This window comes from Zingiber officinale, chromosome 3A (genome assembly GCF_018446385.1).
Source record: "Zingiber officinale cultivar Zhangliang chromosome 3A, Zo_v1.1, whole genome shotgun sequence".
Lineage (NCBI taxonomy): Eukaryota > Viridiplantae > Streptophyta > Magnoliopsida > Zingiberales > Zingiberaceae > Zingiber > Zingiber officinale.
In genome coordinates, this window is record NC_055990.1 from 85,843,745 (window position 1) to 85,915,833 (window position 72,089).

A 72,089-nucleotide genomic window follows, 5' to 3' on the forward strand; every position below is an offset into this window, starting at 1 on the left:
AAACTTGCTTCAAATAGCCTAAAAGCATAAGAAATCATACAAGTTTCATAGCATGTATAAAGACAAGCATAATCAACATACATGTGAATTGTGTCTTAGGCTTCCTAGGTTTCTTTCCCTTTTTCTTTTATTTTTCCTCATGGCCGAAACCTACCAATCTTTAAACTAGGTTTTAAGTGGCCTAAATCATGGAAAACATAAGTAAGTTTCATGGCAAAATTACTAAGAACATCATATACAAAGTTGGTTCATAAACAAGCTAGGACCCTTGTGATCTTACATGTCATATATCATGTAACTAATTTTCCTATACTCAATTTAAACATAAGAACATTAAACAACCTTCATATCATAATATCACAGAGGTCTTGAGCATATTATAATTTTTTTTAAGCTTTTCTAAACTATCCATCTTATCATGGCCGAAAATCTAAAATAAGTGTTCATGAATTTCTAGCAATGTTCAACATGTAATTCTTTAAGAAAACTCTATATTCTATCATACAAACATGGTTACTTAAATTTAAAGGTCTTCCTAACCCTAAGCCCTTTTCTTGACTGAAACATATAAATGGATTTCTTTTGGTTCCAAGTAACTTTTAAGCAAGAAAACCAATAAAAGATCCTTAATAGTTCATGGAGAGAATCTTGCACTAGTGTGGTTACACAATATTTTCCCTAACCTCTTTAAAATATTTTTGGCTGAAATTCTAGGGTTAGGTACTCCTCTGATAAAGCATCATTTAGGTATAAAAATATGAAGAAAATCCTTCCTACATAGCATAGAAAAAATATCATGAAATAAGGACTCGTTTAAACCTTCCTAGATTTGAAAACCCTTTCTTTGGCCGAATTTTTCTTAAATTCTTTCCTAGGTTTTCTAATCCTTATAAAATCCGAAAATCACATAAAAAGCCTTGTACCACAAGTGAGGGAAAGCTTACATCCTTTTCACTTGTGGATCTAAGGTATGGTGATGAAAGAAGTAGCCTCTCCTTCTAGTTCCTTTCCGTTGATTCCCTTGCTAAGTCCTCCTTGTATCTTAGGCTTCTTAGGGGAAAAACATTGGCTTTGGGGCCGAAGATGGAGGAGAGGGGACTGATGGTTTCGGTGAGGGAGAGGAAGAATGAGAGAAAATGAGAGAAAAATAAACTTCTCTTTTCTTGCTCCCTTTTATGTTAAGGGGGAAGAGGTAGCAAAAATTGATTTTTGCTTTCCTTCTCCCTTAGCCTTTTTTTTCTATTTCCTATTTATTTTATTTATTCATTTATTCTTACCATCCATGATGAAATAAGGGGGATTGAATCCTCTTAATTCCCTTTTTAAATTTTCGGCAAGAACAAAGAGGAAGAGGGAGAGAAAGGGAGGAAGGCAAGTTGCCTTTCTCTTGCTCCTTTCTTGTTTTCTTTTGGCTAGCTTTTACTCTTACCTTTATCATGAGTTTCCCTCCTTTGTTATGAACATCTTCTCTCTATCCCAATTGGTTTCTATTAATTAATTCTATGAAATATAATATAAGAGGTTCATGGTTCAATCCTTGACCTCCTCTTCTTTTTATTTCATTTTATTTCTTTTTGCTTCAACTCACTTCCTATTATTTTTCTAAGGAAAAATCCCACATTCATATATTTATCTTACAAGCTTAGTGGGTATTACACCTAGAGGTTCCACTGTACAAAAATTTTGTACAAAGGTCTAAACCTTTTCCTAGCTACCATGTGTTATTTTAAATTAAATTTTGGATCGCCTGCGGAACTTAACACGTTTGATCCAAAACTTAATTTATTTGTTCTTTTAGGTTTTGACTTGGATCTCCTGCGGAACATAACACGTTCGACCCAAATCATCTTAAGTTATTAATTCTATTAAATATTAATTTCCATAATTGGTTCCCAATACTGACGTGGTGAGGCACATGGCCTTCTTGGATATGGGAGCAACAACCACCGACTAGACAAAGCCTTTTATAGAAATCTAATATTTAATTTCCTAAAATAACTTTAGGTTAACCGAAAAGAACAATCAAATCACAAGGAAAAATAAAACAAAAGAACACAACTCCGAAAAACATATTCGAAATACTAGAACGTAAGCCTCTTGTATTTGGTATTATTTCCATAAATAACTAGTATGATGCGGAAAAGGAAAAACTACTAGTTATACCTTCTAGAAACACCTCTTGATCTTCTACCGTATTCCTCTTCTAACCTCGGATGTTGTGTGGGCAACGATCTTCCAAGATGAGAAACCACCAACCACCTTCTTCTCCTCCAAGCTAGGTTCGGCCACAATAAGGAAGCTTCACCAAGGAAGAAGATCAAAACACCAACCAAGCTCCAAGAGATGCTAGCTTTCTCTCCTTCTTCTTCTTCTTCTCCAAGTAGTATTCGGCCACCACAAGAGCTCCAAGGGGAAAGAGAGGTTCGGCCACCACAAGAGGAAGAGAGGGAGAGGATGATGATGGCCGGCCACACCAAGGAACAAAAGAGGGAGAGAAATAATAGAGGTTGTCTCTCATGAAGGCACCCCCACCCCTTCTTTTATATTCCTTGGCCTAGGCAAATTAGGAAATTTAATTACAATAAAATTTCCTTAATTTCCTTGACATGATTTAATTGATAAAAATAAAATAAAATTTCCAATTAAAATAATATTGGCTGCCCACATCAAAAGAAATAAATTAGACAAGTTTTAATCAACAAATTAAAACTTCCTAATTTGTTTTCGGAAATTTTAAAAATAAAATTTCTCTTCAAAAATCTCTACATGGTTGATAAAAATAAATTTCTATAATTTTAATTTAACAACATGTGAATAATTTTTAAAGAGAAAATAAAATATCTCACCAATCTACAAATAAGGAAATAGATCTAATCTCTTTATTTAATCTTTTGTAGATCTTTTACAAGAGAGATATTTTAATTTTAATTCTCTTTAATAAATTATATCTTCCACATAATAAAAATTAAAATTAAAATCCTTTTTAATTTAATATGGCCAGCCCCTCTAGCTTGGGTTCAAGTTAGGGCCGGCCACACCAATTTATGCTTAGGCCGGCCCTAGCTTGGTTCCCAAGCTAGCTTGGCCGGCCCCTATTAGGTGGGTATAGAAAGTGGATATAGGTGGGTATAGAACTCTATAAATAAGAGGCTACGATAGTGACCGAGAGGAGGAATTGGATTTGGTCTCCCGATAAAATTAAGCATCCCGTGTTCGCCCCGAACACACAACTTAATTTTATCAATAATAATTCATTCCACTAGAAAACTATTATTGAACTACCGCACCAATCCCAAATTACATTTTTGGGCTCCTTCTTATTATGAGTGTGTTAGTCTCCCTATGTTTAAGATATCGAATGTCCACTAATTAAGTGAGTTATTGACAACTCATTTAATTAATATCTTAGTCCAAGAGTAGTACCACTCAACCTTATCATCATGTCGGACTAAATCCACCTTCAGGGTTAACATGACAATCCTTATGAGCTCCTCTTGAGGACATTATCAACATAGTATCTCTAGGACACAGTTTCCTTCTATAATCAACAACACACACTATAAGTGATACCATTTCCCAACTTATCGGGCTTATTGATTTATCGAACTAAATCTCACCCATTGATAAATTAAAGTAATAAATATCAAATATATGTGCTTGTTATTATATTAGGATTAAGAGCACACACTTCCATAATAACCGAGATCTTTATTTCTTTATAAAGTCAGTATAAAAGAAACGACCTCAAATGGTCTTACTCATTACACTCTAAGTGTACTAGTGTAATTATACAGTCAAGATAAACTGATACCTAATTACACTACGACCTTCTAATGATTTGTTCCTTTTCATTTTGGTCGTGTGCTACTGTTTATAATTTATAAGGTACTGATAACATCATCTTCTGCATGTGGCACCACATATTATGTTATCTACAGTATAAATTAATTGAACAACTACAACTAAATGTAGACAATTTGACCAAATGTGATTCTTTATTCATAATGAATGTTTACAAAGCTTAGGTTTCTGTATACACTCCAACAAAACTAATACTACATACTTTAGATAAAGGTTGTTCTTGCCTTTTTGAGTAGCAAGGAAAATGCTAAATCCATTCTAATTAAAGAAAGGGTTGTTCTTGCCCTTTGAGTTGCAAGGAAAATGCTAATCCCATTCCAACTAGATAAAGGATATTCTTGCCCTTAAAATAGCTACAAAAGATCTATCCAAACATACTAGTGCACCAAATTGTACATGCTAATTAAGTAGTAAGGAAAGCTAAACCGTGCATGCTCAAATTAATGGCTGTTCATGTTCATTGAAACTCAAGAAATCCAAAACTAAATGCTTAACATCAGAATTGATCATGCACTAAACGGGAACGTAGTTTAAATCAAACCGTACAGCCAAGACTATTGCAAGAAGACTAATAGTATACTCAAAATATGAACCACTTCAAGCTCATTATGCAACCCATTTCATGCTCATTGAATGTCAATCAAATTCTGATACTGCTTACTCATTTTAAGTGGTTGTTCATGTATGTTCAACTACACAAGAAATAAACAACTAAGAAATCTAAACTATATGCTAGGATAACAGGATTGTTCATGTTCATGGAGGTAGCAAAGAAAAACCAAAAACTGCATAATGATTAATGAGACTGTTTACACACTTTGATTTGCAAGAATGCACCCTGAAAATACTACCAAGAAGATCTAAAGCAGCATATTAAGGTAGTAACAAAATTTAAACTACATGCTACTCTAATATAACTGTTTACGCTTACTAAGTAGCCAAAAGAACCTAAAAAAAAACTGTAATACAGCATACAAGCAATTCATGCTCATTGGAACAGCAAGGAGAAGAATTGAACATCAATGCAACTATAGCCAATTCGACACAGCAAAGAACGAAAACCTAAAGTTCGGAGCAACTCCTACCACAGGTGAGTAGTACTTACCCCTTGTTCTTGCACTTACAACCGAGAAGAGATCCTTGGGTTTCGGAGAGATGAAGACCTCAGTTTCTCCTTCGTTCTCACGGCGCTCTATGTTGAGGTGATCCCGATTTCGTGAAGCTCCTTCGGAAAGAGTCTCTCGCCGACGGCCGGAGTGAAGACCTAGCGCCGTCGCCCCTTTTCGCCCGAGAAGGATCGCTCGAAGAAGGGGGAACAGTGTCGTCGCGAGGAAGGGGAAGGAAGGATCGGGTTTTCAGCGAGAAAGGGAAAACCTAATCCCTTTATAACTAGGTTTTTTATTAATTACTATACCTTAAATATTTTTCTCTCCTTCTTAGATTAGCATCGCCCGCTGGTACAGCTGGTCAGTCGGGTTTTGCTCGGGTCAAAGGCCTCGGCTTCGATCCCTCGGCCGCACACTTTTTATTTCAATCTATTTTAAACGTTCCTAACTACTGCTTATATATATTTCATTCCATATATGTTCACAAAAAGGGTCACAGACCAGTTGGCTGGCTAGATTCGGTTAAGGCTCGGTTCAGGTCCGAGGTCCACGGTTCGAACTCGACTTGAATATTTTTTTGTCGAAATTTCCTTCGTTTAGTAAAAATACCAAATGACCTCCAAAAATTACATAAAAATACTCTAAAAATTTCTAAAAATCCCTATAATATTTCTATAGCATTTTTAAATATTTTTAAATTATTTTTGGGACTCAAAATGAGGAAATTTGGATTGTTACAATTCCCCATACCTTTTAAAAAGTTAGTCCTCGAACTTAGAATAACTCTGGATATTTCTGTCTCATACAGTCCTCACATTCCCAGGTGACTTCCTCGTGCTTCTGGTTCTGCCAGATGACCTTCACTAGTGGTACTTCTGTAAAATACCGAAAAATAGGCAAATATTGATAAGGGAATTTTTCAAAATTTTTGAAAATTTTTCGTGGATTTTTCGGAGTTCGTACGGACGAGTTAACGGGGACAAAAATGGGGCCAGGAAAAGCCTGTTTAGGCTACCCGATTTAAGTGAGGGAAAGTTTATATATTTAATTCTTTTTCTTTTTCCTTATTTTTCTTTCCCGTTTTCTTTTTCCCTCCCGCGAGCCCGAGCCATCCCCGACGCCTTCCCCTCGGACCCGACGGTTGTGCCCTAACCGCTCGGCGCCGGTTGTTTCTTCCCTTCCACTCCTTCTTCTTCTCCACTTTGCCTCCCAGTGCCGAGTTCTTTCTCCTCTTGGCAGCGTCGCCGGCCACCTCCTCTGTACCGGCCACCAGATCTGACCCAGCGCCGTTGTCGCCTTTGCCCTAGCGCCGCCAACCGAGCCTTCTCCGCCGCTGGGATCAAGACGCGCCGCTCGACCTTGTGAGCCGACGCCGACTGTCGGCCCTCCTTCTGATTTCTGTGACACTGAGCCCTAGTTTTTGAAGCCGCCGTCGCCACTGGATCACCGTCGTGCCCTAGCTAGTAGCCGGCGTTGCACGGAGTAGAGCCACGCCTCACTGTTCCGCCTCTTCTCTGTTCTTGAGCAATCCTTCGTTGTGGTAGAATTAGGTCACGGTTAAGGTAAGTTTGATTCTTGGTTTTTGGATTTTTGTTCTTGATCAGAATAGAGTAGTTGTGATCAAGAAATTTGTGCTTATTTTCTAGCAGAAAAACTTGGGATTTCCAGTAGCAATCATTTTGTGCTGGCAGCAACAGTCCTGGTGTGGATCAACAAGCACAGCTACGAGATAGGTAAGAGAAATTAGGTATTTTTGGTTTGTGATCTCATCTTGAACCGACAGTGAGGAAGAATTTTCTAACAGGACTTGCTGTAGGGTTTTCTTGGTTCAGCAATTTAATCCAGTAGTTGTTTACATTAGATCCAGCAGCAACTACAGTTGTGAATTGAGATAAGAGGTAAAGAATTTAATCATCTTGTAGATGATTGGTTGATAGGTTAGCAAGGAATGTTGATTTAGGTTATGTTTTGTATCTGGTATGAGTTGGATTCTGGGTGAGATTTAGGTGGTTGTTGATTAGGGTTTTTGCCCTAATCTAGTGTAGGAGATTTTTATTTAGCTATTTATAGGTGTGTAGTTAAATAAAAAGATTTATTTGTTTGACATAGGACTTTGACATGAGACGAGTATCTCGAATTCAGATTTGGATCATTTTATCGGAGGCGGGTACTTTTGACTTATGTCATTTGATATACATAGTAGTGAATATAACAAGTTGCATTAATTATGTTTCTTATTTATTCCGGTTAATCACTAACCAATAATTTTTACATGATTGATTGTTTGACTGTTTTGCATCTCATGTATTCCTTACCTGTTGATACATGCTTATAGGGGTAGTGATATACCATGCTTCACCATGTTCAGGACCTAGGTTTTATACCTTATGTACCTTTGATTTGATTTGATTCGTTGACCTATGACGTGTTGGAGTGTATACTGAAAGCCTAAGCTTTTGTAAACATTTGTCTTGAATAAAGAATCACATTTGGTCAAATCATCTACATTTGTTTGTAGTTGTTCAATTAATTTATATTGTAGATAACATAGCATGTGGTGTCATATGCAGAAGATAATGTTATCAGTACCTTATAAATTATAAACAGTAGCTCACGACCAAAATGGAAAGGAACAAACCATTAGAAGGTCGTAGTGTAATTAGGTATCAGTTTATCTTGACTGTATAATTACACTAGTACACTTAGAGTGTATTGAGTAGGATCATTTGAGGTCGTTTCTTTTATACTGATTTTATAAAGAAACAAAGACCTCGGTTATTATGGAAGTGTGTGCTCTTAATCCTAATATAATAACAAGCACATATATTTGATATTTATTTCTTTAATTTATCAATGGGTGAGATTTAGTTCGATGAATCAATAAGTCCGATAAGTTGGGAAATGGTATCACTTATAGTGTGTGTTGTTGATTATAGAAGGAAACTGTGTCCTAGAGATACTAGGTTGATAATGTCCCCAAGAGGAGCTCATAAGGATTGTCATGTTAAACCCTGCAGGTGGACTTAGTCCGACATGACGATAAGGTTGAGTGGTACTACTCTTGGACTAAGATATTAATTAAATGAATTGTCAGTAACTCACTTAATTAGTGGACATTCGATATCTTAAACACAGGGAGACTAATACACTTATAATAAGAAGGAGCCCAAAAATGTAATTTGGGATTGGTGCGGTAGTTCAATGATAGTTTTATAGTGGAATGAATTATCATTGATAAAAATAAGTTGTGTGTTCGGGGCGAACACGGGATGCTTAATTTTATCGGGAGACCAAAACCAATTCCTCCTCTCGGTCCCTATCGTAGCCTCTTATTTATAGAGTTCTATACCCACATATACCCACCTTCTATACCCACCCAATAGGGGCCGGCCAAGCTAGCTTGGGAACAAGCTAGGGCCAGCCTAGGTATAAGATTGGGTGGCCGGCCCTAGCTTGAACCCAAGCTAGTAGGGCCGGCCAAAATAAATTAAAAAGAATTTTAATTTTAATTTTTATTATCTGTAAGAAATAATTTATTAAAGAGAATTTAAATTAAATTATCTCTCTTGTAAAATTTACAAAAGATTAAAGAAAGAGATTAGATCTCTTTCCTTATTTGTAAATTGGTGAGATATTTTATTTTCTCTTTAAAAATTATTCACATATTGTAAAATTAAAATTATAGAAATTTCTTTTATTAACCATGTAGATATTTTTAAAGAGAAATTTTAATTTTAAAATTTCCGGAAACAAATTAGGAAGTTTTAATTGTTGATTGAAACTTGTCCAATTTGTTCTCCAATGATGTGACCAATGTAGATTTAATTGGGAAATTTTATTTTATTTTTCTCAATTAAATCATGTCAAGGAAATTGAGGAAATTTTATTGCAATTAAATTTCCTAATTTGCCTAGGCCAAGGAATATAAAAGAAGGGGTGAGGGTGCCTTCATGAGACACAACATCTATTATTTCTCTCCCTCTTTTGTTCCTTGGTGTGGCCGGCCATCCTCTCCCTCTCTTCCTCTTGTGGTGGCCGAACCTCTCTCTCCCCCTTGGAGCTCTTGTGGTGGCCGGATACTACTTGGAGAAGAAGAAGAAGAAGGAGAGAAAGCTAGCATCTCTTGGAGCTTGGTTAGTATTTTGGTTTTTCTCCTTGGTGAAGTTTTCCTTTGTGGCCGAACCTTGCTTGGAGGAGAAGAAGGTGGGTGGTGGTTTCTCATCTCGGTAGATCGTTGCCCACACAACGTCCGAGGTTAGAAGAGGAATACGGTAGAAGATCAAGAGGTTTTTCTACAAGGTATAACTAGTAATTTTTATTTCCGCATCATGCTAGTTATTTATTGAAATAATATCAAATACAAGAGGCTTACGTTCTAGAATTTCGAATATGTTTTTTCGATGCTGTGTTCTTTTGTTTTTTTTTCTTTTCCTTGTGATTTGATTGTTCTCTTTGGTTAACCTAAAGTTATTTTTGAAAATTAAATATTAGCTTTCTATAAAAGGTTTTGTCTAGTCGGTGGTGGTTGCTCCCATATCCAAGAAGGCCATGTGCCTCGCCACGTCAGTACTGGGAACCAATTATGGAAATTAATATTTAATGGAATTAATAACTTAAGGAGACTTGGGTCGAACGTGTAAAGTTCCACAGAAGATCCAAGTCAAAACCTAAAAGAACAAATAGATTAAGTTTTGGATCAAACGTGTTAAGTTCCGCAGGCGATCCAAAATTTAATTTAAAAGAACACATGGTAGCTAGGAAAAGGTTCAGACCTTTGTACAAATTTTTGTACAGTGGAACCTATTGGTTTTCCGAGTAGCAACCAACAATTGGTATCAGAGCTAGGGTTTTGCCTCTGTGTATTTGGTATTTAGTTCAATTATGCACATGTCATACATAATTTAGGCAGGTTAATAGTAGGATGTGCTAACATTGTGGATGCAGGATCCAACTATTATGGCTTTTAGTTATTATGTATGTGATTGGACCCTTGGACATGTCAAGGGCATTTATCTGTGTGTGCATGATTGTATTAAAATACAGCAGGAGCTGTATTTAGTTTTATTAGGATTTTATTTTTGATCTAGATACATGTACATTCCTTTTATGGAATATAAGATCAAAATGTAAAATTCTATTTATGTCGCGGATCGAATCTTGCAAAGCGTGGAACCTTCTAAGGACCAGAGGCGCAGCGGAACTAGGAGCAAGATGGATGCGACAGCTAGATCCGGTGGCGGTGGCCAAATATGGCAGCAGCTAGGGATGACAACACACGGAGGACAATTAGTGATAAAAGCCATAATAGTTGAAAATTAAATTTTCTATTTATTGCTTTTATATTATGCTGTGTGTGCATGTTAGTTTACAAGTTTTAGTAGGCTAGCATAGTTAAAATTCCTCATTTATAAATAACTAAGTGGGAGAGGGATTTTTAAGTAAATCACATGGTCTCCATTACTGGTTTGTAAGTGATGCAAACAAGCTTGCGCGTTGGCTCTGAGTGTCTTCCTCCATAACGGATGAGCTTGTTTGCGGATCACTAGAACAGATTTCCATTTTTGGATGACTATAGGAAGTTAATTAAGAGCGTGTGATCTTCCCCAACGGAAGGGGCATAATCTTATTAATGGACTTAGTGTCAAGTAATGGTATACACTTAGACACATCTAATAGTATCATCCCCATCGGAGTCACTGCTATTATTTGTGTGACCAAAAGACACCAACTATTAATTTTATTTGTCAAAAAGTTAGGTTGACAAGATAATAAAATTAATGGGATAAAACCCTCCTTTTACAAATGTTGAATTTGTATACGTCCACACTAACGTGGCATACAAAATTCACGGTGTTTTGAGGTGTTGGTTAATTTAAAATAGTATTGTTTGAGGAATCAATATTATTCTAAATTTAGAGTTCTGACCAAAAGTTATTTGTGATTCTTAGGATGTCTTTCAACCCACTGTCCATCATACTTCAACAGAATATACTTACTGGACCAAACTACATAGATTGGAAAAGAAACCTGGACATTGTTCTTACTTTGAAAGCTATAATATCTGACTGAGCAATGCCCTGATGCACCTACTGGTGAATCTACCCAAGAGGAGATTAAATATCATAGGCAATGGGTAAAAGCAGATGAGATGGCGCGGTGTTACATTTTGGCTTCAATGTCAAATGTATTGCAACATCAGTATCAAGATTTACCAACAGCATATGATATTATGAACAATCTCAAGGAACTCTTTAGTCATCAGGATAGGGCTTCTAGGCAAGATGCCATGAGAAAGATAATGACAGCCACCATGCAAGAGGTACTCTGAGGGATCATATCCTAAAGATGATGGCTTATCCGAGCGAGATACGGATCCTTGGAGGAGAAATTGATGGGGAAACCCGGATCGATATGATCCTCCAAACGCTACCTAGAAGTTTTGAGCAGTCTGAACTATAATATGAATAAGAGGGTTTATTCATTAGCGGAACTACTGACAGAACTTCCAGAAGGATTATTTCGTCACAATGCTCAAATTTACTATCTTTGAAAATGGTTCTACTTCTAAACCAAACGGAAAGAAGAAGAAACAAGCTTGTTCGAAAGAAAGTGAATAAATCTCGTATGGGATTTAAAGGAATGAAGAAGTGAAGGGCAAGTGCTTCATCCTAGCGCGGGACATTGGAAGGCGGACTGTGCTCGTAGGAACCAAAACAAAGGTATATCTCATACTCTAGTTGTTGAAACATGTTTAGCGGTGATATCTACCAGCACCTGGTGTGTAGATACGGGAGTCACTGATCATGTCTGCAATTCCTTACAGGGGTTCCAGGAAACCCGACGACTATCTGAAGGAGAAATTACCGTCTACATGGGCAATGCTACTAAGGTGGCAGCTGTTGCAGTGGGAGACGTCTACTTATCTTTTAGTAGAAATAGGAATTTGATTTTAAGAAATTGTCTTTATGTACCCAGTTTTAGAAAGAATTTATTTTCAGTTTCTAAACTATTTTTAGATGGATATTCAGTTTCTTTCAGTAACGATGTAGTTATTAAAATAAATAAAGTGATTATCTGTTCTGGTGCATTAGTTGCCAATTTGTATACTTTAAATCCAATTTCTTCCACAAAGCAAAACATGGAAATTTATAACTCATCTTCTAACTCTAATAAGAGAAAAGAACCTTCGGAGATGAACCAAGCATATCTTTGGCATCTAAGGCTTGGTCATATTAACTTAAGTATGATTCAGAGGCTTATAGCCGATGTACTTTTGAGTTCATTTGAGTTGCAAAATTTTCCAACTTGTGAATCTTGCTTGGAAGGTAAAATGACCAAGAGGCCGTTCAAGGCCAAGGGGTATAGAGCCAAAGAAGTGTTAAAATTGGTTCACTCTGATTTGTGTGGTCCTATGTCTGTCCAGGCAAGAGGAGGTTTTAAATATTTTGTCTCTTTCGTAGACGATTATTCAACATATGGATACATTTACCTAATGCGCCGCAAGTCCGAGTGCTTTGATAAGTTCAAAGAATACAAGGCTGATGTGGAGAAACGACTAGGTAAAAGTATCAAGACACTACGGTCAGATCGTGGTGGCGAATACCTCTTAGGAGAGTTTAGGAATTACTTATCAGAGGCCAGGATTCAATCCCAATTATCTGCACCTGGAACACCCCAACAGAATGGTGTAGCAGAACGAAGGAATAGGACTCTTATGGAGATAGTTAGATGAGTTATTCAGAATTACCAAATTCGTTTTGGGGATATGCTCTGGAAACAGCAGTGTATGTTCTGAACTTAGTACCTTCTAAATCAGTTTCTTCTACTCCCATAGAATTGTGGAATGGGCGAAAACCCAGTCTAAGACATATTCGGATTTGGGGTAGTCCAGCACATGTGCTGAAACCAGATGCTGATAAGTTAGAATCTCGTACAGAAGTTCGCGTGTTTGTAGGATATCCCAAAGGAACGAAAGGTGGTTTATTTTATAGTCCTAAAGACCAGAAGGTCATTGTTAGCACCAATGCCCAGTTTTTAGAAGAAGACTATATAATGGATCACAAGCCCAGTAGCAAAGTTGTTTTAGAAGAACTTAGAGAGGGCACGTCTACTTCAGTACCAATAGTACAAGATGAAGTACCACAAGAGACAACCACAGACAGTGCCTCGTCGTAGTGGGAGGGTTGTAAGGCAGCCTGAAAGATTCATGTTTTTGGGAGAGTCTTCGGACTTGATCCCGGGTAAACATGAACCTGATCCATGAACATACGACGAAGCACTCCAAGATATAGATGCAGCATCTTGGCAAAAGGCAATGAATTCTGAAATAGAGTCTATGTACTCTAATAAAGTCTGGGAGCTTGTAGAACCACCTGATGGTGTAAAAGCCGTTGGATGCAAGTGGATCTACAAAAGGAAAAGAGGGACAGACGGGAAGGTAGAGACCTTCAAAGCTAGGCTTGTTGCGAAAGGGTACACTCAGAAAGAGGGAATCGATTATGAGGAGACCTTTTCACCGGTAGCCATGCTTAAGTCTACCCGGATACTCTTATCCATTGCTGCTCATATGGATTATGAGATTTGGCAAATGGATGTCAAGCTAGCTTTCCTTAATGGAAGTCTTGAAGAGAACATTCATATGAAGCAACTAGAAGGGTTCATTGAAAAAGGCAAAGAGCATTTAGTGTGCAAGCTCAATCGGTCCATTTATGGACTGAAGCAAGCTTCAAGGTCTTGGAACATCCGGTTTAATGAAGTAATCCAGTCGTATGGATTTATTCAGTGTCCGGATGAGTCTTGTGTATACAAGAAGTGTAACGAAAACGTGGTGGTATTTCTTGTACTATACGTAGATGATATTTTGTTAATTGGCAACAATGTCAAGGTATTATTAGACGTAAGGGTATGGTTGTCCAAACAATTTGATATGAAGGACTTAGGAGAATGTGCACACATTCTTGGGATCGAAGTGATAAGGGATCGCAAGAAAAGAATGTTGTGTCTGTCCCAAGCTTCATATATATATACACTCCTTGCTCGTTTTAGTTTGCAGGATTCCAAGAAAGGTTTCTTACCTTTTAGGCATGGAATAGCTCTATCTAAAGAGATGTCTCCGAAGACATCAAAGGAGATAGAAGACATGAAAGCAGTTCCTTATGCTTCGGCTGTAGGAAGCCTTATGTATGCAATGCTATGTACGAGACCTGATATTTGTTTTGCCGTGGGCATGGTCAGCAGATATCAGAGTAACCCTGGACAAGGACATTAGTAAAGCATATATTAAAGTACCTGAGAAGGACTAGAGATTATATGCTAATTTACCAAGCAGACGATTTGATCCCTGTGGGTTACACGGATTCAGATTTCCAATCAGATAGGGACAATAGTAAGTCTACATCAGGCTATGTGTTTACTTTAGGAGGTGGAGCCATTTCATGGAGGAGTGTTAAGCAGAAATGCGTATCGGACTCAACCATAGAAGTAGAGTATGTAGAAGAAGAAGTATGGCTCAGGAACTTTCTAATGGACTTAGATGTGATTCCTGGTTTGCCCAAAATTATCACAATTTATTGTGATAATAGCGGTGCAGTTGCAAACTCGAAGGAACCACGAGCTCATAAAGCAAGTAAACATATAGAGCGCAAGTACCACCTGATACGAGATATCGTGAAGCGAGGAGAAGTTGTCATCGCCAAGATTGCATCGGATAACCTGGCAGATCCTTTCACTAAGGCCCTTCGCTTTTGATCGGCATGTGGAGGGAATGGAATCAGATGTATGGTAGAAGATATGGCACTAGTCATTAGTATAAGTGGGAGATTGTTGAGTATACTGAAAGCCTAAGCTTTTGTAAACATTTGTCTTGAATAAAGAATCACATTTGGTCAAATCATCTACATTTGTTTGTAGTTGTTCAATTAATTTATATTGTAGATAACATAGCATGTGGTGTCATATGCAGAAGATAATGTTATCATTACCTTATAAATTATAAACTGTAGCTCACGACCAAAATGGAAAGGAACAAACCATTAGAAGGGCGTAGTGTAATTAGGTATCAGTTTATCTTGACTGTATAATTACACTAGTACACTTAGAGTGTATTGAGTAGGACCATTTGAGGTCATTTCTTTTATACTGATTTTATAAAGAAACAAAGACCTCGGTTATTATGGAAGTGTGTGCTCTTAATCCTAATATAATAACAATCACATATATTTGATATTTATTTCTTTAATTTATCAATTGGTGAGATTTAGTTCGATGAATCAATAAGCCCGATAAGTTGTGAAATGGTATCACTTATAGTGTGTGTTGTTGATTATAGAAGCAAACTGTGTCCTAGAGATACTAGGTTGATAATGTCCCCAAGAGGAGCTCATAAGGACTGTCATGTTAAACCCTGCAAGTGGACTTAGTCCGACATGACGATAAGGTTGAGTGGTACTACTCTTGGACTAAGATATTAATTAAATGAGTTGTCAGTAACTCAATTAATTAGTGGACATTCGATATCTTAAACACAGGGAGACTAACACACTTATAATAAGAAGGAGCCCAAAAATGTAATTTGGGATTGGTGCGGTAGTTCAATGATAGTTTTCTAGTGGAATGAATTATCATTGATAAAAATAAGTTGTGTGTTCGGGGCGAACACGGGATGCTTAATTTTATCGGGAGACCAAAACCAATTCCTCCTCTCGGTCCCTATCGTAGCCTCTAATTTATAGAGTTCTATACCCACCTATACCCACCTTCTATACCCACCCAATAGGGGCCGGCCAAGCTAGCTTGGGAACAAGCTAGGGTCGGCCTAGGTATAAGATTGTGTGGCCGGCCCTAGCTTGAACCCAAGCTAGTAGGGCCGGCCAAAATTAATTAAAAAGAATTTTAATTTTAATTTTTATTATGTGCAAGAAATAATTTATTAAAGAGAATTTAAATTAAATTATCTCTCTTGTAAAATTTACAAAAGATTAAAGAAAGAGATTAGATCTCTTTCCTTATTTGTAGATTGGTGAGATATTTTATTTTCTCTTTAAAAATTATTCACATGTTGTAAAATTAAAATTATAGAAATTTCTTTTATTAACCATGTAGAGATTTTTAAAGAGAAATTTTAATTTTAAAATTTCCGAAACAAATTAGGAAGTTTTAATTGTTGATTGAAACTTGTCCAATTTGTTCTCCAATGATGTGGCCGGCCAATGTAGATTTAATTGGGAAATTTTATTTTATTTTTCTCAATTAAATCATGTCAAGGAAATTGAGAAAATTTTATTGCAATTAAATTTCCTAATTTGCCTAGGCCAAGGAATATAAAAGAAGGGGTGAGGGTGCCATCATGAGACACAACATCTATTATTTCTCTCCCTCTTTTGTTCCTTGGTGTGGCCGGCCATCCTCTCCCTCTCTTCCTCTTGTGGTGGCCGAACCTCTCTCTCCCCCTTGGAGCTCTTGTGGTGGTCGGATACTACTTGGAGAAGAAGAAGAAGAAGGAGAGAAAGCTAGCATCTCTTGGAGCTTGGTTAGTATTTTGGTTTTTCTCCTTGGTGAAGTTTTCCTTTGTGGCCGAACCTTGCTTGGAGGTGAAGAAGGTGGTTGGTGGTTTCTCATCTCGGTAGATCGTTGCCCACACAACGTCGAGGTTAGAAGAGGAATACGGTAGAAGATCAAGAGGTTTTTCTACAAGGTATAACTAGTAATTTTTATTTCCGCATTATGCTAGTTATTTATGGAAATAATACCAAATACAAGAGGCTTACGTTCTAGAATTTCGAATATGTTTTTTCAATGCTGTGTTCTTTTGTTTTTTTTCTTTTCCTTGTGATTTGATTGTTCTCTTTGGTTAACCTAAAGTTATTTTTGGAAATTAAATATTAGCTTTCTATAAAAGGTTTTGTCTAGTTGGTGGTGGTTGCTCCCATATCCATGAAGGCCATGTGCCTCGCCACGTCAGTACTGGGAACCAATTATGGAAATTAATATTTAATGGAATTAATAACTTAAGGCGACTTGGGTCGAACGTGTAATGTTCCGCAGGAGATCCAAGTCAAAACCTAAAAGAACAAATAGATTAAGTTTTGGATCAAACGTGTTAAGTTCCGCAGGCGATCCAAAATTTAATTTAAAAGAACACATGGTAGCTAGGAAAAGGTTCAGACATTTGTACAAATTTTTGTACAGTGGAACCTATTGGTTTTCCGAGTAGCAACCAACATGACGCACTTATATATATATGGATTAGGTCAGGATATGTTGTGGTTAGTGTCATGCACCATTTGCATGATTGCATGTTGTGCGATAGTTCGCTCCATTATTGTGAGCACATCGCCAGTTACATGGATCTGCACACACCACCACTCATGGGTTAGTGGTCGATTCAGGCAGAGTGTCTTGCAGCAGGGACTCTGTTAGGCACCGTTGGTCCGCTCATGGGTAGTGTGACACAACGTGTTATCCGGCAGGAATTCCTCCCCGTCATCGTGTACCGGGAGATGAGAGCATTGCGCTCCCCCATTTATGATTTGGGGTAGGAGGATAGGTGTACTCCGACAGCATCCCATCCACTCGGTTACTCATCAGGAGTAGTGACGATAGAGTGCACGGTTGTCACAGCCCTACCCACTCGGCCTCTCTATTGTGTGAGATGATCGACTGGCGTCAGGGGTGACCAGGACGCATCATTGGCATCATATGCATGATGCATTTATTGCTTATGTTTGTGTTTGCTGCATTTATATGCTGCATATTGTTTGGATACCTATGTTTGACATGTATACAGGGTTTCCATATCTCTCGGACTGCTTGTCTTTATACCTAGGTCCTGGTTAGTACAGTATTCTCCTGTTTATTTCAGTTTGCATTTACCTTTATTACATCAGGAGACTGTACGCATGATTAGTGCTAGGTGTTATTTCCTTACTTTGTATATCAGTTATGCCTGCTGAGTGTTGGACTCACCCCGCCTCCATTGTTGATATTTTCAGGTTGATGCTATCAGGAGAGAGTTCCAGTTGCTAGTCCCCTGCAGACCTCGAGGATATTTAGGATTTTTTAGTTTTCTGCTTTATTTAGACTATGTTCTAAACTTGTTATGTTTTGGATTATGATACTTGGACATTGTATGGATTTTGTGATGTCGATGGATTTGGGTTTGGATTTGCTTTTACTACATGCCTGCTCAGATGGCAGAAGAGGTAAGTTGGTTTTATTGTCGGATTTGAGCTTTACGAGTGTAGTGGAGTAGGGTTGTTTTCGAGTCATGATATTACTGATCTGTGTACTTATATATAAACTACATGGATGTATGTGTGGTTGTATTTTATTATTTTTATTATTCCAGCCGCCTGTGGCTGAGGTATATGAGGATGTAGAAAAGTTTCAGATTGTCCACCGTACAGGGGAGATGCTGCTGAAATTTTCTCAGATAGGGACTCTTCTGGGGCGTGACAATTTAGTGGTTTCAGAGCCAGGTTTTACGATCGTTTGTTTTTGTATTTTGGATATTGGGGATAACCTGATACCAATTTATTGGAATCAGAGCGCCAAAGCTTGGCGATACTTGTTGATTTTCGTGTTACAGATTTTTGAGATTTGGCTGATACCAATTTATTGGTATCAGAGTGGGTTTTGATACCTACTTTTGGTATTCTGGATTTTTGGATTAGCCCAAGTTTGCGAGGAAAAGTAGGTAGTTATTTGGATTACACGGATTTTTCATTATGTATGTATTTTGGACTTCCGTTTCGGATTTATATGGATTTCCGGTGATTTTCATGTTCGGAATTTTGAGGTCAGAAGTTGGGGATTGGATAGCGATGGAACATCTCCAGATGGCATATAGGTATGATGTTTAATTTTATAGTTTATGATAGGTATTAACATTCTTTATGTAGTACCTGTTTGGTTGTTGTAGCACATATTACCTGTGATGGGTTAGCCATTGAGCATGGTTGACCTTAATAGAGATCAAGGATTATAGTCTCTGGTGATTTTTCTTATCATACCATCAGTAGTTTTAGCTTCTGTTACAACTAGTAGGAGATTGAGGCACATACCAGCCTCTACTATTGTTAGCTGGGTAATAGATGATACCTACATAATTCCTGTTGATTTAGTCAGTAGAGTTTTTATACTCGTATCTTTTGGATATTAGGGTACCCGATACGATGAAAATTGTTCATTTGGGAGTTACCATGTTTGATCATTGTTGAGAAAGGTTCGAGGTTGAGGGATATTATAAGATCATATATTGTGATATGTTGATTCTAATGATTTATGAGAGTTAATGTTATGTGGTTGTTTGATGATCTATTACTGGATATTTGTTTTGATGATCTTTTAGTGTCAACTATTTTGATGTTCTATTATTTGGGTTGTCGTTGATAGTGACATAGTGAGTGTCATGCATGATATTCACAGGTTTGATGATTATAGTTGGTGATCAGATTATAAATCGGGTGCTAGAGAGTTTACGGTTTGGTGTGCCTATGAGATTTTTATAAATCTGGTTAGTTATGGTTAGTTAACAGGATGATAAAATTGATATTTACTTCCTCGGATATTGGACTATGTGGATAAATAATGATTTGATATTTTGAATGCTAACTTGCTCTCATGGGGAGTAGAGATTTATTCATCTGATATTTTTGAGGATGAAAATGAGAGTGTCTAGATGATCTTGAATTCTGACTTCTTCATTTGGGTCGTATACATTTATACATATGATATTATGTGGGCTGACATTTTCTAGTTTGAGTTGATGTAATTAGTGTTGAATTGACCCATGAACTGATTTAGTTATTTGACAATTTATTTGGGGGTCAAGATGTTACTTGCTCTGGTGTCTATAAAGATGGATCCCTTCGGATAGTTCTGTATAGATTATGGATCAATGGATTGGTAGGATTTTTGTAGTGCTGCCTTTGGTTGTCATAGTTGAAAATTTTTCTGGGTCTGCTGAGTGGATACATGCATGGAACATGATATCCGTTTGATTATGAGTGGATTGGTTTGTGAATCCTGACAAAATTTTTGATCATATAACTCCATAAGAATGATTAGTAATGGTTGCAGATATTGAGGATAAAAATTTTAGTGAAGTGTTAATGTAACCAATTTTTCATCAATGTCAAGGCTGGATGAAAATGGTTGAGAATTGTGTCGGATTTGGATAACATAGAAGGTAAAATAGGGAATGTCAGGTTGATTGGATTAAGGATGTTGATTTCTGCATATCTATGTGGTGTGTACATAAGATTATTACGGGTTGTAAAAGTGTTATGATGGACAGTTTAATTGCATGTAGTGGGTGTATACTTTTCCAGTTATGATTACTGTAGGATTCTAGTAGATTATACCCGAGTGTCTGATTGTTTATTTGGAGGTATCTTATCGATTTAATATGAGTTCTGATATGTGCAGATGTGTTCGGTGTAATATTCGAGGTATTTTATTGATTATATTTGATTTGTGGATGCACTTGTGTCTATTAGGCTTTGTTGGAAGTATTACGTTGATTATACTCTTAGCATAGGTGTATATATGTCATGTGAGGTTGTTTGAGGTGTATTGTCGATTATAACTATGTTGATATATGCACACGGGTTCGGTTGGTATTGTTGGAGGTATCACACTGCTTTATACCTGTGTTGTGAGTATGTATGGTGTGTACAAGTGGGAGGATTATGTCGATCATATATATGTTGTGTGAGCAAGTGTGCCAGGTGTATTGTTGGTAGCAGCATGATTATACCTATGTTGAATGTAGAATGCTGAGTGTCTACATTATGTTATTGGTTGTATAACCCTGTCAACTAATTCTTCTATTGTGGGTGACCAACCCACTAGGATGATGATAGAGTTGACTATGGATTTGATTTGTTTACTAGGTTGTTTATACCTTTGGCTGCCCACAGTGATATATGGTTGAGTGATCTCGTGCAACCTCTAGTTAGATAGTTAAGTGCCTTGTACACTTATGGATCGTTTGTGGTGGTGCGGAGCTCCCACATATACATATTTCGGATTGCTTGTAGTGGAGCATTGCTCCCATATCTATTGCAGATACATGTTATGGATTATTGTAGTGGAGTGTTACTCCTACAAATTGAGGATTTCTTGTGGTAGAGCGTTGCTCCCACATATGTGGTATTTTCTGTGATAGAGCGTTGCTCTCACACTGGAAGATCTATGCTTAGATGATTTATATCGTTGGTGATCATATTTCAGACTTATTGTCAGGGATCTTATGGTTAGAAATATCTGTGATACGGACATTATGTGTCATGATATTACCATTAGGGTTTGGGAAACCTTAGAGGTTTTCAGAGACTTGATGATTTTGGTATTCCCAGGATGTTTGGATTGGTTTCCATTGTCTTTGTCGACGGTGTTGTGATCTATTTCGGATGCATGGTGAGTTATGCACTTCATCTTTGCATAGTTCTAGAGATGCTTCGACGGAAACATCTATATGTGAAGATCAGTAGTGCGTATTTTGGTTGTCTTCTGTGAGATGTTTGAGACACACGGGCACCAGTACACTACAACAAAAACCTTCATAGACATCGGTTTTCCACCGGTGTCTATTTGATTTTCGACCGATGTCTATGAAGCCGATGTTAAAAGTCTACTATTTTAGACATCGGGTTAAAACCGGTGTAGTATCACTTAACGACACCGGTCTTCGAATCGGTTATTAACCGGTGTAGTATCACTTAACGACACCGTTTCATCAACGGTGTAAAATCGATGTAATATTGTATGTTAATAACACCAGTTTTGGCAGCGGTAAATGACCGATGTAATATTACTTTATAACACCGGTTTTACATCGGTGGAAAACCGATGTAATATGTATATTTTGCACAGATTTGATTTTAAAACCGATAATAACAAAAAAAAAACACACAAATATTCACAAATTGTACAAATATTCTTCATTCAATAATATCCATAAAATACACAAATATTCACAAATTATATAAATAATCTTCTTACAACAATATCCATAAAATACCCAAACATTCTTTTTACATCAAAAGCTAACTAATAGATATCAAAATCAAAGTATAACATTCTGTTAACACATCAAGGTACAACTGTCTCAAATGTAATCTAGCATGCATTCAGCCCACTCGAACCGCACTTCATCAATTTCAACTCTGGAGTACTAGAGATTTGTAAACTGTAAAAACACATAAATCTACCATATGTCAAATAACTAAAACAAATGTGTGCATGTATCAAATAAAATAGAATACTGAGTTTTTAAAGGCTGCTGTGGAAGATAACGAATATAACAGTGAAGGAAGCATAGAAGAACAAAGAAAATGTTCATAGTTAACAAGCAAATGAAGAGATATACTATTTATTGTACTACCTCTGATGCCATCTTCCAAATCTCATAAGCAAGAATGCAACTGTGCCCTTTGTATACACATGGCTAATAGACATAATACAATAAGGAGCAAAAGCTATAAAATTCACCATCACCACGCAATCAATGAAGCAGGCAAACACAAGGTGGGTTGATATGCAGTGAAAGTGTTAATTAAGTGGAACTGCAGCAATCATGACTCAAGTCTGATCTTTTTTTGCGGCTTTCATCTTTCCCAGATAATTCCTTCAGTGATTTTTGCTGCTAACTTGGTTTCTGTTTTTTCACATCTTTGTATTAGCGGAATGGATTAAGATTATAAAACCCTCTTACATTTCTTTTGCTGTTGGTTGATTTTGAGAGCTGGAAAATTATTTTCTCAGAATCTAAGAAAAGTGTTGGTTACTTCAGTAGAGTCTCTCTTCCAGAATATAATGTTCCTCGAGAGCCACAAGAAATGGAAATTCAAGCTAACATCTTTGCTTTTGGAGTAGTTTTACTGGAAATAATCAGTGAAAGACCTCCATATTGCAAGGAAAGAGGGTGTCTGATAAATTGGGTAAGATGCATATTTAAAAATATTTGATACTCAAAAACAGCATCAGCTTCTTGTAACAGATAGTGAGGGCATAAACCCAAATTTGTTCTTATTTCCTACAAACTTCCGATAATCATTTGTTCCATGTAGTTTAGAAGCTTAATTCTCAACGAGCCCTCTAATCAGTTCATACAATAGTCAGGGTAAGTTAAAGGTTGTATTACCTCTATTTAGCTACCTTATCACATCCCAACTGAGGAAACCATAGCCTCGCTGCAAATCACAAGTTTCTTTCAACATTATCTTCCCTTTGGAGATTCATTAGTTGGAAAAGACATAGCATTGTTTGCCCTTTGGGTTCGCTAGTCTCAAGATATATCCTTCTTGATCCAACGGTTTGTGATTCATATTAGTAGATTCATGCTATATATCCACGGCTCATTGTTCTTCTATGTTATACAGGCCACAAAGTATCTTCAAAACCCAGAAGAGATAAGTAAACTAGTAGACCCTGAACTGAAAAACACAAAGTCAGAAGACCTCGCGGGTTACAGTTAGCCATGTGCATGAAGATGGGGGATTAGTATTGATTACCCATTTATCTTAATAGGTTAGGTTAAATTCGAGTATCAATGTTTTAGATATTTAGAGGAAGTTGAGCAGGTTCAAAAAATGTAATCAATCCTTTAATCCTAAGGTTACCATTTAAGATAGCTTATCCAGCCACTCTACTCTCTGCATCTCCTAATCTCTAATTCCTTTCTTCTTAGGCAATCATTTAGTCTCCAACTAGTATCTGGTTTGTAACAAAAGCATAGCATTCGGTTTGTATAAAAAAAATCATTGTAACAAAAGCATAGCATCCGATTTGTATCAAAAATCATAGCAAGCACCAGGGGAACTAAATCGAAATTATCAATATCACCAGGGGTAAATATTGTATTATTACCATTGCTGGAAGTGAATCCTTGTGGTCAACTCCAAAATTTTCAATTATATCTTTCATATATCGCATGATATAAAAACCACATTGCTCCGCATCCGGTTGTTGAGGAGCATATGTTAGAAAAGAAATATTGGAATAAATCCTTCAAGGATAGTGAAACAGTTGCTAATCAAAAGGACATACCTTGACAGCTACCCATGTTGGTTGTTTTTTCCCTTTCCTTCCAGCCTCCGCATTATACATTTTCAAGGCCCTACATGCATATAACCCGTGGGAATTGTATTGCCACATCAAAATACTTTCATGTTTCAACAAAGGTAAGAAAAGAAGCCAAAAAACTTACATGTTGACAACATATTTCCAATCTTGATCACGAATGTGGTGACTAAGAGGATCCAACAAAAAAATAATCTCCTTCTTAACATTGATGATAGTCAAAATCCAGTGAAAACTACACAAAGAAATATAATTAGTGTATATATGCATCTTGCAAGTTCTCAAAATATGCAAGTGAGAGTGATATATAATGTTATTCTTACTCACCCAACGTTGCATGGCACAACAACCAATTGACCAGATGAGGTACCAATTAGCCTACTGCTTAAGTAACAAGCCCTTTTATTCAACTGTTCTTGGATGAAATCTCTATTCTGATTTCTTGATGGTACATATTCCACAGGCACTGGATCCACCAATCTGAAATCTTGCAGCAACATCTTTTCCTGCATCTTTCTATATAGATGCCTACAAAGAGTGGATCTGAGCTCAAGAATGGTTATTTGCAATAACCACGCAATGGATGAGAATGTCACTAGGCTACACATTCTAAACGTCGAGAGCTGATATTAAAATGTGGTTCCAGGGCATTCAATCTCGGAACTCTAATGTTGTCTATATTTCTCCCTTATACATAGTTTGGTTTGTCAATAATGTTTCCACAGGTTTTGGTACTAACATCCATGTGATTAGATAATCTTGCTATCAAGTAGACATGGTAATAATTCATATTTATGCTTTAAAATGCTTCATGCCTTTCGGGAACCCGTGGCAAGTGTGTCTGCATCCATGAGGTGGTAAGCAGCTTAAATCATTCTATCGCTAGACTTTAATACCTAGTACAGTGCCACAACAACATGTTCTCTCTATCATAATTCACCATATGCTTTCTGAAACTATTGAGTTCACAAATCTGTAAATTAGAGATATAATTTCCTAGTTTGAGTGAATGATCCAAACTGAATCCTGATCACTCAATATGGTGTACAATGAGTACAAAGTGTTTCATCGGTATGAAAGATTGAAATTCTAGGTGACTGGGAAGTTGTACAAAAACTTGAGGCAGCATGCATTCATAGGGAGGCAATATTTGGTGAATCTGTGTAATGAGATATAGTAGACAAGCCATGATTCATCAAAATGTCAAACATAAAGACGACAAGGATTACAAGAGAGGAGACTAGTGAGACAGAAAATATCCCAAAAAAATGATGAAATCTAAATTAATGAAACACATAATTAAAGTCCAATTCAATTGAAAGCTTACCACATATACACAACTATGCAAGTGTTTGTGATTGGCTTCAATTCACAAAAGAGAAATATGTCATCACAATTAACATGGACTGTGCGCTTCATGCCAAATACATCAAGAACTAATTCCAAAATCACATTCTCTGTTTCATCAAGACGCTGAAAATAACTATATAAGATGTGTAAGGGTCTTGGCACATTGGACGATTGTAACTTAGACTTCTCTTGTCTGTTGTCAACTTGTTTCTTCCTGGTCTTCTACATATGTAGATGCAACCATATATATATTAGATATGTGACATACTTTAAATGTACACAAAATTTAGACAACACTTTATCACATTTACCTCATCCCGCATGCTGATTAAGTGCATAGGCCAAGCCACATGGCCACCTACAGCATCCCCAATACTCTGACATGCAGATGGGATTGCAATAGGCAGTGGTGCTGATTGATCAATTGCTTTATCAATGGCAATCCTCATGCAATTCACAAGTAATGGAACATCATCAATAAAGTTGCCAGGTACATTAACAGAGACAATTGTCCCATATGCAACAGTCTTGTCGTTAGGCTGCAATAACAACATCACTGCTTTTCCCTATAAGACAAACAATTTATGAATCTTCAACATCACTGCCAGATTCATTAGATACTAACGATGGGATAATAATATCAACGTGAAATATAAATTTAACCTGTAAAGCCGAATCCTTCTCAATGACTTTCACATCATCATCATCATGTTCTTCTAGGCCATCATTTGAGAGGCGCGTATTGTTGGTTGCTACTCGGAAAACCTAGAGGTTCCACTGTACAAAAATTTTGTACAAAGGTCTGAACTTTTTCCTAGCTACCATGTGATCCTTTAAATTAAATTTTGGATCGCCTGCGGAACTTAACACGTTTGATCCAAAAATTAATCTATATGTTCTTTTAGGTTTTGACTTTGATCTCCTGCGGAACTTAACACGTTCGACCCAAATCACCTTAAGTTATTAATTCCATTAAATATTAATTTTCATAATTGGTTCCCAGTACTGACGTGGCGAGGCACATGCCCTTCTTGGATATGGGAGCAACCACCACCGACTAGACAAAACCTTTTATAGAAATCTAATATTTAATTTCCTAAAATAACTTTAGGTTAACCGAAATGAACAATCAAATCACAAGGGGAAAAAAAAATAAAAGAACACAACTTCGAAAAATATATTCGAAATACTAGAACGTAAGCCTCTTGTATTTGGTATTATTTCCATAAATAACTAGTATAATGCGGAAAGAAAAATTACTAGTTATACCTTGTAGAAAAACCTCTTGATCTTCTACCGTATTCCTCTTCTAACCTCGGACGTTGTGTGGGCAACGATCTTCCGAGATGAGAAACCACCAACCACCTTCTTCTCCTCCTAGCTAGGTTCGGCCACAAATAGCTTAACCACGGATGAAGAACAAAACACCAACCAAGCTCCAAGAGATGCTAGCTTTCTCTTCTTCTCCTTCTTCTTCTTCTCCAAGTAGTATCCGGCCGCCACAAGAGCTCCAAGCCTTTGAGAGATTCGGCCACCACAAAGAGGGAGAGAAGAAGAGGATGGTCGGCCACTCCAAGGAATAAAAGAGGGAGAGAAATAATAGATGTTATATCTCATGAAGGCACCCTCACCCCTTCTTTTATATTCCTTGGCCTAGGCAAATTAGGAAATTTAATTACAATAAAATTTCCTTAATTCCCTTGACATGATTTAATTGAGAAAAATAAAATAAAATTTCCCCAATTAATCTCTAATGGTCGGCCACATCAAAAGAGGTAAATTAGACAAGTTTTAATCAACAATTAAAACTTCCTAATTTGTTTCCGGAAATTTTAAAAATTAAAATTTCTCTTTAAAAATCTCTTCATGGTTGATAAAAAGAAATTTCTATAATTTTACTTTTATCAACATGTGGATAATTTTAAAGAGAAAATAAAATATCTCACCAATCTACAAATAAGGAAAGAGATCTAATCTCTTTCTTTAATCTTTTGTAGATCTTTTACAAGAGAGATATTTTAATTTTAATTCTCTTTAATAAATTATTTCTTCCACATAATAAAAATTTAAATTAAAATTCCTTTTTTTTTTAATTTGGCCGGCCCCCACTAGCTTGGGTTCAAGCTAGGGCCGGCCAACCCAATTTATACCTAGGCCGGCCCTAGCTTGGTTCCCAAGCTTGCTTAGCTGGCCCCCTATTGGTGGGTATAGAAGGTGGGTATAGGTGGGTATAGTACTCTATAAATAAGAGGCTATGATAGGGACCGAGAGGAGGAATTGGTTTTGGTCTCCTGATAAAATTAAGCATCCCGTGTTCGCCCCGAACACACAACTTAATTTTATCAATAATAATTCATTCCACTAGAGAACTATTATTGAACTACCGCACCAATCCCAAATTACATTTTTGGGCTCCTTCTTTTTATGAGTGTGTTAGTCCCCCTGTGTTTAAGATATCGAATGCCCACTAATTAAGTGAGTTACTGACAACTCATTTAATTAATATCTAAGTCCAAGAGTAGTACCACTCAACCTTATTGTCATGTCGGACTAGGTCCACTTGCAGGGTTTAACATGACAATCCTTATGAGCTCCTCTTGAGGACATTATCAACCTAGTATCTCTAGGACACAGTTTCCTTCTATAATCAACAACACACACTATATGTGATACCATTTCCCAACTTATCGGGCTTATTGATTCATTAAACTAAATCTCACCCATTGATAAATTAAAGAAATAAATATCAAATATATGTGCTTGTTATTATATTAGGATTAAGAGCACACACTTCCATAATAACCTAGGTCTTTGTTCCTTTATTAAGTCAGTATAAAATAAACGACCTCAAATGGTCCTACTCAATACACTCTGAGTGTACTAGTGTAATTATATAGTCAAGATAAACTAATACCTAATTACACTACGACCTTCTAATGGATTGTTCCTTTCCATTTTGGTCATGAGCTAATGTTTATAATTTATAAGGAACCAATAACATGATCTTCTGTGTGTGACACCACACACCATGTTATCTACAATATAAATTAATTGAGTAACTACATTTATCATAAATATAGACATTTGACCAATGTGACTCTTATTTCTAGATAAATGTTTATACCAAAAGCTAGGCTTTTAGTATACACTCTAACAATCTCCCACTTATACTAAAAGACTAAGCTGCTATATCTGCTGCCATACATCTGATTCCCAACCCTTCAATATGCCCATTAAAAGCTCTAGCCTTAAGGACCTTAGTGAAAGGATCTATTGGTCATCACCTGATGCAATCTAGGCAGCAACAACTTCTCCTCGTTTATACGATTTCTCGTATTGGGTGCTACTTGCGCTCTATTGTGTTTACTTGCCTTATAGACTTAAGGTTTCTTCGAGTTTGCTACTGCACCAACATTATTACAATAAATTGTAACAATCTTTGGACAAACCAGAAATCATATCTAAGTCTATCTTGAGGTTATTGAGTCATTCAGCTTTTATGGCTACCTCAGAGGCTTGCCATATACTAAGCTTCTATGGTGGAGTCCAGAAAAACACCTATGCTTATCACTCTTCCATAGTTATGACTTTACCTCCTAAAGTAAACACAAAACCTCGAGGTTGACTTATTATTATCCCTATCCGATTGGAAGCCAAAATCCATGCAACCCACTAGGACCAAATTAACTGCCTTGTAAGCTAGCATATAATCTCTAGTGCCTCTAAGGTACTTCAATATATGCTTTACTGCAGTACTGCTAACTATGCCCTTGGCAAAACAGATTTCTGATCTCGTGCATAACATATATTAGGCTTCCGATAGCCGAAGCATAAAGAACTGTCTTTATTTCCTTTATCTCCTTTGATGTCCACAGAGACATATCTTTAGATAAAGTTACTCAATCTTAAAAAAGTAATAAACCTTTCTTGGAGTTTTGCATGCTTAAAACGAGCAAGGATTTTTCCGATGTATGAAGCTTGGAATAAGTAAAATATTCTTTTCTTGTGATCCCTTATTATTTTGATCTCAAGAATATATACATTCTCCCAAGTCCTTTATATCGAATTGTTTGGACAACCATACCCTTACTTCTGACAACATTTTGATATTGTTTCCAACTACCAAAAATGTTATCTACGTATAGTACAAGAAATACCACCACGCTTCCATTACACCTTTTGTATACACAAGACTTATCCAGTACTAAATGAATCCAAAGGTCTGGATTACTTTGATAAACTGGATGTTCCGAGACCTTGAAGCTTTGTATCAGTCCATAGACTGATTGAGCTTGCACACAAGATGCTCTTAGCCCTTTGCAATGAACCCTTCTGGTTGCTTTATATGGATGCTTTCTTCAAGACTTCCATTAAGGAATGCTGTCTTGACATCCACTTACCAAATAGATAAAAGAATCCGGATAGACTTAAGCATGGCTACCAGTGAAAAAGTTTCCTTTTTCATCTAGCCTTGCTTTGAAAGTTTCTACCTTCCTGTCTATCCCTCTTTTCCTATTATAGACCTTTTTATACCCAAAGGCTTTTACACCATTTGGTGGTTCTACAAGCTTCCAGATTTTATTAGAATACATATATTCTAATTCTGTTATTCATTACTCTTTGCCAAGATATTGCATCTTTATCTTGGAGTGCTTCGTCATATGTCCGGAGATCAGGTTCATGTCCTCCAGGGATCGAGTCCAAAAACTCTCCCAAAACATGAATCTTTTTAGGTTACCTAACAACCCTCCCACTACGACAAGGCACTTTCTGCAATTGTATATCATTTGTGATACGTGTTGCAGTTTCCTTGTGGTATCTCATCTTGTACAATTGGTACTAGATTAGACATGTCTTTTATTATTTCCTTAAGAACAAGTTTTCTTATGGGCACATGGTTTATTACATAGTCCTTTTTCTAAAATTGGTCATTGATGCTAACAATGACCTTATGATTTTTAAGACTATAAACCTACTTTCATTTCTCTAGGATAACCCACAAACAAGTGAATTCCTGTCCAACTTATCATTGTCTCTCTTCAGCATATGTGCTGGACTACCCGAATCCAAATATGCTTCAAAATAAGTTTACGCCTATTCAGCAATTCTATATGAGTAGAGAGTTCTGACTTTAGAAGGTATTATGTTCACTTTCGTTTCCAGAGTATATCCTTAAAATGAATTTGGTAAAATAAATCATCATCAATCTACTTATTTCCATAAGAGTCCTATACATTCTTTCTACTACACCATTCTGTAGAGGTGTACTAGGTGCAGTTAGTTTGGATTGAATCCCTACTTCTGATAAGTGAATCCTAAATTCTCCCAAGAGGTACTTGCCACTACGATCTTACCGTAGTGTCTTGATACTTTTACTTTGTCGTTTCTCCACATCAGCCTCGTACTCTTTGAACTAATCAAAGCACTTAGACTTGCGGCACATCAAGAAAATATATCTGTATCTCAAATAGTTGCCTAGATGAAATATTTGAAACAACCTCTTGCTTGGATGCTCATAGGATCACACAAATCAGAATGAACCAATTCCAATATATCTTTGACTTCATACCCCTTAGACTTAAATGCTTCTTGGTTATTTTTCCTTCCAAGTAAGACTCGTAGGTTGGAAAGATTTCCACTACTAATGAACCCAAAAGTTCATCAGCTACCAATGAATCCTACTCAAGTTAATATAACCTAGCCTTAGATACCAAAGATATAATTGGTTCATTTTCGAAGGTTACTTTCTCTTAAAGTTAGAAGATGTGTTACTAATTTCCATTTGTTGCATAGTGAGAGTTATTGGATTTATAAATTGCCAACCAACGTACCAGAATAGATAACTTCCCTCTTTTTCTTAATAACAACTTTGTTATTAAAAGAGGCAGAATATCAAGTTCTTTGAATAGTTTAGAAACTGAAAACTAGTTCTTTCTAAACTTGGTGCGTAAAGACAATTACTCAAAAATCCATGTTTTATTCTTATCAAAAGATAAACATCTCCCACTGCAACAGCTACCATTTTTACAGTAGTGCCCATGTAGATGGTGTTTTAATTTTCATTTAGTTGCCGGGTTTCCTGGAACCCTACAATGAATTGCGGACATGATTAATGGCATCTGTATCTACACTCCAGGCTCTGGTAGATAACACCACTAAACATGTTTCAACTAATGAATTAAATACACCTATATTGTTCTTAGTTCTAAGAAGACAGTCTACCTTAATGTCCAAGTCCTATTTCCAATCATTACAATTTGGATTACTAAGTCTTTCTTATAGTATGACTACTAGGGGATTGACAAACATTTTAAATCCTAAGAATCACAAAAAATACTTGGTCAAGATCAACTCCTTAAAAATCCCCATGAATTTTGTATGCCATGATAGTGTGGACGTATACAAAATCGAAGAGGAGATTTTATTCATTAATTTTATTATCTCGTCAACTTTACTTTATGATGAATAAAATTAATAGTTGATCTGTCTTTGATCAAATATTTGGTCAAAAACTTTTGAATTTAAAAAATATTGATTCCTCAAACAATATTATTTAAATTCACCAACACCTCAAACACCGTGAATTTTGCATGCCACGTTAGAGTGGACGTATACAAATTCAACATTTGTAAAAGGAGGGTTTTAACCCATTAATTTTATTATCTTGTCAACCTAACTTTTTGACAAATAAAATTAATAGTTGGTATCATTTGGTCATACAAATAATAGCAGTGACTCCGATGGGGAGGATACTATTAGATGTGTCTAAGTGTATACCATTACTTGACACTAAGTCCATTAATAAGATTATGCCCCTTCCGTTGGGGAAGATCACACGCTCTTAATTAACTTCCTATAGTCATCCAAAAATGGAAGTCTATTCTAGTGATCCACAAACAAGCTCATCCGTTATGGAGGAAGGCACTCAGAGCCAACGCGCAAACTTATTTGCATCACTTACAAACCAGTAATGGAGACCATGGGATTTACTTAAAAATCCCTCTCCCACTTAGTTATTTATAAATGAAGAATTTTAACTATGCTAGCCTACTAAATATGTAAACTAACATGCACACACAGCACAATATAAAAGCAATAAATAGAAAATCTATTTTTCAACTATTATGGCTTTTATCTCTTGTTGTCCTCCGTGTGTTGTCATCCCAAGCTGCGGTCATATTTGGCCACTGCCACCGGGTCTAGCTGTCGCATCCATCTTGCTCCTAGTTCCGCTGCGCCTCTGGTCCTTAGAAGGTTCCACGCTTTGCAAGATTCGATCCGCGACATAAATAGAATTTTACATTTTGATCCTATATTCCTCGAAGGAATGTACATGTAAACTAGATCGAACATAAAATAAAATTTACATCCATCGATCCTATATTCCATAAAAGGAATGTACATGTAACTAGATCAAAAAATAAAATCCTAATAAAACTAAATACAGCTCCTGCTGTATTTTATAATACAATCATGCACACACAATAAAATGCCCTTGACATGTCCAAGGGTCCAATCACACACATAATAACTATAAGCCATAATAGTTGGATCCTGCATCCACAAAGTTAGCACATCCTAGTATTAACCTGCCTAAATTATGTATGACATGTGCATAATTAAACTAATACCAAATACACAGAGGCAAAACCCTAGCTCTGATACCAATTGTTGGTTGCTACTCGAAAAACCTAGAGGTTCAACTGTACAAAAATTTTGTACAAAGGTCTGAACCTTTTCCTAACTATCATGTGTTCTTTTAAATTAAATTTTGGATCGCCTGCGGAACTTAACACGTTTGATCCAAAAATTAATCTATATGTTCTTTTAGGTTTTGACTTTGATCTCCTGCGGAACTTAACACGTTCGACCCAAATCACCTTAAATTATTAATTCCATTAAATACTAATTTCCATAATTGGTTCCCAGTACTGACGTGGCGAGGCACATGACCTTCTTGGATATGGGAGCAACCACCACCGACTAGACAAAACCTTTTATAGAAATCTAATATTTAATATCCTAAAATAACTTTAGGTTAACCGAAAAGAACAATCAAATCACAAGGGAAAAAAAAATAAAAGAACACAACTTCGAAAAACATATTCGAAATACTAGAACGTAAGCCTCTTGTATTTGGTATTATTTCCATAAATAACTAGTATAATGCGGAAAGAAAAATTACTAGTTATACCTTGTAGAAAAACCTCTTGATCTTCTATCTTATTCCTCTTCTAACCTCGGACGTTGTGTGGGCAACGATCTTCCGAGATGAGTAACCACCAACCACCTTCTTCTCCTCCTAGCTAGGTTCGGCCACAAATAGCTTAACCAAGGATAAAGAACAAAACACCAACCAAGCTCCAAGAGATGCTAGCTTTCTCTCCTTCTCCTTCTTCTTCTTCTCCAAGTAGTATCCGGCCGCCACAAGAGCTCCAAGCCTTTGAGAGATTCGGCCACCACAAAGAGGGAGAGAAGAAGAGGATGGTCGGCCACTCCAAGGAATAAAAGAGGGAGAGAAATAATAGATGTTATATCTCATGAAGGCACCCTCACCCCTTCTTTTATATTCCTTGGCCTAGGCAAATTAGGAAATTTAATTACAATAAAATTTCCTTAATTCCCTTGACATGATTTAATTGAGAAAAATAAAATAAAATTTCCCCAATTAATCTCTAATGGCCGGCCACATCAAAAGAGGTAAATTAGACAAGTTTTAATCAATAATTAAAACTTCCTAATTTGTTTCCGAAAATTTTAAAAATTAAAATTTCTCTTTAAAAATCTCTTCATGGTTGATAAAAAGAAATTTCTATAATTTTAATTTTATCAACATGTGGATAATTTTAAAGAGAAAATAAAATATCTCTCCAATCTACAAATAAGGAAAGAGATCTAATCTCTTTCTTTAATCTTTTGTAGATCTTTTACAAGAGAGATATTTTAATTTTAATTCTCTTTAATAAATTATTTCTTCCACATAATAAAAATTAAAATTAAAATTCCTTTTTAATTTAATTTGGCCGGCCCCCACTAGCTTGGGTTCAAGCTAGGGCCGGCCACCCCAATTTATACCTAGGCCGACCCTAGCTTGGTTCCCAAGCTAGCTTAGCCGGCCCCCTATTGGTGGGTATAGAAGGTGGGTATGGGTGGGTATAGTACTCTATAAATAAGAGGCTACGATAGGGACCCAGAGGAAGAATTGGTTTTGGTCTCCTGATAAAATTAAGCATCCCGTGTTCGCCCCGAACACACAACTTAATTTTATCAATAATAATTCATTCCACTAGAGAACTACTATTGAACTACCGCACCAATCCCAAATTACATTTTTGGGCTCCTTCTTATTATGAGTGTGTTAGTCCCCCTGTGTTTAAGATATCGAATGCCCACTAATTAAGTGAGTTACTGACAACTCATTTAATTAATATCTAAGTCCAAGAGTAGTACCACTCAACCTTATTGTCATGTCGGACTAGGTCCACCTGCAGGGTTTAACATGACAATCCTTATGAGCTCCTCTTGAGGACATTATCAACCTAGTATCTCTAGGACACAGTTTTCTTCTATAATCAACAACACACACTATAAGTGATACCATTTCCCAACTTATCGGGCTTATTGATTCATTAAACTAAATCTCACCCATTGATAAATTAAAGAAATAAATATCAAATATATGTGCTTGTTATTATATTAGGATTAAGAGCACACACTTCCATAATAACCGAGGTCTTTGTTCCTTTATAAAGTCAGTATAAAAGAAACGACCTCAAATGGTCCTACTCAATATACTCTGAGTGTACTAATATAATTATATAGTCAAGATAAACTAATATCTAATTACACTACGACCTTCTAATGGTTTGTTCCTTTCCATTTTGGTCGTGAGCTACTGTTTATAATTTATAAGGAACCAATAACATGATCTTCTGTGTGTGACACCACACACCATGTTATCTACAATATAAATTAATTGAGCAACTACATTTATCATAAATGTAGACATTTGACCAATGTGATTCTTATTTCTAGATAAATGTTTATACCAAAAGCTAGGCTTTTAGTATACACTCTAACACGTATGACGTTCAACTTCAGGTTTTATATCGAGGAGGCATTGTGGTTTAACTGAGCAGCTACCCTTCTCCTCACTCTCAAATTCTCGACCAGAAAGTTTCAACACTATTTCTTCCAATTTTTCTATTCTGTCACCTTGATCAGAAAGCATAGCTTTTGCCTCCTTAAACTCTTTATGTTGCCTTTCATAGGCAGCCTTATCAATTTGCACCTTCCCTCTTGCAAGCTTGAAGAAGGATGATGAAGTGACATTTGCTCCTATGCCTCTCACACGTCCACCATGTTCGTTAGAATTCAAGGCCTTCATGAGAATATCCTCAAATGGTTTGGTAAAGGGCATCTTACCATCCTTCTTTTGGACAATATAATCATCCTGTCATGCATCCAAATACAATAACTTTAAATATATACATATATCATATATGTACAAAATAAGCAATTTATGTATACTTTTGCTTACAATCTTATTCACTGTTTGCTTCAACTCATCGCCAACATATTCCCCAGCTTTGTTGAGCCACCCTTTCTTCCAGAGGATGGCTCTGTTTATCTCTTCGTCATCACATAAAACACTGGACTGATACCAAAAACCACATGAAGTCAACGTACTCAACACCAACTATGACAACCATAAGTAGGAATTTATTAATGTTAACTAAATACTTACTATTTCTTCAGACAAACCCGCATATCCTTTTCGAGAAAGACGATGAGGGTATAAGTTTGCCTTGCTTCTTTGACTTTGTAGTTCACTTTTCCTCTACATAGTGATAGATGAATTATAACCACATATATCAACTAGAATTTAAAAAGACCACCTTAAACATCTTACTATAAAGTCTTCAGACATCCGATTAATCACAAAACTACTCCAATCTTCACGTGAAATGAAATGCCCTTGAGGTACCTTATTGAGAAGCTTCGGATTATTTCTATTTGGCTGGATGAATTTCCTGGTGAGGTGAGTTTTATACTGACGCCACTTGGTGTTTGCAGAGATCAAACACCCATTCCTCCATTTTGGGTCCAGTTGGTATGTCAACTACACAAACAAATATCTTAAGTGTATAAATAACAAAACAGAAAAAAATGCATCACATAAGAAAGTTTCATGTTACTTACATTGACGGATTCCCATATCATGTTCTTAACTTCATTCGACACTTGCTTCCAAGAGTTGTAATTAATATTAACTTTTTCTCGAGAAAGCACACCAATAAAACTTTGCAATTCAGAAGCCTTTTCGCCAACTGGCTGTCCATACTCATAAAATTTGACACTTTGTTTGACTCCCTGAATCCTTTGAACAACAAGCTTATTCATTTGTGTACGACCTCTTTTTGATCTTGTTGTTTGGGCCGTCCCTTCTGAACCTATGTCCTGGCTATCCTCAGCACCCTCTTTTTGATCTTGTTCTTTGTCTTTTGCATTTGTGTGTGAATACTTATCATCTTCACGTGCTAAATGGGCCTTTTTTCTATTGTTCATTGTGTCGAAAACCTAATCATAACAGTGAGAATTTGAAATAGAGCAGAGCATATCATTCAAAATCACAACAAAGTAAACATTCGTATATTTTAAAAAAAAACTACTACCAAACAATGAACCAAAGTTACCAAAATAAAGTAAATAGTCACATATATAAACAATACACAAAGTTACCAAACTAAAAATTCTCATTGTCAACCCAAATCCCATCACAATCTCCACGAATACAGGATGGTTCATTGCCATCAGTTTTGTCAATATCCATTGATGGCATCCCTTTTGTGAAACATTGGTAGTGGATTGAAGGATCTCCCAACTTATCATCAGTGATGTATTCAAAATACTCTCTATTTGTAGTTGAAAGTACAATAGACCATGTGGGATCTTGAGGGTCTTCTACATAAAATACTTGCTTTGCTTGAGTGGCCAAGATAAATGGGTCAGATTTGAATCCCATTCTCTTAAGATTTACCAAGGTGAAACCATTATCATCTACTCTAATACCAGTGTTATTCTCTACCCAATCACACTTAAACATTGGAACTCGAAAATCATGGTAATTGAGCTCCCATATTTCTTGTATCACACCATAATACATCATGTCTGTTATAATTGGATTCTTATCCTTTGAACTTGCAACTTGCATTGTTTGTGCCAGCAAGCTTACACTCGAGTTTTGAACAACTGTAACATTATCACGTTCTTTCGTGTAATAAGTGACCCCATCGATCATATAACTAGAGTATTTTAGCACTTGCTTGCTAGGTCCATTTGCCAACAGCTTCACTCTTTTTGATAATTGATTGGAGGAAGATGATGTTGTATTTGTAACCTACAATTCATCATAAGGGGGTTTAATTATTAAAAGTCTTAAAGTTCTTGTGTTCAATAATAAACATGCTAATATTTATGGTACTTACATGTTCATGGAACCAAGAAATAAAACTTCTGTGGTGTTTATCTTGTAACCACTTTGCACCTTTAATAGGAAATTTTTGCTTCAAGTGTGTCATATGTTCCCTAATCAAAAATTTTGAAGAGATTAATCATATATTTTTTTAAACAATTTCAGGAGATTATTACTGAATTAGAGGGCTTACACAATGTAAGGATCAACCTCAGCTTCATTTTCCAATACATACCGATGTGCTTGTTCCCACTCATCGTGACAACATAAGTGCACCTTGGCACCTGACAAGGACTTAGTGAGTATTGTTTCACGATGCTTTGATGGAATCCCTATCGTGTTCATATTAGATAGAAATTCTGAGCAAAACTCTACAGCTTCTTCAGCAATATAACATTCAGCCATGCATCCTTCTGGTGGATTTCTATTCCGCACATAACCTTTCAATGTTTTCATATATCTTTCAAATGGAAACATCCATCTATACCAAACTGGTCCACACAACTTGACCTCACGCACGAGATGAACTGTTAAGTGAACCATTATATCAAAAAATGAAGGTGGAAAATACTTTTCAAACAGACACAACGTCATCACAATTTCTATTTGTACTTTATCCAACTTTGAGGCATCTATTACTTTGTTACATAACACATTGAATAAGAAACAAAACCTTGTTATAGTATTTCTTACATGCTTGGGTAGAATACCACAGATGGCAATTGGAAGCAAATGTTGCATTAAGGTGTGGCAGTCATGTGATTTAAGACCAACCAGTTTTAGGTCTGATGTGCGTAGATTATATACTCTTTTATGCATGTTTTTACGCACATTTACATACTTTGAGCATGCTTGATCTATGCATTTTTATACTTCCAGCTTTCCTTTTTAGCATATTTACTCTTTTGGTTCGGAGATCTGCTTTTTGTGCATTTTCTGTACACAGGAGTCGAAATTGGTGAAGATTATGCGTCCTCGGGCAAGCTTGGAAGTAATTGAAGGGAGAGATCATCAGGCCGTGTACCACACATGGCCGTGTAGTCTTAACAGGAAGGGAAGAGGACATGGTCGTGTGAATCTCACACGGTCGTGTCTTGATTTGAAGAAATCAGAGCAGATGCCTTACATGGCCGTGTGGATCTACATGGTCGTGTGAGGTTTCCAGAGGCCAAGCAGGTGGTGGCCGTGTGCATCACACGGCCGTGTGAAGTTTCCAGAGACCAAGTAGGTGGTGGCCGTGTGCACCACACGGCCGTGTAGCATTTCCAGAGAGCAGGAGGGCCTTGGCCGTGTGCACCACACGGCCGTGCAGCATTGGCAGAGAAGGAACTGGACATGGCCGTGTGGATCTCACACGACCGTGTCGTGGGGCCTTGTGGCGCCCGATTTCCTCCTCTATTTAAACCTTCCTTCATGAATTGAAAGGGGATCTCTCCACCTTTGGGAGAAGGCAAGATTTGGTGGTTTCCTCCCAATCTTAGGAGGATTTCTAGGCGATTCAAGGGGAGTTCTTGACGATTTCGACTCCGGAGCGAGGATTGGATCCGAAGACGAGGCTTCTTCGTAGATAAGTTTTCTCTTTCCCCCTTTTCTTGGTTTCTTGGATTGGGGATTTAAGAAATGCTTGTATTCTTTATTTCTTCGGGTTTTCTTACTCGATTCATGGAGTAGATCTTGTATTCTAGGATGAAGGGAGTATTTGTATGATGGATTGATGTAATCTCTTATGGATTTTCCATTTTCTTGTTTCAATGACATTATCTTGCTTGTATCAATTAGATCTTGAATGATTGATGGTGATTCGTGCTTAATTCTCATTCTTGATTAATTGTTTGGATTTCTTATGGACTTTGTAAAGATAAACTCTCACTCGATCATCCGAGGGATCCACGTGACAGGTGCAAGCCCGTGTTAGGACGTTTGAGAGACAATCTTGAAGAGGAAATAGGAATATTCAAGAGAGTAGGATGGATTTTGTGATTAGTTTCTTGTATCTTGATAGATTAATAAGTCGTGGGCTTCTATGTTGATATCCGAGGAAGGCATAGTAATAGGTGCACTTCTGTGTAAGGACAACATAGGTTCATGTCTAATTAATCCTATTTAGATACATTTCTCAGTCCTTAGCCGGTTGTCTATTGCAAGCTAGAGAGAACCGACAACTTTCTACATGTTTGGCAATTGAGGGATAAGAATTGGTGAACCATTTACATTCGAGAAATCCTACAAAGAAACCGAAATTCCTAGAATCTCCCTTTATCATAACCCAAAACACTAAACTCTTGTTTGTTGATCTTTAATATTAGATTTGTTTACCCTTACTTTGCATTTGAGACGATTGGATAGTTGTTTAGCTAATTCGCATTGAGACATTTCTAGTGCTTATTCCAATCCCTGTGGATACGATAATCTTTTATATTACTTGCTACATTTCCGTACACTTGCGGATCGTAACAAGTTTTTGGCGCTGTTGCCGGGGATTACGCTATAACATTAGGAATTATCAATTGAGTTAGACTAAACATAACATTTGTTTTCCTTTCATATTGCATAGTTGTAACTAATCATTAGATTTCTGTTTTTACTTTCTTGTATATCTTTCACTTCTTGTTAATTCTTTTTGTACAAATTCAATTCTGCATTTTTGATTCTTCTATTTTTCTTTTTCTGTCAAATTGCCATTTGCTATCTTGTTCTTGTGTATGCGAAGATCTAACTTTGCAGGGGAATTCTTTCCTTTTGACCCTGAGATTGATAGAACTTTCCATAAAAGAAGAATTCTACAATGGCAAATTGAAGAACAGGAACATTTGAACATGGCAAATAGACCACTCAAGGATTATGTAGCACCCTATGCAAGAGATTTTCGTTCTAGTATTTCAAGACCTTTAGTGGAAGCTAATAACTTTGAGATCAAACCCGCAATCATATCTATGGTGCAGCAGAACCAATTTGGTGGAGGACCTCATGAAGATCCCAATCAACACTTAGAGGTCTTTTATGAAATATGTGGTACCATGAAAATGAATGGAGTTCCTTCAGATGCAGTTAGATTATTGTTATTTGGGTTTTCTCTAAGAGATAGGGCAAAGCAATGGATGAATTCTTTAACCCCCAATAGCATCACCACTTGGGAGCAGTGTGAGCAACAGTTTCTTGATAAGTTCTATCCACCAAGCAAAACGGCTCATATGAGGAATTTAATTGCAAGCTTCAAGCAAACTGACTCAGAATCTCTTTTTGAAGCATGGGATAGATATAATAGTATGCCCAAACAATGCCCACATCATGGGTTGGAAAGATGGTTAGTGTTGCACACTTTTTATAATGGTATCAATTATCATACCAAAGTGTCCCTTGATTCAGCTGCTGGAGGGGCACTTATGAACAAAAGCTTAGATGAAGCCGAAGAAATCATTGAAAGTGTAGCACAAAATCATCATCAATGGGAAAATGAAAGAAGTGGTGGCTATTCTTCTGTAAACCCAACAATTAAAGCATCAGGGAAGTTTGATGTAGATGCAGTCACTCTTTTGTCTGCAAAATTGGACGCTCTTACAAAGAAATTTGAGAATATGGGGGCTAGTGCTAATATGGTCAATGCTATTAGTACATCTTGTGAAGTATGCGGGAGTTCAGAGCATTCAAATGACTCATGTCCATTGGGAGCTATCACTGCACAAATCAATCAACTTGAACAATGTGATGCAATCATGAGTTACAATCAAAGGCAGAACAACCCATACTCAAATACTTATAACCCTGGATGGAAGAGTCATCCAAATTTTTCTTACAGAAATAATCAAGATCAAGGACCATCTATGGGGGCAAGACCAAATTTCCAAGCTGGGCAACAAAATTTTCAACATCTATCTTCTCAAGGCTTACCAAAGTCAAATGTTGAAAAGATGCTTGAAGAAATTATCTCAAGTCAGAATGAAATGAAGCAAGATTTATCAAAGCTCATTCAGAGAATGGATCATTCTGAAAAGCATCAAAAGATCCAGGATAGTCAAATTGCCCAACTAGCTTCCTCTTCATCCAAAGTACCAGGACAACTTCCAGGAAAACCTGATGTGAATCCTATGGAGCATTGCAATAGAATTGAGCTTAGGAGCGGACGGACCTTGGGAGACTCCCAAGCGACTGCTTCAAAAGGGATACAAAAAGAAGTAGAGCTCTCTCCTCCTATACCAAATCAGATTCAAGCTAATGAGGAGAGTACCATTGAGGTTGAAGAAACTCTTCCACTGAACCATTAGAGCAAAGTTGTCCCTTTTCCTCAAAGACTTACAATGCTCAAGAAAGATGAAGAATTTGGCAAGTTTCTAGAAAAAGTTAAGGAAATTTGTGTAGAGGTACCTCTTATCGATGCTATTCTACAAATGCCTAGATTTGCCAAATTCCTGAAGGATCTCATGTCAAACAAGAGAAGAAGAGGAGAGGTCGAGACCATTGCGCTTAGTGAGGAATGTAGTGCTATTTTTGAGAAGAACACTTCTCCAAAACTGAAGGACCCAGGGAGCTTTTATATTCCTTGCAACATAGGAAAAGAATTTTTTGAAAAAGCTTTCTGTGATTTAGGGGCGAGTGTTAACCTCATTCCCTATTCAATTTGTAATAAATTAGGTCTCAAAAACATTAAACTTACTACTATGGCACTTCAACTTGCCGATCATTCCTGCAGGTACCCTTTGGGTATTATAGAAGATGTGCCAGTAGAGGTGGATGGGAATGTTATTCCCACAGATTTTGTCGTGTTGGACATGGAAGAGGACCCTAGGATTCCTATCATATTAGGAAGACCTTTCCTTGCTACAGCTGGAGCTATAATTGATGTCAAAAATCATAAGCTTTCTTTGGTAATTGGTAAGGAAAAGTTGGAATATGATTTATCTAATATCTCTAACCATGTCTCGTCTCTTTTAAATGCTTGTAGCAGGACAAGCATTTATAAACTTGAGGAATGGAACTTCCATCCTCATGGAAGGCCACCAAACGAAGGAGACAATGTGGTGGAAGATGTTGGGAGAAGATCTCCCAACAAAAACGAAAAGTATATCTGTCCTCCAAGGGCGAGGAAAAGAAGCGAATGATAAAGTTTGGTCGAGCTAAAGACCTTAAACAAGCGCTTCTTGGGAGGCAACCCAAGGGTTCTTTTAGTTAGTTTTGATTTGTATCTAAATTTCTTTTAGTTTGATGCATTCTTTTGATTTTGTTTTCAGGTTAGGTGCAAAACGGAGCTCGGCCGTGTGCTATACACGGCCAGGCAAAAGTTGCAGAGAAGGGAAGTGCTTAGGCCGTGTCATCCAGACACGGCCGTGTAGCATCTTCCGAGGAGAAAAGGATCTTGGCCGTGTCTCAAACACGGCCGTGTAAAGAATCCCAAGAGGAAAGATGGAGAGGCCGTGTCCCAGACACGGCAGTGCGAGGAATCCAGAGAAGGAAGAGGGGGAGGCCGTGTGGATCTACACGGCCCGTGTAAAGAATCCCGAGAGGAAAGATGGGGAGGCCGTGTAGATCTACACGACCCGTGTAGGAGAACTATTAAAGTCTTTCTTCTACCTCACACGGGCAGATCTTGGCCGTGTTCCGCACACCCCCAACTCTCCAAAACATCTTTCTCTCTCCCAATCTCTTAAAAACTCCTCTCTAATCTCTCAAGATCTCTTAGATCCGGATTCTCCTCTTAACTTTTCATCCTCCTAACCTAAGATCCTTGCTCTTTGAAGTTTTGTTCTTTGAGTTTCATTCTTCCAACCCTAGATAACTTTTCCCCTATCTAAACTCATCAAGATTTCCAACATTTTGAAGAAACTTCGCAAAAGAGGTGGTGGATCCAGTGGGGACAAAGAGGAGGAGCCATCAAAGGACAAGGGAAAACAACCAGTGAAGGGCAAAGGCAAAAGGACTTCACGCAACGAAGGTAATGACAATGAATTCAATATCGTGTTTAGAAATGATGATCAAGTAACTAGATTTGCAATTCTTGTCAATAGAAAGATAGTGTGTACTAGATATATGGACCCAACTGTTCTTGATATGCTTGGAATTAGGGAAGATGTAGATTTGATGATTGGTTTTTTAGATTGGGGTGATATTATGTACACACATTTGCCTACATATCCTCGTCTTGTTTTGGAATTTTTAAGTTCATTGGATGTCCATTTTACTAATGAAGATGATTATTTTGGAAGAATCTCATTTAGACTAATGAATCAAGAATTTCTATGGACATTTAGTGACTTTAATTCTTGTTTTGGAATAACCACCGGTAGCCCTCATAGGTTTGATCCAAGGTTTAATTGGAATCATTTTTGGAATGCAATAACTGGGTTAGGTGAACCTTATGAGCCTTCAAGAGCTAAGGCCTCCAATATGCAAAACCCCATCTTTAGGTATCGACATAGAGTCATGAGTAAAACTATTTTTGGTAGGGGAGAGAGTGATGGGGTGGTTAAAAAGATAGAGCTTTATGCTTTATGGGCTATGCTTTATAAGGTTGAATTTGATTATGGTTTTCATTTTGTTCAAACCTTATTAAGATCTTCTAGGGCATCATTGGGATCAATTGTTTTTGGTGGTTTGATTACCCGAATAGCTTATAATTTAAATCTTGATGTTAATGGGTTGGAAATAATTCATGGTAATGACATGATTGACATTGATGCATGTCTTGCTATGAAAATGATCGTTCGGGATGAGAATGGTTTCGCGTTTCCTAGGAGGAGTGGTTCTCCTTTACCCCTTCCTTTTCCTGAACGAACTACTATCCGTAACCCGACTAATTGGTTAATTTCTGAGTTGGATTTTGAGGATAACCCTTCTATACCTGGAGACACTGAGCCACATCATGAGCCCCCGTCATTTGGACACCCGCAGCCTTCTAGTTTTATGGAGCCTGCTAGGCATTCTTTTGCATATGGCACGGGATCTTCTAGGTTTGATTTTTCAGATTTTCTTGCGTCTCTAGAGTCACTTCATGAGAAGCAAGATGCCCAACGAAAAATGTTGGAGGGTCGCTTCTCTTTATCTGATGATCAATTTAGGGAGGTACAAAATCATTTTCAGTTTACAAGGAATTTTCAAGGTCAAGTGGCAGAGTTTGTGCAGGATTATGATACTGATCAGGCTAGGATGAGAGATTTTATGCAGAGCATGACACTTACTAGCCAACAAGTAGATGCTTTATATGAGTATCATAGATCTTTGGGTGAGATTCCAGGTTTTCATAGTTTTCCTATTGGCCAACCACGTCGTAGACCCCCTTTTCCTCATCCACCTCCACCTCCTCCACCATATTGATTTCATCGGGACGATGAAAAGTTTAAGTCTGGGGGGGTGTCATGTATTGTTTAGTTTGGTTTTCAGTTTTTTAGTTTTTGTTAGTTTTTCATGTTGGTTCTTATTTTCATTGCTTGTTGCTTTATTTTGCTTGTTTTTAGTTTTTGTTAGTTTTTCATGTTGGTTCTTATTTTCATTGCTTGTTGCTTTATTTTGCTTGTTTTTGAAATAATCATGGCAAAAAAAAAGTTTTGAGAACATCAAATCTTCACTTATATGCTTTCTTGGATTCAAGTGAAATGTTAGCACGATTATTGTCTTGATTCATGATGTTCGAATGATGCTAGTAGTAAACTTTGTGTAGTTCTTTTTTCTATCTTGGGAAGCATTAATAAGCTAAGAATCTTATGGTGATGACTTTTAGTTTTGGTTCGACCTTAAGGATTTTATCTTCACTACACTTGTGCTTGATGCTTGAATAGTTGATGTCATTGAAATAGTCATGATTCATCTTGTTTGCTTAGTACTTGGTTTCCATGGTGATTTCTCAACTTTCATTTTGGTTACTGGATGAGGCTCAAATCATTAAAGCTCATTTGGAAAAATCAAAATATCCCAACATGTGTGCTAAAAGTTCATTTGTGAATAAGTTTTGCACAATGCAAACACTTAAAAAAAAAAAAAGGGATATAAAAACAATTGTCATGAGTGGAATCTAGCAAGTCACCCCTTTGAGACCGAGTTAGGTTACTGGGGAAATGACTGCTTAGCTTCCCTTGAGATTGAGCACACCTTTGAGACCTTGGGTTAGTTGAGAAATATGAACCAAGTGAATGGTGAGTAAGTGCCTATCACTGGTTACTTGTCTTTCACTGGAAACATTAGGAATTCAAATTTGATGACGACTTGACTAGGACATGGATTGAAACTTGAAGGGTGTTGAGTTACTTTTACACTGTGCACAAGATTCTTATGCTTGAACCATACTTTACTTGTTTCCATGATCATGCTTGTTAATGAAACTTTTTGATAGAATTAGGAAAGTGCACTAGGTTTTATGAATGTGTTGTAGAACATATGAATTTAGACTGCAGCATTTTGCTTGAGGACAAGCAAAGGTTTAAGTCTGGGGGTGTGATGTGCGTAGATTATATACTCTTTTATGCATGTTTTTACGCACATTTACATACTTTGAGCATGCTTGATCTATGCATTTTTATACTTCCAGCTTTCCTTTTAGCATATTTACTCTTTTGGTTCGGAGATCTGCTTTTTGTGCATTTTCTGTACACAGGAGTCGAAATTGGTGAAGATTATGCGTCCTCGGGCAAGCTTGGAAGTAATTGAAGGGAGAGATCATCAGGCCGTGTACCACACATGGCCGTGTAGTCTTAACAGGAAGGGAAGAGGACATGGCCGTGTGAATCTCACACGGCCGTGTCTTGATTTGAAGAAATCAGAGCAGATGCCTTACATGGCCGTGTGGATCTACACGGCCGTGTGAGGTTTCCAGAGGCCAAGCAGGTGGTGGCCGTGTGCATCACACGGCCGTGTGAAGTTTCCAGAGACCAAGCAGGTGGTGGCCGTGTGCACCACACGGCCGTGTAGCATTTTCAGAGAGCAGGAGGGCCTTGGCCGTGTGCACGACACGACCGTGCAGCATTGGCAGAGAAGGAACTGGACATGGCCGTGTGGATCTCACACGGCCGTGTCGTGGGGTCGTGTGGCGCCTGATTTCCTCCTCTATTTAAACCTTCCTTCATGAATTGAAAGGGGATCTCTCCCCCTTTGGGAGAAGGCAAGATTTGGTGGTTTCCTCCCAATCTTGGGAGGATTTCTGGGCGATTCAAGGGGAGTTCTTGACGATTTCGACTCCGGAGCGAGGATTGGATTCGAAGACGAGGCTTCTTCGTAGATAAGTTTTCTCTTTCCCCCTTTTCTTGGTTTCTTGGATTGGGGATTTAAGAAATGCTTGTATTCTTTATTTCTTCGGGTTTTCTTACTCGATTCATGGAGTAGATCTTGTATTCTAGGATGAAGGGAGTATTTGTATGATGGATTGATGTAATCTCTTATGGATTTGCAATTTTCTTGTTTCAATGACATTATCTTGCTTGTATCAATTAGATCTTGAATGATTGATGGTGATTCGTGCTTAATTCTCATTCTTGATTAATTGTTTGGATTTCTTATGGACTTTGTAAAGATAAACTCTCACTCGATCATCCGAGGGATCCACGTGACAGGTGCAAGCCCGTGTAAGGACGTTTGAGAGACAATCTTGAAGAGGAAATAGGAATATTCAAGAGAGTAGGATGGATTTTGTGATTAGTTTCTTGTATCTTGATAAATTAATAAGTCGTGGGCTTCTACGTTGATATCCGAGGAAGGCATAGTAATAAGTGCACTTCTGTGTAAGGACAACATAGGTTCATGTCTAATTAATCCTATTTAGATACATTTCTCAGTCCTTAGCCGGTTGTCTATTGCAAGAGAGAACCGGCAACTTTCTACATGTTTGGCAATTGAGGGATAAGAATTGGTGAACCATTTACATTCGAGAAATCCTACAAAGAAACCGAAATTCCTAGAATCTCCCTTTATCATAACCCAAAACACTAAACTCTTGTTTGTTGATCTTTAATATTAGATTTGTTTACCCTTACTTTGCATTTGAAATGATTGGATAGTTGTTTAGCTAATTCGCATTGAGACATTTCTAGTGCTTATTCCAGTCCCTGTGGATACGATAATCTTTTATATTACTTGCGACATTTCCCTACACTTGCGGATCGTAACAAGGTCCTTCATTGAGACAAAGTTTTTGATGTTGGAGGAGTAACCCGTGGGTACCTTAATTCCGAACAATGAATTACAAAGTCTTCTTTTCTCATCCTTGCTTAATGTATAACATGCTGGGGGCAAAAATGTCCTTTTCTCCCCTTTTTGTGGTGCTAATTCTCCCCTAATTTTCATATCCACTAGGTCGTTTCTTGCTGCAATTCCATCTTTTGTCTTTCCTGGCATATCAAGTAATGTACCAATCAAACTTTCGCAAACGTTTTTCTCTATGTGCATCACATCAAGAACATGTCGAACTTGCAGATCTTTCCAATACTCAAGTTCAAAGAATATTGATTTTTTTTTCCAGCAGGACTTACCATCATTTTCCTTTGATTGAAAATTTGCTCTAATTTTTCCCCATCGGCATGTAATTCCTTCTACTTTTTTTAAAACTTCATCACCGCTTAGTGGTTTTGGGGCCATAGTAAAGTCTTGCGTCCCATCAAATGCCTTCTTCTGCCTTCGATAAGGATGATCTCTACGAAGAAACCGTCTATGACCTGTAAATGACATTTTTTTACTATGCTTCAACCTTTTTGCACAAGTTTCCTCACCACAGATAGGGCATGCTTGATATCCTTTTACAGTGCATCCTGCCAGGTTTCCATATGCCGGAAAATCATTAATTGTCCACAATAGGACAGCTCTAAGCAAGAATCTTTCTTCTCGGTGTGCATCATATGCTTCAACACCAACTTCCCATAATTCTTTTAAATCGTCAATCAAAGGCGCCAAGTACACATCAATGTCATTTCCTGGCTGTTTGGGACCAGAAATCAACAACGTGAGCATCATATATTTTCTCTTCATACACAACCATGGAGGAAGGTTATAGGTGATCATTATAACTGGCCAACAACTATATGTAGAACTCATCAAACTATGAGGATTGATCCCATCAGCTGCTATGGCCAACCTTAGATTTCTTGTCTCAGAAGCAAAATTTGGCCAATTATGATCCACAAGTCTCCAACAAGGTGCATCAGCTGGATGTCGCATATAGGCATCACATACTCTTTTATTAGCATGCCAAATTAACTCCTTAGATATTTCCTTGCTCCGAAACATTCTTTGAAATCTAGGAATAGGAGGAAAGTACCATAAAATTTTTGCAGGGACTCCTTCAATTATCCTAGAATTCTTGGCCAACTTCCACCTTGACACCCCACAAGTAGGACAATCGGTAAAATCCTCATACTCCTTCCAGTATAAGACACAATCATTAGGGCAAGCATGTATTTTCTTATAAGTCATCCCCATTGCACATAAGCTTTTCTTTGCATCATATAAAGATAAAGGCAATTCATTGTCAACGGGAAGCATTTCTCCAAACAATACAAGTAGTTCAGTAAAACTATTATCACTCCAGCTGTATTTCGCTTTCAAGTTATATAATTGCACAATTGCAGATAACTTTGTAAATTTAGTACACCCAACATACAGGGGTTTCTCAGCATCCTCAAGTAATTTTATAAATTGATCTGGATTCTCTGAACTTTCATATGCAGCATGTACCATATCTATAGGTTTATCAGCAAAATAGTTTTCACTTTCTCCAGCTGCATCATTCTCTTTCTTTAAATCTCCTAATACAGATTCTTCCCCATGCCATATCCATTTTTTGTATGTTAAGTCTATACCATTACAGTACACATGTGCCCTTATGCTATTAATATTAGTGTTCCATAGATTGCCACATTTCGTACAAGGACAAGGTATACTAGTAGGATTAGTAGCATGTTGCAGCGCAAATTGCAAGAAAGATTCTAGTCCAAGTTCAAACTCATGTGATAATCTATCCTTTGCCATCCATGCCTTGTCCATTTTGTTGTACTAATGAATCTAGAATCAATCAAAAATATCAAGACAATTACAACAATGAGCCAAAATTCTTTATCCATCATTATACAAATAAATTAACTATGCGGGTCCTCCAAGAAACCAACTACGCTTACCAAGGAAAGGATACGAATAAATTTCATAAACCAGAAACCAACTACTTCATCATTCTACCAATAAATTTTATACCAGAAACCAACTACTTCATCATTATACCAATAAATTTCTAAACCAGAAACCATGACATTTCAGTGAAAACAATTAGCCTAGACATAAAAGAAACTTGATAGTTCAAGGATTACATAAAACCAACTTAGCAACAGGAACTAACAACTCCTCAATCTATCAAACAAAAATTATCAAATCAACTCAAGGTAGAGTTTGAGGAAATTCATCAAACACATTGCATGCATCAATCAATTAATACTTGCAAACAAGAGATCAAAAAGATGAAACTGTCGAAGATGAGGAAGAAATTCAGTAGCGATGATGTATAAAGGAAAAATTACCAGAATGTCAAGAAGGGCTCGAGCGGTGGCAGTGAATGCTGGACCGGAGATGGATGAAGCAAAAACTACTGGAATGCAAAGAAGGCCTCCTCTTCTCAACCAAATGGAGGAGTTGGAGGAGATGTGGTGTGGTTGGACGGAGAAGCAAGTTCGTCGTGTCTTGATCCTGATCGAAAGAGGATCTAGGAAGGGGGGAAGAGGGAGATGAGGTTGAGAGAGATGGTCGGAGGTTTAGGTTTAGGCTGAGAGAGATGGTCGGATGGTCGGATGGTCGGAGATTTAAGTTTCGGTTTAGCTTATCGCGAGAGAGATGGTCGCGCGGAGGAAGGGCGGGATAAAGATTTAGGTTTTGAGGGAATTCACAGTGTGCAGATTTTGGCTTGTGGGGAAAATTAAAATATTTTATTTGGGTTCATTAACATCGGATTTTAAAAACCGATGTTAAAATCGGTGTCTATTAACCCAAAAAAGGGCGCTCATAGACATCGCCTAAAAAATTGATGTCTATGAGCTAAAATCTGCGCTCATAGACACCGGTTTTTAGAAAAACCGGTGTAAAATACTCAAAGACATCGGTTTTAGCCTAAAACCGTTGTTGTTCCACTGATGTCTATGAGCGATTTTGTTGTAGTGGTAGGAGTATACCGTGGTTCCACAGGAGATAGAGTTTATTGTCGTTGGGAGTAGTCGTAGTCTATAGAAGAGGCTCGCAACTTCCTTTGTTTGACTCGATATTTCCGGAGATACGTTGAGGGTTTCTCACGGATTGTTATGCTACATACACGCTTGGCCAGGAAATGCGTGAAGTTCACTTGGACTGAGGATGGCAAGACCAGCTTCTAGGAGCTGAAGCGGAGATTAGTGTCGGCTCCGATTTTGGGTTTTACCTTCTGGAGAGGACGGATATGTCCTCTACACTGACGCATCTATTCAGGCTTTGAGCACTGTTCTGATGCAGCACGATATGGTAGTTTCCTATGCTTCTCGTAGGTTGAAGAAGCATGAGAAGAAATACCCTGAACATGATCTGGAGCAAGTCGCCATTATTTTTGCCATGAAACATTATTTATATGGCGTTACATTTGAGATTTTCACTGACTATAAGAGTCTCAAATATCTGTTTACTTGGAAGAACTTAATCTCCGACAGAGGAGATGGATGGAATTTCTGAAGAATTTTGATTGTACCATTAGCTATCACCCGGGGAAAGCTAATGTGGTTGCCGATGTGCTTAGCAGGAAGTCCGGAGGGACTTTAGCTTACCACCGAGTTGTGGTCACAGACTTGATTTAAGGTTTCTCTGGTTTGGGCCTTGAGGGGTAAGGACCGACAGAACAGGGTATTCTGGTTACCATGGTTGCTCAGTCGTCGATCAGGACGAGGATTCGAGAGGCCCAGGCTGGTGATCAGCATTTGCAGTTCATTAGCAATCAGATAACCTCCGGGCAACAGACCGAGTTCACGCGAGACGGGGAGGGTGTTATATACTTCCGAGGCAGATTATCCGTACCTCAGTCTCATTCCGTCTTATAGGAGCTACTTCAGTAGGCACACCGTTCTCGTTTTGCGATCCATCCAGGCGGGACCTGTATGTATCGAGATTTTAGGCGTTCCTATTGGTGGAACGGCATGAAGAAAGACATCGCGGATTTCGTAGCTAGATGTCTTGTTTGTCACCAAGTGAAGGCTGAGCACCAGAGACCTGCATGATTACTTACTTCAGCGGATTCCTATTCCTGAGTAGAAATGGGAACATATCACAATGGATTTTGTAGTGGGATTGCCGAGGACACGACGAGGCCATGACGCGATTTGGGTAATCGTTGATCGATTAACCAAATCCGCGCATTTCTTAGCGATTCGGAGGATTGATTCCCTGGATCGATTGGCAGATCTGTATTGCCGAGAGATCATCCGACTACATGGTGTTCCGTTGAGTATCATTTCGGATAGCGATCCACGGTTCACGTCTCGTTTCTGGCAGGGTCTGCAGCAGGCCTTGGGCACACAGCTCCGTTTCAGTACAGCTTTCCAACTACAGACAGATGGACAGTCAGAGCGGACCACTCATACTTTAGAGGATCTGCTGAGATCGTGTGTTATGGATTTCGGAGCCAGTTGGGAGGACCATCTGTCGTTGGTAGAGTTTACTTACAACAACAACTTTCATTCGGTTATCCAGATGGCACCGTTTGAGGCGTTGTAGGGCAGACCGTGTCGGACACCCCTTCTCTGGGATGAGGTTGGAGAGGCCCAGCTGTTGGGACCTCATAGAGCTCAGCAGGATGCAGAGTTGGTCCGTACTATCAGACGGAGGATGTCAGAGGCGTAGGACCGCCAAAAGAGTTATGCTAATCGGAGACGCAAACCACTAGAGTTCTCTGTTGGCGACCATGTATTTCTGCGAGTTTCACCCACGAAAGGAGTAAAGAGGTTTGGCCTCAGAGGTAAGCTAGCTCCGCGGTACATTGGCCCTTTCGAGATCTTGGAGAGGATCGGAGCGGTAGCTTACCGACTAGCACTATCACCGTCCCTGTCAGGTGTTCACGATGTATTCCACGTATCGATGCTGATGAGATACGTACATGACCTGACACATGTGTTGGCAGATATCCCAGTTCCAATTCAGCCTAACATTACTTATGAGGAGGTTCCGGTACGGATTCTCGACCAGAAAGAGCGTCAGTTTCGGAACAAGACTATCCGGCTGGTTAAAGTCGGATGGCAGCATCATTTGGACGAGGAGGCTACTTGGGAGCTCGAGGATACTATCCAAGCTCGATATCCCCATCTTTTTACATGAGGTATGTGATTTGTTTGCCGTTTAGCATTTATACTTTATATATGTTGTTGGTACTTGCTAATGGTAGATAATGAAATTTGGGGACCAAATTTTTATTAGTGGGGGAGAATGTAAAATACCGAAAAATAGGCAAATATTGATAAGAGAATTTTCCGGAATTTTTTGGAAATTTTTCGGGGATTTTTCGGAGCTCGTACGGACGAGATAACGGGGACAAAAATGGGGCCCGGAAAAGCCTGTTTAGGCTACCCCATTTAAGTGAGGAAAAGTTTATATATTTAATTCTTTTTCTTTTTCCTTATTTTTCTTTCCCGTTTTCTTTTCACCTCCCGCGAGCCAGAGCCATCCACGACGCCTTCCCCTCGGACCTGACGGTTGTGCCCTAACCGCTCGGCGCTGGTTTTTTCCTCCTTTCCACTCCTTCTTCTTCTCCACTTCGCCTCCCAATGCCGAGTTCTTTCTCCTATTGGCAGCGTCGCCGACCACCTCCTCTGTACCGGCCACCAGATTTGACCCAGCGCCGTTGTCACCTTTGCCCTAGCGCCGCCAACCGAGCCTTCTCCGCCGCTCGGATCAAGATGCGCCGCTCGACCTTGTGAGCCGACGCCGACTGTCAGCCCTCCTTCTGATTTCCGCAACACTTAGCCCTAGTTTTTGAAGCCGCCGTCACCACTGGATCGCCGCCGTACCCTAGCTAGTAGCCGGCGTTGCACGGAGTAGAGCCACCCCTCACTGCTCCGCCTCTTCTCTGTTCTTGATCAATCCTTCGTTGTGGTAGAATTAGGTCACGGTTAATGTAACGCCCACCCTTCTTACCCAACCAAAGGTGGCGCTACGTTCTTATACTACTTACGTACATGCTTTAGTTATAACAGCGGAAGAATAAAAACTTTAAAGAATTTAATTTATTAAGCATAATATCACATATTCTGATTTGTTCAAATGTGCATATATTGAACTTATAACTAAAAATATTAATTTGTCCGAATCGTCCTAGCCGAGCCACCACCACACACATCACTATCTGCTCCTCCTGCTACTCCGCTGTACATCCAGCTTTCTCTTTTATCTGCGGTACAAGGAAAGTAAGCTATGAGCACTCATGGCTCAGTAAGTTCCTTTCCTATTCACTAAAACCGAGAATCATCGTATATCAAGAATGGATCAACATATCATCGTCTCAACTAATCATAACATAACATATCATTCTATTCAAACATATCATGCATATTTCTTATTCACATATCATTTCATAGAAGCATGAATATCATATCATAAAACAAATAAATCACAAGCATGAGACATACAAGGGCATCATATTCATACCATAATATCACATGACATTATATCATATCATCATATAATTCAAGCATATATGAATGTAGGCAATGCATCGTGAATTTGAAAACTTATACTTAATAGTACTTGAAATTAATATTATCATCATTTGGGATCCCGGTTTGTACCACATACTTAATGCGTAGGTCCAAAGTAGCAAGTCTTGAGCCCTACCATGCATACATACTAGGCCCGAGTCTTACTCCATCGACCTAGGGCACTCAAAGGCCCATTACTGACGAGGCCCGAGTCTTACTCCATCGACTCCTTATGGAGCCCACCCTTGGTACAAACCATAAAAATAACTTATCATGCATAACTATCATATCATGTCCTTAACAATCTTTCATGCATTTATTCTTTTTCATTTCTTTTCATTATGTATAGCATTTTCTATGCTATCACATATCATAACATAACTTCATTTCTTTTCATTATGTATAGCATTTTCTATGCTATAATACATCATGGCATATTTCATAATATAACTTCATTATGCATATCATTTCGTAACTAAAGCAATCATGCATTCTAACTTATTATCATATCATTTTCATACAGCATGGCATAGACATATTTAATTTTTGTTCTAGGGTTTCTAGGGCATCTATCCCTTCATGGCTGAACACATAATGATTCATTTAGGTCATACAAACATGTATCACATTCACACATTATCAAGTTTTCATAAGAAGTACTTTTAACCCCTTAGGTTTCATTTCCAAGGCCTCTAGGTCCTTTAAACCTTACTTGGCCGAAATTCATAGAATATAAACTTCCTTTAAGTGGCCTAAAGCATGGGAAACCTAAGTAAATTTCATAGCAAGATTTACTAAGAACATCATACACAAGGTTGGATCATAAACAAGCTAGGACTCTTGTGATCTTACATGTCATAAATCATGTAACTAATTTTCTACATTCCAATTAAACATGAGAGCATTAATCATCTTTCATAACATAATATCACAGAGGTTATTGAGCATATTAGAATTTTGTTTAAGCTTCTCTAAACTATCACCTTACCATGGCCGAAATATTAAGAGTAAGGTTCATGAGTTTCTTTCAACATACAAGTATACAACTCTTAAGAACTTTATATCATGTCATATAAGCATAGTTATTTTAAATTCAAGGTCCTCCTAACCCTAAATTCTTTCTTGGCCGAAACATGAGAGTGGGGTTCTTTTGGTTCCAATCAACTTCCAAGCAAGAAAACCATAGGAAGGTCCTTAGCATTTCATAGAGGGAAACTTGCACTAGTTTGGTTAGACAATAATTTTCCTAACCTATTTACAATATTTTTGATTGAAATTCTAGGGTTACATACACCTCTGATCATGCATCATATATGTATACAAACATAGGGGAAAACTTTCTTTCAAGGCATAGAAAAAGAATCCGAAAATCACATGAAAGCCTTGTACCACAGGTGAGGGGAAGCTTACATTCTTTGCTTAAGTTTCTTAGAGTTGAGAACTTGCTTGTGGACCTTTCTTCCTTGCTTGCTTTGCTCGGCACCAATGGAGGAAGAAGTGGCTAGGTCTTTTGGTGGAGAGGAGGAGGAAGAAGAGGCTTCTTCCTCTTGTGTTGCTCGGCAACAAAAAGAAAGAAAGAAGGGGAGAGTTGTTGCTCTCGGCAACAAGAGGAAAAGGGAGGGAGAGTGCTCGGCACAAATGGAGGAGAGGAGGAGAGTGAGTTGAGGATGAAGCCCTCCCCCCCTCCATGCCTATTTATACTAAAGTGAGGGGAGGAAAACTTGACTTGATTCATCCTCCTCATTTACTTCTCCTCTTAATGAGAAAGAATATGCTAGAGAAATGCTTCTTGAGTTTCTCTCTTTTCTTTCTCTTAATTTCTCTCCTTTCTTTCCTTTAATTATAATTCCCATCTCTCCTCTTACAATATTCACTCCTATCACACTTGGTTAACACATGCATGCATCCACAAGAGAACCAAGGATCAAATCCTTCTCCTAACATATTTTTGTACAAAATAATTCATGTATATGCATTATGCATAAATATTTCATACATGCATATATAATATCTCATATCTCTTTTGTTTACATTAATTCCTTGCATTATAAATCATGTATAGAACTTTATATTCTCAACTTTATTTTCTTTCATAAAGTTTTTAATCATCTAAATCCTTCCCATCGTAACATTCAACGTAGACTATCTACACATTCTTTTCATTACATTCGTACTCTCATTGCCCTTACTTTATCTAGGCTTTCTAGGGGTGTTACAAACTCCCCTACTTATTGAAAGTTCGTCCCCGAACTTAGAATAACAATTTCTGCTCCTTTTATTCATAAAAAGCTTTTATTACATTTTTTTTTTGTTCATAACTTCTTCTCTTAAAAGGCCAAGTAGGTTGTGACTACTCCTGCCATAATGGACATGATAGCAGTAGTCATCATTAACCCAACCTGTATCGACTTGCCCAGATCATTCTGGGGTGGATCAGGCATTATCGGAGGTTGAATCTCCGATGCCTCTTCCGGGTCGATTATTGTCTCTTCATCCATTCTCTCGTCTTCTTCAACATGTTCGTCCGGTTCCATCGGGTCTTCGTTTAGTTCCCCCTCGAGGTTGTTCAGTCCCCACTCGAAGTCTATTATATCGTTGGGGTTGTAACCCATTTCCATGTATTCAACAAGGTTAAATTCATCCCCGCCCATCTCAGGAAACTCGTTCTCTCCTTCATAATATTCCATAATTTCTGAATCTTCATCTTCATTATCATCTGAATTCCCTTCCTCGATTTCCTCTAGATCTTCCTCTCCGAACTCGCCGTGTTCCGGAGATTTCGAGTCACTCACATAGTTGTCGAAGTATTCCAGCATATCGGGTTCATCCGCGAACTCGAGGTATTCGTCAGAATATTCCACATCCTCGGAATCGTATTCAAACGGGATATAGTCCATTTCTACAAGATTTTAAAGATTCATTATTCCTTTTATGTTATAGCCTAAGGTTCTTGTATCTAGGCTACCATTCATGCATCCTACTTATCATCATGCACCATTCTCTAGGGTATAGCTTAAGGTATCCTTCCTAGGCTACCATTCATATATCTTAGAGTATCATACTATTTTGCATACAAATAAATTATGCAACTGTACTTACTTGGAGCGGCAGGAAGGAGCTTGATGTGTGTGTAGTGAGCTGGCTAACTTGGCTCTGATACCACCTGTAACGCCCACCCTTCTTACCCAACCAAAGGTGGCGCTACGTTCTTATAATACTTACGTACATGCTTTAGTTATAACAGCGGAAGAATAAAAACTTTAAAGAATTTAATTTATTAAGCATAATATCACATATTCTGATATGTTCAAATGTGCATATATTGAACTTATAACTAAAAATATTAATTTGTCTGAATCGTCCTAGCCGAGCCACCACCACACACATCACTATCTGCTCCTCCTGCTGCTCCGCTGTACATCCAGCTTTCTCTTTTATCTGTAAGCTATGAGCACTCATGGCTCAGTAAGTTCCTTTCCTACTCACTAAAACCGAGAATCATCGTATATCAAGAATGGATCAACATATCATCGTCTCAACTAATCATAACATAACATATCATTCTATTCAAACATATCATGCATATTTCTTATTCACATATCATTTCATAGAAGCATGAATATCATATCATAAAACAAATAAATCACAAGCATGAGACATACAAGGGCATCATATTCATACCATAATATCACATGACATTATATCATATCATCATATAATTCAAGCATATATGAATGTAGGCAATGCATCGTGAATTTGAAAACTTATACTTAATAGTACTTGAAATTAATATTATCATCATTTGGGATCCCGGTTTGTACCACATACTTAATGCGTAGGTCCAAAGTAGCAAGTCTTGAGCCCTACCATGCATACATACTAGGCCCGAGTCTTACTCCATCGACCTAGGGCACTCAAAGGCCCATTACTGACGAGGCCCGAGTCTTACTCCATCGACTCCGGGGCGTTTACGGAGCCCACCCTTGGTACAAACCATAAAAATAACTTATCATGCATAACTATCATATCATGTCCTTAACAATCTTTCATGCATTTATTCTTTTTCATTTCTTTTCATTATGTATAGCATTTTCTATGCTATCACATATCATAACATAACTTCATTTCTTTTCATTATGTATAGCATTTTCTATGCTATAACACATCATGGCATATTTCATAATATAACTTCATTATGCATATCATTTCGTAACTAAAGCAATTATGCATTCTAACTTATTATCATATCATTTTCATACAGCATGGCATAGACATATTTAATTTTTGTTCTAGGGTTTCTAGGGCATCTATCCCTTCATGGCCGAACACATAATGATTCCTTTAGGTCATACAAACATGTATCACATTCACACATTATCAAGTTTTCATAAGAAGTACTTTTAACCCCTTAGGTTTCATTTCCAAGGCCTCTAGGTCCTTTAAACCTTACTTGGCCGAAATTCATAGAATATAAACTTCCTTTAAGTGGCCTAAAGCATGGGAAACCTAAGTAAATTTCATAGCAAGATTTACTAAGAACATCATACACAAGGTTGGATCATAAACAAGCTAGGACTCTTGTGATCTTACATGTCATAAATCATGTAACTAATTTTCTACATTCCAATTAAACATGAGAGTATTAATCATCTTTCATAACATAATATCACAGAGGTCATTGAGCATATTAGAATTTTGTTTAAGCTTCTCTAAACTATCACCTTACCATGGCCGAAATATTAAGAGTAAGGTTCATGAGTTTCTTTCAACATACAAGTATACAACTCTTAAGAACTTTATATCATGTCATATAAGCATAGTTATTTTAAATTCAAGGTCCTCCTAACCCTAAATTCTTTCTTGGCCGAAACATGAGAGTGGGGTTCTTTTGGTTCCAATCAACTTCCAATCAAGAAAATCATAGGAAGGTCCTTAGCATTTCATAGAGGGAAACTTGCACTAGTTTGGTTAGACAATAATTTTCCTAACCTATTTACAATATTTTTGATTGAAATTCTAGGGTTACATACACCTCTGATCATGCATCATATATGTATACAAACATAGGGGAAAACTTTCTTTCAAGGCATAGAAAAAGAATCCGAAAATCACATGAAAGCCTTGTACCACAGGTGAGGGGAAGCTTACATTCTTTGCTTAAGTTTCCTAGAGTTGAGAACTTGCTTGTGGACCTTTCTTCCTTGCTTGCTTTGCTCGGCACCAATGGAGGAAGAAGTGGCTAGGTCTTTTGGTGGAGAGGAGGAGGAAGAAGAGGAGGCTTCTTCCTCTTGTGTTGCTCGGCAACAAAAAGAAAGAAAGAAGGGGAGAGTTGTTGCTCTCGGCAACAAGAGGAAAGAGGGAGGGAGAGTGCTCGGCACAAATGGAGGAGAGGAGGAGAGTGAGTTGAGGATGAAGCCCCCCCTCCATGCCTATTTATACTAAAGTGAGGGGAGGAAAACTTGACTTGATTCATCCTCCTCATTTACTTCTCCTCTTAATGAGAAAGAATATGCTAGAGAAATGCTTCTTGAGTTTCTCTCTTTTCTTTCTCTTAATTTCTCTCCTTTCTTTCCTTTAATTATAATTCCCATCTCTCCTCTTACAATATTCACTCCTATCACACTTGGTTAACACATGCATGCATCCACAAGAGAACCAAGGATCAAATCCTTCTCCTAACATATTTTTGTACAAAATAATTCATGTATATGCATTATGCATAAATATTTCATACATGCATATATAATATCTCATATCTCTTTTGTTTACATTAATTCCTTGCATTATAAATCATGTATAGAACTTTATATTCTCAACTTTATTTTCTTTCATAAAGTTTTTAATCATCTAAATCCTTCCCATCGTAACATTCAACGTAGACTATCTACACATTCTTTTCATTACATTCGTACTCTCATTGCCCTTACTTTATCTAGGCTTTCTAGGGGTGTTACAGTTAAGGTAAGTTTGATTCTTGGTTTTTGGATTTTTGTTCTTGATCAGAATAGAGTAGTTGTGATCAAGAAATTTGCGCTTATTTTCTAGCCGAAAAACATGGGATTTCCAGCAACAATCATTTTGTGCTGGCAGCAACAGTCCTGGTGTGGATCAACAAGCACAACTACGAGATAGGTAAGAAAAATTAGGTATTTTTGGTTTGTGATCTCATCTTGAACCGACAGTGAGGAAGAATTTTCTAACAGGACTTGCTGTAGGGTTTTCTTGGTTCAGCAATTTAATCCAGTAGTTGTTTACCTTAGATCCAGCAGCAACTACAGTTGTGAATTGAGATAAGAGGTAAAGAATTTAATCATCTTGTAGATGATTGGTTGATAGGTTAGCAAGGAATGTTAATTTAGGTTATGTTTTGTATTTGGTATGAGTTGGATTCTGGGTGAGATTTATGTGGTTGTTGATTAGGGTTTTTGCCCTAATCTAGTGTAGGAGATTTTTATTTAGCTATTTATAGGTGTGTAGTTAAATAAAAAGATTTTTTTGTTTGACACAGGACTTTGACGCGAGACGAGTATCTCGGAGTCAGATTTGAATCATTTTATCGGAGGCGGGTACTTTTGTCTTATGTCATTTGATATACATAGTAGTGAATATAACAAGTTGCATTAATTATGTTTCTTATTTATTCCGGTTAATCACTACCCGATAATTTTTACATGATTGATTGATTGATTGTTTTGCATCTCATGTATTACTTACCTGTTGATACATGCTTATAGGGGTAGTGATATACCATGCTTCACCATGTTCAGGACCTAGGTTTTTTACCTTGTGTACCTTTGATTTGATTTGATTCGTTGACCTATGACGCACTTATATATATATGGATTAGGTCAGGATATGTTGTGGTTAGTGTCATGCATCATTTGCATGATTGCATGCTGTGCGATAGTTCGCTCCATTATTGTGAGCACATCGCCAGTTACATGGATCTGCACACACCACCACTCATGGGTTAGTGGTCGATTCAGGCAGAGTGTGTTGCAGCAGGGACTCTATTAGGCACCATTGGTCCGCTCATGGGTAGTGTGACACAACGTGTTATCCGGCAGGGATTCCTCCCCGTCATCGTGTACCGGGAGATGAGAGTATTGCGCTCCCCCATTTATGATTTGGGGTAGGAGGATAGGTGTACTCCGACAGCATCCCGTCCACTAGGTTACTCATCAGGAGTAGTGACGACAGATTGAATGGTTGTCACAGCCCTACCCACTCGGCCTCTCTATTGTGTGAGATGATCGACTGGCGTCAGGGCTGACCAGGACGCATCATTGGCATCATATGCATGATGCATTTATTGCTTGTGTTTGTGTTTGCTGCATTTATATGCTGCATATTGTTTGGATACCTATGTTTGACATGCATACAGGATTTCCATATCTCTCGGAATGCTTGTCTTTATACCCAGGTCCTGGTTAGTACAGTCTTTATACCTATGTTTGCTGCATTTATTTCAGTTTGCATTTACCTTTATTACATCAGGAGACTGTACGCATGATTAGTGCTAGGTGTTATTTCCTTACTTTGTATATCAGTTGTGCCTGCTGAGTGTTGGACTCACCCCGCCTCCATTGTTCATATTTTCATGTTGATGCAGTCAGGAGAGAGTTCCAGTTGCTAGTCCCCTGCAGACCTCGAGGATATTAAGGATTTTTTGGTTTTCTGCTTTATTTAGACTATGTTCTGAACTTGTTATGTTTTGGATTATGAAACTTGGACATTGTATGGATTTTGTGATGTCGATAGATTTGGTTTTGGATTTGCTTTTACTACATGCCTGCTCAGATGGCAGAAGAGGTAAGTTGGTTTTATTGTCAGATTTGAGCTTTACGAGTGTTGTGGAGTAGGGTTATTTGCGAGTCATGATATTACTGATCTGTGTACTTATATATAAACTGCGTGGATGTATGTGTGGTTGTATTTTATTGTTTTTATTATTCCAGCTGCCTGTGGCTGAGGTATATGAGGATGTAGAAAAGTTTCAGATTGTCCACCGTATAGGGGAGATGTTGCCGAAATTTTCTCGGACAGGGACTCCTCTGGGGAGTGACAACTTCATTATTCCTTAGTCTCTTAACTTCTCTTTCCACTATCTGTGTAGGTCTGCTATCATAGCTAAGATCCTCCTGAATCTGCACTGACTGAGATTCAATCACTTGGCTAGGGTCATGGAGACACTTCTTTAGCATGGAGGCATGAAATACATTATGTATTGCTGACATATCTTGTGGTAAGTCCAGCTTGTAAGCTACTTTGCCAATTCTTTCTGTGATCAGGTAAGGTCCTACATAACGAGGACTTAATTTGCCCTCCTTGCCAAAACTCATCACTCCCTTCATCGGAGCGACCTTGAGAAAGACTGGATCTCCTACTTGGAATTCCAGTGGCCTACGGCGTGTGTCAGCATAACTCTTCTGTCTACTCTGGGCAGTCTCAATCCTCTGTCTGTTCTTCTGGATAGCCTGAGTAGTTTCTTCTATCATCTCAGTCTGAATGTCCAACTCTTCTTCCATTTCTCTTCTTTCACCTGCTTCTTGCCAGCAAATGGTTGATCTGCACTTCCTACCATACAACGCCTCATAAGGTGCCATCTTGATGGTGACTTGATAGCTATTGTTGTAGGCAAACTCAGCTAAGCATAGATACTTGCACCAACTTCCCTTGAAATCTAATGCACAAGCTCTGAGCATATCTTCTAGAATCTGATTTACTCGCTCTGTCTGTCCATCAGTCTGAGGATGGAAGGTTGTGCTGAACTTGAGTTTGGTGCCTAGTGCATTCTGAACACACTCCCAAAAGTGTGAGGTGAAGCACCCATCTCTATCAGACACAATAGATTTACTAACTCCATTAAGTCTGATCACTTCCTTGACGTACAGTTGTGCCAACTGCTCTATGGAGTGGGACACTTTGATGGCTAGAAAATGGGCAGACTTGGTCAATCTGTCCACTATTACCCATATTGCATCATATCCATTCGTAGTTCTTGGAAGGCCTGTTATAAAGTCCATGGATATGTCTTCCCACTTCCACTCTGGTATTGGAAGAGGTTGTAACATTCCTCCTGGTCTCTGATGTTCTTCTTTAACTCTCTGGCATGTTAGACATGTACTGACATATTTAGCAACGTCTCTTTTGAGTCCAGACCACCAGAACCTCTGTTTCACGTCTTGGTACATCTTGGTGGAACCAGGATGCATGGAGTAAGGTGTACTATGAGCTTCCTCTAAAATTTTCTTTCTCAGCTCTTCATCATTGGGGACACAAAGGCGGCTCCCCTGATAAAGAATTCCACTGTCTGATATTCGAAACTCTGAATTTTCTTCTTTCTGTATCCCTTGCTTGATCTTCTGGATATCTAGATCTTCACTTTGCTTTCTCTGTATATCCTCAAGCAGGGTTGACTCTAAGGTCAATGCAGAGAATTGCCCATAAATAATTTTCATTCCAAAGTCTGACAACTCCTTCTGCAGTGGTAGGGCTAATGATGACAAAGACATCAGGGACGCACTGGATTTTCTGCTTAGTGCATCTGCCACTTTATTAGCTTTGCTTGGGTGGTAGAGGATTTCATAGTCATAATCTTTGACCAACTCTAGCCACCTACGCTGTCTCATGTTTAAGTCCTTCTGGGTAAAGAAATACTTTAAACTCTGATGGACTGTGAAGATTCTGCACTGGACTACATACAAGTAATGTCGCCAGAGTTTCAGTGCAAAGACCACAGCTGCCAGTTCAAGATCATGAGTGGGGTAATTCTTCTCATAATCTTTGAGTTGTCTGGAAGCATAAGCTATAACTTTTCCTTCTTGCATGAGAACAGCTCCTAGACCCATCTTGGAGGCATCACTGTAGATGTCAAAACACTTGTCACTTTCTGGGACTGTCAGAATGGGAGCACTGGTCAGTCTTTTCTTTAGCTCTTGGAAACTCTGCTCACATTTATCTGACCATTTAAACTTCTTGTTCTTCCTGGTTAAGGCCATTAGTGGAGAAGCTATCCTGGAAAAGGTCTCCACGAATTTCCTGTAGTACCCAACTAAACCAAGGAAGCTTCTGATCTCCCAGGCGTTCTTGGGTCTACTCCAGTTGTTGACCGCTTCTATTTTGGCTGGATCTACTTGAATACCTTCTTTAGAAATTATGTGACTTAAAAACGCCACCTGATCTCACAAGAATTCGCACTTTGAGAATTTAGCATACAGCTGCTTTTGCTGAAGGGTCTGCAATACTATCCTCAAGTGCGTGTCATGTTCCTCTGGGGTCCTTGAATAGACTAGAATGTCATCGATGAATACGATGATAAATTTGTCAAGGTATTCTCTGAACACTCAGTTCATTAAGTCCACGAAGACCGCTGGTGCATTAGTCACACTGAAAGGCATGAACACAAACTCGTAGTATCCGTATCTGCTCCTGTAAGCCATTCTGGGTATATCCCTTTCTTTCACTTTTAGCTGATGGTACCCAGAGCGCAGGTCTATCTTTGAGAATACTGTCACCCCTCTCAACTGATCAAATAAGTTGTCGATCCTGGGAAGGGGGTACTTGTTCTTGATTGTCACTTGATTCAGAGCTCTATAATATATGCGCATCCACATAGATCCGTCCTTCTTCTTGACAACACAGGAGCTCTCCAAGGTGAGTGACTAGGGCGGATGAAGCCTTTGTCAATTAGCTCCTGAAGTTGCTCTTGTAACTCTTTTAGCTCTGCTGGAGACATGCGACACAGAGCTTTTGAAATTGGACCGATACCAGGAACCAATTCAATCTCAAACTCCACTTCTTTATTGGGAGGCAGTCCAGGTAACTCTTCTGGAAATACTTCTGGATACTCGCATACTACCCGAACATCCTCCTACTTGGGTCCTTTATGTTCTTCTGCATTTACTATGTATGTAAGATAACCAGCACACCCTTTAGCTAACATCTGGTGAGCTGCTAGAGAAGAGAGAAGTTTCTGGGTCTTCATCCTTGGCACTCCCATGAATTCAAAAGGTGGTTCACCCTCTGGACTGAAGATTACTTTCCTTCTGCAGCACTATACTTGCTGAGAAAATCCATACCCAAAATGATATCGAAATCTTGCATGGCGAGGACTACCAGGCTAACATATAGTTCTCGATCTGCAATTCTGACCGGTACAGCTCGAAGCCACTGATTGGACTCCATGACTTCCCCAGAAGGTAGGGTCATCAAGAACTTGGAGTTCATGCTTTCTGTAGGTACCTGTAATTTACTGGCAAAGGGTACAAATATGAAAGAATGGGTCACCCCAGTATCAAATAGTACAGTAGCTAAATGTTGAAAAATAACTACTTGACCTGTTACAACCGTGGAGGCACTAGCAGCTTCCTCTTTGGTGAGGGAGAATACTCTGGCACTATCAAAGGCTAGAACTGGTGGAGCTTCCAACCTTCCCTGACTGATATAGGGTCCCTCTAGTGCTGCTTCCATGTGATATAACTGTGCAGGCTTGCCTCCATATTGTACTGGCTATGGCTGAGGTGCTTTGAGCTTGTTAGGACATTCTTTAGCCATGTGTCCTTCCTAACCACAGGAATAACATCTAGTCTTACCCAAAAGACAGGCTCTTGGATGTATTCTCCCATATTTGGGACAGGGAGGGAACTTGGTCTGCTTGTTTGCTCGTCCTCCCTTCTGGTTACTTCCTGAGTTCCACTGCTTCCTTTTACTACCCTTGCCTTTCCAGTTCTGTTTACTTGACTGGGATTTCTGGCTCCTCGCTGTCTTGTCCTCTATCTTCACTGGCTTGTGCTGCTCTCATTGTGCCTTGATGTCATTCAGGTAGTGCTCAACAATTAATGCCCTACTGATCAACTCTTCACCAGTCTGGGGTCGATGAGCTCCACTGCTCACATTCAGTGCTATCTGTGATCTCAGCATTCTGAGCATCAGTCTGACTCGCTCCTTCTCTATACTTACTAGCTCTGGGCAGAGACGAGCTAGTCTGTTGAATCTCTTGATCGCTTCTTCTACTGGTAGGTCACCTTGTCTGAATTCTATAAGCTCCTCATACTGTTTATTGGTGATCCGTTGATGGAAGAATTCTTCGTAAAACTCTGTCTCGAAGTCAATCCAGCTCATCTGGTTGATTGCTCTCTTACTCTTAACTTTCTCCCACTACATACGAGCATCTCCAGATAGGCAGAAAGAGGCACATTTAACCTTCTCGACTTCTGGCCAATCAAGAAGCTCCGTTGTGCTCTCCAGTGTTTTGAACCAAACCTGGGCATCCCAGGGCTCTGTCGTGCCTGAGAAGCTTTCTGGTTTCAGCTTCAGCCACTGGATGAGGTATGCTTCTTATCTTCTAGGTGTTGTGGTGACTTCCAGGGCAACTGATGGGACTTCAGTCACCACTGGGGTCTCCACATTAATGGTTGGGGGAGTGGGAGGAGCTGGCTTCTGATTGGCCATCAGATTGGCAATCACTTGTTACTGCTCTGCTACTTATCTATGAAGTTGAGTAACAACTTCAGAGAGATTTGACCCAGTTGTTCTGGGCTCTTCGTTCTCCTGAGCTCGGTTCTCAGTAAGAATGGTACGGGGATGTCCTCTTCTTGACATCTAGTTATGCAGAGAAAAACTTGATATCTTCTCTATACTTTCTAAACATACTTATGTATATGAATAAAAGAGAAACAAAACTTCTATCTTACTAAAGCGCAAAAAAATAATTACTCCATACTGCAAATAATAAAGAAGCATAAAAGGAAAAACTTAAATACTTTCTTACTTGAAGACGGCAAGGATGATGCTGATGTGTGTGATGCTGGAGAATGGGAACTGCTCTGATACCAACTGTAACGACCATCCTTCTTACTATACTATACTACTCTCTAAGGATAACTGTTACTTAACTACTAACTCTACTTACTAGTGTTACTTATGCTATTATTAACAACACTTAGATTTATCACGACCCCAGAGAAGTTCCTACCGAAAAATTTCGGCAGAGTCTCCCCTGTACCGGTGATAATAATCTGAGATACATAGATATATACTACAGCCACAGGCGGCTGGAACATGTATCAAACACTCATGCAGTTTAATAAGTGTCAAACACTAAAATAACTACTTATTACACAGAGACTCATCACAGCATGCAATCTAAGACACGAATAAACTCAATAAAACAAGGAATAAAAATACAATCTCAAATGACATAAACCATAAATATAACTCAACTATTTCTTATCCACTAAACATGAAAACTCAAAGCTTCCCAGATCTCTCCATAGTCCTGGCATCACACACCTCCATCAGACATCCTCCTTGTCGCCTTCCTCTTTACACTTTAACTTTCCCTTTATCTGCTGTAAGAGGAAAATAAATCTATAAGCGAAACGCTTAGTAAGTACTAAACTATCTCACAAAAACTTGAAAGTGCATAAAATGCAAAGGATGCTGAAACTAAAATGCTGAAAAGAAAAGCAAAACATGCTCATCTAATAGCAAAGCACTAAAATAATCTGCATACTCATGATATACAAGAATAAATCTGCATACTGGAAATAAAGCTAATCATACTCAATAAACTCATAAGGAAGCAAATTAAAACCAATACTGTATGCTTAGAATTATAAGAGCTAAACTTTGCTAGTTCTAAACATAGGTGATACTTGTTTCATTTACATATAACCTTATACTTGAAATTAATATTTAACTTTCTTCTTCTCTTTCTTGGGCCCAGGCTTAGTACCAAAATGCACGCTCTCTAATAGAGACTAAGGTAGCGAGCCTCCAGTCCTATGAGGATAAAGACCTTGGTCTTACCAGGGCCAAGACCTCGGAATTGGTCACCTGGATTTGTTTAACGACAACCTCGGAAGTCGGGTACTAGCCTCTTACTTTAATTTACTTGTAATCTTTTCTAACTAGACCTTGGTCTTTTTCTTACTTGTAGTTACCCATAATCCTCAAAAGTTTTAATAGGGCACATAATCATTCCACTAAAAAAACATGGCTATTCATCTTATTAAAATAGCAAAAACAACTAACTATATGCTTTAGATTAAAGAGCTATTAAAAGCTAACTAACACATATATGCATATATATCAAAACAAGAAACTAGAAACTGAATTAAGAACTAATACTGCTCATGAATTTCACATGCTTGTAAACAGCAAAACAAAGGAAACTGTTCATGATCAAGAAAACCAAGAAACTAACTCTACATACTTTAGATAAAGGTTGTTCTTGCCTTTTTGAGTAGCAAAGAAAATGCTAAATCCATTCTAATTAAAGAAAGGGTTGTTCTTGCCCTTTGTGTTGCAAGGAAAATGCTAATCTCATTCCAAGTAGATAAAGGTTGTTCTTGCCCTTAAAACAGCAACAAAAGATCTGTCCAAACATACTAGTGCACCAAATTGTACATGCTCATTAAGTAGTAAGGAAAGCTAAACCGTGCATGCTCAAGTTAATGGTTGTTCATGTTCATTGAAACTCAAGAAATCCAAAACTAAATGCTTAGAATCAGAATTGATCATGCACTAAACGGGAACGTAGTTTAAATAAAACCGTACAGCCAAGACTATAGCAAGAAGACTAACAGTATACTCAAAATATGAACCACTTCAAGCTCATTATGCAACTCATTTCATGCTCATTGAATGTCAATCAAATTCTGATACTGCTTACTCATTTTAAGTGGTTGTTCATGCTTGTTCAACTACACAAGAAACATACAACTAAGAAATCTAAATTGTATGCTAGGATAACAGGACTGTTCATGTTCATTGAGGTAGCAAAGCAAAACAAAAAACTGCATACTAATTAATGAGACTATTTACACACTTTGATTTGCAAGAATGCACCCTAAAAATACTAACAAGAAGATCTAAAGCAGCATATTAAGGTAGTAACAAAATTTAAACTACATGCCACTCTAATATAACTGTTTACGCTTACTAAATAGCCAAAAGAACCTAAAAAAAACTGTAATACGGCATACAAGCAATTCATGCTTATAGGAACATCAAGGAGATGAATTGAACAGCAATGCCACTATAGCAAATTCAACACAGCAAAGAATGAAAACCTAAAGTTCGGAGCAACTCCTACCACAGGTGAGTAGTACTTACCCCTTGTTCTTGCACTTACAACCGAGAAGAGATCCTAGGGTTTCGGAGAGATGAAGACCTCGGTTTCTCCTTCATGCTCATGGCGCTCTATGCTGAGGTGATCCCGATTTCGTGAAGCTCCTTCGGAAAGAGTCTCTCGCCGACCGCCTGAGTGAAGACCTAGCACCGTCGTCCCTTTTCTCCCGAGAAGGATCGCTAGAAGAAGGGGAAACAATGCCGTCGCGAGGAAGGGGAAGGAAGGATCGGGTTGTCGACGAGAAAGGGAAAACCTAATCCCTTTATAACTAGGTTTTTTATTAATTACTATACCATAAATATTTTTCTCTCCTTCTTAGATTAGCATCGCCTGCTAGTACAGCTGGTCAGCCGGGTTTTGCTCGGGTCAAATGCCTCGGCCTCAATCCCTCAGCCGCGCACTTTTTATTTCAATCTATTTTAAATGTTCCTAACTACTGCTTATATATATTTTGTTCCATATATGTTCACAAAAAGGGTCGCGGACCAGTTGGCTAGCTGGATTCGGTTAACGCTCGGTTCAAGTCCGAGGTCCACGGTTTGAATCTCGACTTGAACATTTTTTTGTCGAAACTTCCTTTGTTTAGTAAAAATACCAAACGACCTCCAAAAAATTACATAAAAATACTCTAAAAATTTCTAAAAATCTCTAGAATATTTATATAGCATTTTTAAATATTTTTAAATTATTTTTGTGACTCAAAATGAGGAAATTTGGGTTGTTACATCAATAACCCACAATGAATTGAAGACAAAAAGGAGGAAGGTCTAAGACGATAAGATGGATGAAAAGAAATCTCGACTGAATGCTTAGAAAAGCTTGAACCTTGGTATAAAAGATGGGAGATGCCTCAATCTTGGGATTGAGGTTGATAAGTCTTTGAATGCTACAAGGAGAAGCCTTGGTTCAATAAAGAACCAAGAAGCGAGAGCCTCACCTTGCTTTAGATTAAAAAATATGTCAAAGATACATGTGTAATCATCACCCCATTTATTTATAGTTATAGGGTGACCAAAAAATCTTAAAATGTCAAAAGAAAACTCATTTAGTAAAGGCCTGTATAAACTACTTAGCCATTTTAAGTTTATGGCATTATTACAACCCAAATAAAGGTAGAAATTGAGTCTAAATTGAGCATACATATCTATACTACATAGATATTAGACTTAAATGCTAATTTAGCTCATCTAAGGCTTGAATTAGGTTGACTAAACCGGATGACTTGCTCTTGGTCAAACCTTCTTCAATGGTAACTTTGGCTTTCACATCTTCAATTAGCACATTAAGTTCTTCCTTCATCTTTTTAGTCTTAGCCCTTATAATTGGGCCTCCATTGATGCATATGGATCATTATTAATAGAGTTGGTTAAGGATGATCCATATAATAAGCTTGTTGCGCAACTTGTTGTTCTCCTTCTTTTACTCCATCACTCATATAAAACTTAGTATAGGTTTCCTTTCACATGGATGTTCTGGAGGAACTAGATGTTTTCCATTGCATTTTCGTGTGTTTAGCGCCCTAGTTCCCTACAACTTGTACTCTTCCTCATCCTCAGTAATCGCACTGCAAGACCACGGATGTGGAAGACAAGCTTGTGTTGCCTGGTAGTGACCATGTGAGAAGAAGAAGGTTTCTTTGCTAAGGGCCCTCGTCGAAGCCAAAGACCATGACGCCCAGGTCACACCTTATCACTTCTACACCGTCAATTGACGAAGAAACGACTGGTAGATTTCTTTCCTTTTTAGTCCTTGTTTATTCTAGATGCATTTTGTAATACCCACTAAGCTTGTAAGATAAATATATGAATTTGGGATTTTTCCTTAGAAAAATAATAGGAAGTGAGTTGAAGCAAAAAGAAATAAAATGAAATAAAAAGAAGAGGTGGTCAAGGATTGAACCATGAACCTCTTATATTATATTTCATAGAATTAATTAATAGAAACCAATTGGGATAGAGAGAAGATGTTGATAACAAAGGAGGGAAACTCATGATAAAGGTAAGAGTAAAAGCTAGCCAAAAGAAAACAAGAAAGGAGCAAGAGAAAGGCAACTTGCCTTCCTCCCTTTCTATCCCTCTTCCTCTTTGTTCTTGCCGAAAATTTAAAGAGGGAATTAAGAGGATTCAATCCCCCTTATTTCATCATGAATGGTAAGAACAAATGAATAAATAAAATAAATAGGAAATAGAAAAAAAAAAGGCTAAGGGAGAAGGAAAGCAAAAATCAATTTTGTTACTTCTTCCCCCTTAACATAAAAGGGAGCAAGAAAAGAGAAGTTTATTTTTCTCTCATTTTCTCTCATTCTTCCTCTCTCTCACCGAAACCATCAGTCCCCCTCTCCTCCATCTTCGGCCCCAAAGCCAAGGTTTTCTTCCTAAGAATGCCTAAGATACAAGGAGGACTAAGCAAGGGAATCAAGGAAA

The 72,089-nt window shown here is 38.0% G+C and overlaps 1 non-coding gene across 1 annotated transcript; it reads right to left on the minus strand.

Annotated features, from left to right (window-relative positions):
• Positions 1 to 41,064: 41,064 nt before the first annotated feature.
• Positions 41,065 to 41,170, minus strand: LOC122054420. The gene has a single exon (XR_006132735.1). It is a non-coding gene; the product is annotated as a small nucleolar RNA R71 (small nucleolar RNA).
• Between the last annotated feature and the right edge of the window lie 30,919 nt (positions 41,171 to 72,089).